General features: G+C 41.1%; 3 protein-coding genes across 3 annotated transcripts; all 3 read right to left on the reverse strand.

The window, feature by feature from the left end:
- Positions 1-10,182: 10,182 nt before the first annotated feature.
- On the reverse strand, positions 10,183-12,054 carry LOC115460837 (E3 SUMO-protein ligase KIAA1586-like). The gene has a single exon (XM_030190509.1). The coding sequence runs from the start codon at positions 12,052-12,054 to the stop codon at positions 10,183-10,185; it is 1,872 nt and encodes a 623-aa protein (XP_030046369.1).
- Positions 12,055-18,820: 6,766 nt separating this feature from the next.
- On the reverse strand, positions 18,821-21,725 carry LOC115460853 (olfactory receptor 1019-like). Its single transcript, XM_030190510.1, has 2 exons — positions 20,823-21,725; positions 18,821-18,973 (listed from the first exon to the last, which is right to left on the reverse strand). Exons 1-2 carry the CDS (start codon positions 21,723-21,725, stop codon positions 18,821-18,823), a joined length of 1,056 nt encoding a protein of 351 aa, XP_030046370.1.
- Positions 21,726-52,593: 30,868 nt separating this feature from the next.
- LOC115460869 (olfactory receptor 1019-like) lies at positions 52,594-53,556 on the reverse strand. The gene has a single exon (XM_030190511.1). It carries the CDS (start codon positions 53,554-53,556, stop codon positions 52,594-52,596), a length of 963 nt encoding a protein of 320 aa, XP_030046371.1.
- Positions 53,557-68,094: the final 14,538 nt, after the last annotated feature.

Consider the following 68,094-nt stretch of genomic DNA (forward strand, 5'->3'; position numbering starts at 1 on the left):
TGGGTTAGCACAGGAGCCTCTACCATCATCGTAATAGGTGGCGGTAAGAGTTCCCCCTAGAAATGGCTGCGTGCCAATCCCTGTGATTAGTGCATGGACATTTCTTTTTTTGGGGGGGGGGGAGGCTGAAAACAACCTTTTACCTGCAGAGGTAAAAGGGGGCATCGGCACACGGCAAATCCACACACCGACACTACCACAGGCCCCCTTTTACCGCAGCTTGGTAAAAGGGGCCCTTAGGCTTACAAAGTTACGTGTGTTAAATGTTGTGTTTAAAACGACTGCATTTACTAGAAGGATCAGTTAATTATTTTGCTTTTGAGGTGGTGGTAAACACCATGAAGTACGCACATGTGTCCCCTTGATGGCTACCATAAGCCTAAACAAGCAAGTAGATAACTCCTATGCCTTCCTCGGAAGGTGTAAATGTTGATGGGAAAATGTTTTAAAATATGGGTGTATTGTCATTGCACACTAAAAAATGCACATTTTGGACCATCCACACCAGGCTGATAATGTGACCCCCCTTAAAATCAGTGTCCCACTACTTCTAAATATAGAAATACTGCCATTTTAAAATCAGTATTTACACATCTATGCCATTTACACAGGACAATGTTACTATTTACCCATGTGGCCCACATCCATTCTATATATTTAAATTTGGATATCAACTCTACAAAGAGTAAAAATCAGAGATTACAAACAAAACCAATTTGAAGGAGCTTTCTACTGCCAGTAATACTTATATGGAAGATATATTCTTAGCTACCGACGTGTGCATGATTTGACCCTTATTATTCTTTGTTGCAGAGATAAAAATAACTTTTATTTGCATCCTCAAGGATGTCTGTCCTTCACAACTATAAAATCAACCCCAGATGTGAAGATTTGTAAATTGCTAAAGATCAATATCCTGGTTATACTTGAATCCCTAGATGTGATGAAAAATGTTGTTTAAAAGAAGTGAAGTAGCATGACATTGTCTTCTGGTTTTGTAACATTATTGTTTTACTCATTCCTATAATAAATTAAAATCTCTAATCCTTTATCTGCCATGTTTATCCTGAATAGATTGTGAGCTCTGTCAAGCAGTGACTGTCTCTTAACATGTTTTGTGTGTAGTGTTGTATATGTCTAGTAGAGCTATAGAAATAAGTAGTAGTGTTAGTAGTAGTGAATTAAACCACAAATTTTAGTCTAGACATATACATGGAAATAAGGTGGACAATATATTATAAACACCTCACCTACTTGTGTGCTTTACTTCTGATCCTGATGAATTCACTTAAAGAGAGGTAACAGTATTTAAACTGTATCTGATGATGACTGGGACATAGTCCCTGATGTACTTCAGAGCTCAGAAGGGGAAATTGATAATTAGCTGTAGGGCTGGAGATTAAAAACTGTAGATTGAAACTGGTCCCTAGTCTCAGTGGACACAGCTGGATGGAAAGGTATTGCCAAGATTATTTCAAATAGTAAATTAGAGAAAAAATAAGGAACAAAGGCTAGGAAACGATTTGTTATTGTATTTAAAGCAACTACACTCTCGTGCCTACATAAAATAAAAGTAGGAGTGGAAGAGTGGCCTAATGGTTCGTATAGTGGTTTGTGGTCCTGGAGAACCAGGCTCAGTTCCTGCTGCTGCCTGATGGTCAGCAGTGGGTTGAGACCCTGGGAGACCAGGTTCAATTTTCTCTGCAGCTCTGTGTGACCCTGGGCAAATCACTTAGCCCTCCGTTGCCCCAGGTACAATATATAACTTAGATTGTGAGCTCATTAGGGACAGTGCAAAGTACCTGTAATAGAAATTGTAAACCACGTGGAGGGGCATTTTCGAAAGGGACGTCCAAGTTTTGATTTGGATGTCCTCGCAAAACGTCCCGATCCAGGGGCGGGAAAAACTGTATTTTCGAAACAAGATGGACGTCCATCTTTCATTTCGATAATACGGTCAGGGACATCCAAATCCTTAAATTTGGTCGTCCCTAGATTTGTTCATCCCTAGACATAGACGTTTCTGATTTTCGGCGATTTTCGAAACCTAGGATGTCCATCTTAGAAACGACCAAATGCAAGCCATTTGTTCGTGGGAAGAGCCAGCATTTCTAGTGCACTGATCCCCCTGACATGCCAGGACACCAACCGGGCACCCTGGGGGCACTGCAGTGGGCTTCATAAATTGCTCCCAGGTACATAGCTCCCTTACCTTGTGTGCTGAGCCCCCCAAAATCCACTCCCTACAACTATGCACCATAGCCCTTACGGGTGAAGGGGGGCACCTAGATGTCGGTACAGTGGGTTTTTAGTGGGTTTTGGAGGGCTCGCTGTTTCCTCTACAAATATAACAGGTAGGGGGGTATGGGCCTGGGTCCGCCTGCCTGAAGTGCACTGCAGTTCCCACTAAAATGCACCAGGGACCTGCATACTGCTGTGAATCACCTGAGTATGACATCTGAGGCTGGCATAGAGGCTGGCATGACATATTTTGAAAGATGTTTTTTGAGGGTGGGAGGGGGTTAGTGACCACTGGGGGAGTAACGGGAGGTCATCCATGATTCTCTCTGGTGGTCATCTGGTCATTTCGGGCACCTTTTTGTGCCTTGGTCATAAGAAAAAGACGGCCAGGTAAAGTCGTCCAAGTGTTCGTCAGGGACGTCCTTGTTTCTTTCAATTATGGGTCAAGGACGTTCAAGTGTTGGCCCAAGTCCTGCCTTCACTATGCCTCAGACATGCCCCCTTGTACTTTGGCTGTCCCTGCGATGGAAAGCAGTTGGGGACGTCCAAAATCGGCTTTCGATTATACCAATTTAGATGTTTCTGTGAGGACGTCCATCTTCCGATTTGTGTTGAAAGATGAATGTCCTTCTCTTTCGAAAATGAGCCCGATAGTCACCTCAGGGATTACTTGCAGGATAATGAAGCTTTCCAGATCTGCCATGTTCCCAATTTACAGAATACATTAGCCGTCCTATTCCCCTATGCATAAAACATCATTATCCCTTTTCTGAAATGCAAGAAGTCACTTATATGTGGTCAAACTCTACAAAACCACACAGTACTTGTGGCTTAACATTTTGAAAACTACATTGTAACAACCTACTGGCATTTTGAGGTATTTCAAGCCTTGGCAAATAAATAAATAAATGTGAACTAAGTGCAAAAAGACAAAACAATACCCATACTTCCTTAACCATGGTCATTAATTTGCATATGTTCAGAAACACTTATCCACCTTGGTTCTATACAGGGTTACCATATGGCTCCACAAAAAGGCAAGATTGAGCCAGTCCGGTGACAAAATGTGATATTAGTGGAAGGCAGGTAAAGTGAATACAGTATCCCTTTTGAATGATTGACAGAACCCATGTGTCCGAAGTGATGAGGGACCATGCTTGAGAAAAAAATTGAATCCGACCTACCACTGGTATTTGCACAGTAATGATGGGGTCAAAAAGTAGATGTTGGTTTTGGTAGAAGAGCGGCCACTGTTTTGGTAATCTTCTTTCTATAAGATCTTCTCTGAGTCTGAAACCTATTTTGTTTATTAGGTTTATAGTTAGAGGCATATCTGTTATATGGATATTGTCTCCGAGGATTGTATCTCTTTTTCGATGCATAATAAGATGACTTTTGGAAAGGTGTTCTGTTGTGCTCCAAGTTGTCATCGTATTATGCATCAAAGAAGAGATTATTATGCAAATTATTTGATGTTATCAATTATTTCTTTAACTCAAACAGATTGTCTCCTGTGGATGATGCATCTGCAACACAATTATGCACATCTTCTCATAGTGCTGAAGCCTTCAGCCAGACCATACGTCTTGTTGAGATACCTACTGCATCACCTCTAATAGGGGTCTCATAAGAATTGTGAGCCTCTCAAATCAAATTTGTTGCGCACTCTTCAAGGTCTTGCATGAATGAATGAAACGGAGGTTGCAATGCTGTCAGTAGTGCATCTACTGCTTTAAGTACATTATCCAAAAGGGTAAATTGGTAATCTGTGTAATGAAAAATATGTAGCCCAAGGCATGCATTTAACAAAGCACTCTGATACATTCTTTTTCAAAGCAAGTCCATTAATTTCATATCTTTAGTTGGAGGAAAATTAGAGTGGTCTCTTGAACTTTTATGTTTTCTCATGACAAAGTGGACCAGAATCGAATGATGAGATAGCTGCAGCTTGTCAAACCCCAAAGTGTCTTGGACCTTGTATTTTGTATCCAGACTTTTCATTGTGGGTCTCAATGTAAATGGAGTGTTCCAGATGAGTTTATGTTGAGCATGCTGATCAGTAGTGTGTGCAAGAGAAATTGAAGCACGGTGCTGTTGCACCAGAAGCCTTCTCTCTCGGGACCGAGGTGAGGATGAAGTTTGTCAGTGCCACTGTGGGGAGGAGAGGCTGCCACAATGCCAATGTGCAGGAGAAGTGTTTCTGCAGTACTGCTGAGAAAGGGAGAAGCTTCAGAAGTGCTGATGTATGTCAGTGCCGATGAACATCCACAGAATTATGTTGGTGCCAATGAGAAGTATGAGGTGACACCAAATAACCACTTGCTTCAGATGCGATTGCATTGGCTCTGAGGGAGTGTTTTGGAGAGAAACATGATGATATTGTGCTTCAGCACCAACTGTCGAAACAGGAGACTGATGGAGCAGAGAGATCTGAAGCCAGTGAATTTTGGAGAGCCTGATGCGCATGCTGAATAGCAAATCTGGTGGCATGGATCTCATTTTCAAGTCCTGTGCCTTTTGAGTTCTGGGCAGCATAGAGACACACTCAGCACATGAAGACTCTAATTATTCTTTACCAAGGTATCGAATGCATTCCTCATGAGGGTCCAAATTGGACATTTTGTTTTTACATGTAATACTGCGTTTGAATCCTTGTTTATAGAGGACATATTTAAAAATAAAAGAGAAGCTAGATTGAACGCCTTAAAATTAAATAAATGAGAAATAAAGACGGATTAAATTCTGACTGGAGATACTAAGTCACAAAGGTCTGACCGTTACCGTGGAAAGAAACTGACAGTGGGCGGAGACTACACAGGTAATAGTAAGTGTGCTAAGGTGGGGAATGGCACGCATGCTATTCTTGACCCATTACAATCTGGTTTTCGCCCTCTCCACTCAACCGAAACTGCGCTTACTAAAGTCTCCAATGACCTATTACTGGCTAAATCCAGAGGTCAATATTCCATCCTCATTCTTCTTGATCTTTCCGCTGCTTTTGACACTGTTGATCACAGCATACTTCTCGATACCCTGTCCTCACTTGGATTCCAGGGCTCTGTCCTTTCCTGGTTCTCTTCCTACCTCTCCCTCCGCACCTTTAGTGTTCACTTTGGTGGATCCTCTTCTACTTCTATCCCTCTGCCTGTCGGCGTACCTCAGGGTTCTGTTCTTGGTCCCCTCCTCTTTTCTATCTACACTTCTTCCCTTGGTTCATTAATCTCATCCCATGGCTTTTCCTACCATCTCTATGCTGATGACTCCCAAATCTACCTTTCTACCCCTGATATCTCACCTTGCATCCAAACCAAAGTTTCAGCGTGCTTGTCTGACATTGCTGCCTGGATGTCTCAACGCCACCTGAAATTAAATATGACCAAAACCGAGCTTCTCATTTCCCCCCCCAAACCCACCTCCCCACTCCCCCCGTTTTCTATTTCTGTTGATGGCTCTCTCATTCTCCCTGTCTCCTCAGCTCGAAACCTTGGGGTCATCTTTGACTCTTCTCTCTCCTTCTCTGCTCATATCCAGCAGACCGCCAAGACCTGTCATTTCTTTCTTTACAACATCCGTAAAATCCGCCCCTTTCTTTCCGAGCACTCTACCAAAACCCTCATCCACACCCTTGTCACCTCTCGTTTAGACTACTGCAATCTGCTTCTTGCTGGCCTCCCACTTAGTCACCTCTCCCCTCTCCAGTCGGTTCAAAACTCTGCTGCCCGTCTCATCTTCCTCCAGGGTCGCTTTACTCATACTACCCCTCTCCTCAAGACCCTTCACTGGCTCCCTATCCATTTTCACATCCTGTTCAAACTTCTTCTACTAACCTATAAATGTATTCACTCTGCTGCTCCCCAGTATCTCTCCACACTCGTCCTTCCCTACACCCCTTCCCGTGCACTCCGCTCCATGGATAAATCTTTCTTATCTGTTCCCTTCTCCACTACTGCCAACTCCAGACTTCGCGCCTTCTGTCTCGCTGCACCCTACGCCTGGAATAAACTTCCTGAGCCCCTACGTCTTGCCCCATCCTTGGCCACCTTTAAATCTAGACTGAAAGCCCACCTCTTTAACATTGCTTTTGACTCGTAACCACTCGCCTCCACCTACCCTCCTCTCTTCCTTCCCATTCACATTAATTGATTTGATTTGCTTACTTTATTTATTTTTTGTCTATTAGATTGTAAGCTCTTTGAGCAGGGACTGTCTTTCTTCTATGTTTGTGCAGCGCTGCGTATGCCTTGTAGCGCTATAGAAATGCTAAATAGTGGTAGTAGTAGTTAAAAGATTTATCTAGAAGCTTTAAAAGCTTTGATAGTGATCCAGGTCGGTGATGTCACCAGGGAGTTACTTTCACTTGTGTGGCTACAAGATAATTCTGTACAGGGAGATCTTTCAATATGGAGCTTGCTGCCCCAAATTTACAGACTTACATGGAAACATATTGGGAGTGCTCAGACACCCACAACACCCAAAGAGTTGGCATCTATGTAAGGTGAGATGAATAAAGGCAAAATTGGGGATGCAGGCTAAATAATGTGGAGGGGCATAATCGAACAGCGGTCCCGAACCGTATTATCGAAAAAGATGGCCGGCCATCTTTCGTTTCAATAATATGGCTGGGGCCGGCCAAATGTCAAAGATGGCCGGGTTTGAGATGGTCAGCATCGGTTTTTTCCCCATAATGGAAACTAATGCCGGCAATCTCAAACCCGGCCAAATCCAAGGCATTTGGTCATGGAGGAGCTAGCATTTGTAGTGCACTGGTCCCCCTCAAATGCCAGGACACCAACCAGGCACCCTAGGGGGCACTTCTAAAAAAAAAAAAAAAAAAAAAATTTAAAATAGCTCCCAGGTGTATAGCTCCCTTATCTTGGGTGCTGAGCCCTCCAAATACCCCAAAACCCACTCCCCACAACTCTACACCATTACCATAGCCCTTGTGGGTGAAGGGGGGCACCTACATGTGGGTACAGTGGGTTTTGGGGTGGGTTGGAAGGCTCCCATTTACCACCACAAGTGTAACAGGTAGGGGGGATGGGCCTGGGTCCACCTGCCTGAAGTGCACTGCACCCACTAAAAACTGCTCCAGGGACTTGCATACTGCTGTCAGGGAGCTGGGTATGACATTTCAGGCTGGCATAGAGGCTGGCAAAAATATGTTTTTAAATTTTTTTTGGGTGGGAGGAGGTTGGTGACCACTGGGGGAGTAAGGGGAGGTGATCCACGATTCCCTCCGGTGGTCATCTGGTCAATTGGGGCACTTTTTTGAGACTTGGTCCTAAAAATAAATGGACCAAGTGAAGCTGGCGAAATGCTCCTCAGAGCCGGCCTTCTTTTTTCCATTATCAGGTGAAGCCGGCCATCTCGAAACCACGCCCCATCCAGCCCCCACCCCACCCCATCCCGCCTTCGCTACCCTGCCAAAACGCCCCCTTGAAGTTTGGCCGGCTCCGCGACGGAACGCAGTTGAAGCCAGACAAAATCGGCTTTCGATTATACCGATTTGGCCGGGTTCAGGAGATGGCCAGCCATCTCCCGATTTGTGTTGGAAGATGGCCGGCGATCTCTTTCGAAAATAAACTGGATGGTTACCTAATTGCCAAAGTCTACATGCATTCTTCATCCCAGAGAAATCAGTTTGTTCTCCTTTGACATAATTATCTTGCAACCATAATTCTCTGCCTCAAATGAATAACAGGAGGAGATCATTCAAAAATTATTTACCAAAGCCAAAGCGTATGCAGATTCCGGCCGATATTCAGCCGGGGCCCGTATAAGACAGTTACTATTTGGGTTTCTGCCAGGTACTTGTGACTTAGATTGGCTATTCCAATGTTTTTTATCCCCAACTGGATTTTTATTTATTTATTTATTGCATTTGTACCCCGCGCTTTCCCACACAATGCAGGCTCAATGCGGCTTACATAGTAATTCGAAATACAAAGTCTTATAACAGAAATTTCAAAACGGTAGTGAAACATTATGAAGATGAGCTTGAGTAATGTATAATAAGTTGAGTTTGATAATGTATGATTAAGATAAAATAGGGTAGGCAGGATAGGATAGTATAAGTTGGGGGAAAAGGGGTAAGGAAGGATATAATAAAGGGAAGATGGAGAAGAAAAGTTATCTTTAGAGATTGAGTTACGAAGATTAACAACTTTTTCTCTGAAGTATTTTGCTAATTGATCTGCAGAAGGACGATTTAAAAGATGATGATGTCACTGGATCTGTGTTTAAGAGGTTTTTTTATAAGTTGAAATTGTTTCTTCATGTCTGTGCCAAACATTGAGATTTTTTTGTGTGTAATAGGCTTTTTTAGCATGTTTGATGGAATATTTGTAGTTTCTTTGAGATTGTTTCCACATAATAAAGGCAAGGTTATCTCTAGATTTGCTCCATGATTTTTCCAGTTTCCTGGATTGTGATTTTAAATTTCTCAACAAGTCATTAAACCACAGTGATGGGTTTCGTTTACGTGTAGTCATGGGTCGTAATGGTACAATTTCATTCAATATCATTGTGCACCTATTATTCCAGAGTGTAAGGAAGAGATCAGAGTTAGGTTGGATTGACCAATTGTTCACATATTTAGCCAGAATTTGACATTATCGATCCGTCCTCTGGTAAGGATGGTGGTAGGGACATGAGATTTGGGCTGACCTTGTATTCACCATTGCAAGGTGAAGGATGCTTTGAAGTGACCCGACCATGGAGTGGGATACCAATCAATGTCGGATATGATGAAGTTTTGGTCGGAGGAAAATTTGTGAGAAATGATATCAAGTGAATGGCCTCTGATGTGAGTGGGTTTTGGCGGAGGCAGTGCTTTTTTTGTAAAAAAAAAGGTGCCGGTACTCATACAGGGCAACCTTGGGGGTGGGGCTACTATAAGTGATCCGCCCCTGCATATAGCTCCACCCCTACAATAGCCACACCCCTATAGTAGCCACTCCCCCTTTACCAGCCATAGAGCATATAAAAAAGCATCTTTGAGAATATTATACGGTCCAGTCCCTAGAATACCAATACATCTCTTACTGATAAAACATAACAAACAGGATTTTCCACACAGAAACTATATATCAGAAGAACACTGTACATATATACACAGAACACGGATTAGTGACCACAAATTATTTTATGCTGCTGTTATCATTATGGATACATAGGTCAATACATCCCATCATATAGGGCAGGCATAAAAGGGGAAACATGGAACTGAAATGACTACATATAAATCCAGAGTAATTTTGAATGCACATACCTTTGGTCATGTTTCACAAGAAGCTCTAAATCTGAGCAACACCATGAGTTGATTCAGGTGGTTCAATGTCTGAATTTTGCTAGTCTGGTTTGTGTCATAGTGTGTCTACTGCAGCTTGTTGGCTTTTGGTGTCTACTGCAAACTCGCCCAAAGATTTTTCGATGAACATCATTACTGCAGGTGACCAGGTTTTGCATGTCTAGCCACAGATAGGCATAATCCTTCACGATAAGTTGCTACTTGAGGTTCATGTCTTCAACTTAAGAAGCATCCAGTTATCTTATACACATGTGTTTAATAGCAAAGGCTAGGGGTCTTAGAATCACAATAAAGTTCATCTGTGCATCTACCACCAGGGTCCATTTAGGTAGATGACAGATCTTTTTTTTCCTTTTTTTAATCAACAAGCAGCCTCTTTTATATAGCCATTTTTAGATGCCTTGAATATGATGTCAGACGTAAATCCAAATCTAGGGTATAAATCGTGCCTAACTTGTTTAAAGTCCATGTTGGCGTTCTGATACTCTCTTGAGGTTGTGAGAAATTCTTCTTGTATAAAAAAGTGGAGTTAGAGAGTGTGTCAGTTTGTCTACTACTCATATTATTGAATATGTCAACCATGTATTTTTAAAATTGTAAATTCTAAAACTAAAATATTAATAATTGCTTTTTCACATGCAGCTCCAAATCTGCGTCATACCAGGAATAGGTTCAGTGTCTCGATTTCGTTGCTTGCTTCGCGTGTCTATTGCAGAACGATGTCCACGAAGCATCCAAGACTGAACGTATTTTGTTGGATCAAACTGAGTTAGAGGAGGCCCAACTATTTTGATGAACATCAGTGCTGATATTGTTGTTACCAACAAAGAAGATCTTGATGGAGTCACAATAAGGTTCATCTGTGAAAAACCTCGCTCACACTCACTTGAGGAAATTGGAATGGTGTCAAGAGTAAGCTTTAAAGGCAATAATTTGTCTGGAATTGTTTTTTCACTCAGATATTCTCGGAATCCATGAATCATCGCCCTTTCATTCAGATGGAATCTTTTGGATAAATTTCTTATTTCTGTTTCACCAAATGTTAAATGCTTCTGGATGTCCTCTGGCCACTGTTTGGGATCAAGCACTTTGGCCCATTTAGGTAGATCGGCTTCTTCATCATCAAGCAGTCTCTTTGCTATAAAGATTTTCAGGTTTTCATAAAATGCATCTGGACAGATTGGAGGGTCATCTTTCCTATCTTTTCGGTGGAGGGCAGTTCCTTTGAATATGAGTCTACTGGCAGCAGTAATTGATGTTTTGTAGTAAGGTCCAGGATTTTGTTTTCTCTCTTCAAAAATTTGAATGAGACTTTTAATTTTGTTGTTTGCTCTGTACAGATCCATATTACGTTCTTGTAGATCTAGGCTTAGTTCAGATAGTTCTTGAAGTGCATCACACATTAATCCTAAATCTAACACAAATTCTACAGACGTAATTTTCCTTTGTAGACCATCATACATGCTTCTGTCTTTACTGTCTCTGGTACAATCCTTCTTAGCTTCTTCAAAATGAAGTACCAATGCTTCATAGTCCTGCCATACTGCAGAAACAGATCGAAAACTAGACGCTACCCAGCGAGTGCTTAAAATCCGACCAATTTTCAAAAGCTGAATATCTAGTGTATTTGCACACAATTGTAATTCTCTACCATTTTTTGGCGAAGCATGGTACAGCACATATAGCTTATCAATGAATGATTTGAATCTATTTATTCCTGAAACAGCTTTTACAGCATCATGGACTGACAATTCTAATCTGTGATTAGCACAATGCCATACAAGAACTGAAGGAAATTTGTCTTTTAGCAATTTCTTAACTCCACCACGAGCCCCCAACATTACATTTGCTCCATCACAAGCAACAGAAACCAAATAATCCTGCAGGTATTCCTCTGTCATACCAATAGAATTGAGATTATGAAGCAAAGAGCTGAAAATTCCTTTCGCTGTTACATCTGGTAATTCAATCAAATCAAGAAATAAATTTACTGGTTCAGGCATTCCACAATCTGTGATAAATACCCGGACGTATACAATCAATGTGGATTTTTGACTGAGGGTTGTTCCTTCATCAATTATTAATGATATTTTACATTTAGAATTTACAATTTTTTGAAACAAGTTTTTTCTCATTCCACTACTAATATGATGAACAATGTTGATGCAAGCATTTGTGGAGTGAAGTATGTGGCCCATGTCAAGACCATTAAGTTCCTGTACATCTATTTCAGCTTCAAAATTATTAAAGCACTGGTTCTTCTTTACCACTTTGTAAGCTGTGCGAAAGATTTTGGCAGTTATCTCTTTCTCACGACCAATAGATTTTATACATACATTCTCTAACACCTCTTTGTTGGCTTCTGCCACCAATTTCAAAGCAGCTTTATGAGATGAACTTTCCTTGTGGTCAAATAATTTCTTACGTAGGGATGTTAGCTGCTGCTGTCGTGTTTCACCAAAATAAGTGATTTCATTATTGGCCCACTCTTTTGATATTTTCATTCCTATCTTTTTCTCAACACCAAGAATTCCAACTTTTTGACATTGCTTACAACCAAGTTTTTTATTTTGTATAGAGAGCCAATCATATTTTTGGCAAAATTCATTCTTTTGTTCTAAAGTCCAACAAGTAGGCCAATGATTGTCATTATTTTGTTGTTCAATACAAGACGATGATGAAGCAAGTACGTCAGGCTCACTGATTTTGTCTTCATTATAGACTAATTTCCTTTTAGTAGGTATAGGAGACGAAAAGTAACTTGTGATTTTTTTCATTATAAACAATTCTGTAAGCTGTTACAGCTCCAGTACACCCAACTGACACAAACCAGACTAGAACTCAGACCAGGAAATAGCAGAACTGTCCTGTCAAATCTGAAACACATATGTAATCAAAATCTCAGAACCTAACAAACCTCACATCATAAAGGCACTAAACTCTGATTCTGGACAAAAGGTTCTATTTTTGTTGGACAGTCCATAAAGACACTAATTTCCACTACTTAACAATATACTCCCTACAACCATTCCCATATGTCAGCATCAACCCTTCCCTTCAAAAAAATATAAACAGGAAACAGGATTGAGTCGGACCAAAGGGCAGCTACTAAAATGGTCAGTGCTCTTCGTCATAAAGGGGGTCTTTACTAAAGCTTAACTTGAATTATCTGCATCAGGGCTCATTTTATTCTTATGGGTTCTGCTGCAGATAACTTGACCTAAGCTTTAGTAAAAGACCCCCAAAGTGTATGGGGACAGAGAAAGATCTAATATGTATACTTTGGATGAAAGGCAGGAGAGGGGAGATATGATGATAGAGACGTTTAAATACTTACATGTTCAGGAGGCAAGTCTCTTTTAATTGAAAAGAAGCTCTGGAAAAAGGGGGCATAGGACAAAGATGAAAGAGGATAGACTCAGAAGAAGTAACCTTTGGACAGTGGTGTGCTGGAGCCGGCTCGCACTGGCTCACAAGAGTCAGCTGTTAAACTTTTGAACATTTTGTGAGCTGGTTGTTCAGGCAGAGCGAGCTGCTCACTCTTGCTCCCACTCCCTGTTAAGCTCTCCCTCCCCCGAACCACAGGATCCCTGCACATACCTGAAGGCAGCCACCCTGTTGGTCTAGTGGATTCTTCTGGGCAGGACAGATCCCCAGTTTTTCCTGCTCGCTGCCAGCGCTGACCCTCCTGCAGCCACATAGCGAGGCCACCGTTGTAAGTCTAGACAGCCATTTTAAAGAAGATGCAGCTGAAGGAGGGTCAGCGCCGGCAGTGGGCAGGAAAGACTGGGGATCTTTCCTGCCCAGAAGAATCCACTAGACCGGCAGGGTAGCTTCAATTCAGGTATGTGTCAGGACCCTGAGGCTCAGGACTGGGGGAGCAGGGAGGAGGTCTGGAATAGTTAGGTAGGTGGGGTGAGAATACAATTTAAAAAGTGTGCATTTTTATTTTATCTCAGTTCATTTACATTTTCAAACATGCCGGCTTGTGCATACGGATGTACACAGAGGAAGTATAATAATAACAGAATAACTTTTCATAAATAGAGTAGTAATTTGTTATACATCGTAATAGGTGTGTCATTTGGAAGGGCTTGTTTATAGGGACACCCTAGCACGTGTTATATTTGTGCAGAGATTTTTTTTTCTCCTGGTAAAGAGCCACTAAAACAGTCATCATGTTATAATAATGAGGTGCTCAACATTCAGAGTTTCTATCTTATGATTCTTATCCCACATTAAACATGAATTAGATTGGAACCTAGGAGATTTTAATTTTTTTTCCTGGAGAGAGTAATGCATTGCCCCCCCCCCCCCCAGGTATAGCCAGCCTTGCAATTTGGGGGGGCACAGAGATGGACTTTGGCCAGTCCACCTCTGCGCCCCCCCCCCCCCCCCCCCACACACACACACACAAATTGCAGGGCTGGCTATACCCAGGGAGAGAGCCTGTAGTTAAAAATTTACCAGCACACCACTGCCTGTGGAATTACTTCATTATGGAAAGGGTAGTAAATTTGTGGAAGTGCCTCTCCCGGTGGAGGTAGTGGAGATTAAAACTCTATCTGAATTCCGGAAAGCTTGGAACAAGTACACAGGATCTATAAGGGATGGAAGGGGAGAGTAGATGGCTTGGATGAGCAGACTGGGTGACTGAGAAAGGACTGAATCTAAGAAAACACAGGATCCTCAGCCCTGGTCTGTTCCAGCCCTTTCTTCCTTCCACATGCCATCCATATTTTTTTTCAGCCACCTGCTCAGGTACATGCTCAGATTTTTACCCCTGCCAAAATTCTGAGCATGTACCTGAGCAGGTGGCTGAAAAAAAAACCATTCGAATTTCATAGACTTCCTACAATATTGTAGGAAGTCTATGAAATTCGAATGGCAGCAGCAGGCAGCAGCAATAACACAAAATACAACATCACCTATCTCTATAGTCCAGAATCAACCAACCCTAACCTTCCAAGTCCCCCATCCATCTCTGTAGCCCAGCATCAGCCCTGCCCCCACTCCTCCCTGTAGCCCAGACCAGCTCTACCCTACCTCCAAGCCCTATCCATGCTCCATAGTGTGGCATCTGCATCCCCCCCCCCTACACTGATCCCCCTGTCTACACATCCAACATAATTCCAACTTTGTCCCCTTCCCCCACCCCCCATTCAGCCCCTCAACAATTCCCATTCCTTCAGTTTTTTTCAGGCCCATTTTTCTTACCTTGCTTCCAGAGCCTAGAGGGGGGGGGTCCGTGTCCACAGCAGAGCAGACACTTGTCCAGTTGTCCTTCCTCTCAAGGAGCCTGGGGGAGGGGGGGGCGCAGCTGAACCAGCCTTTCTGATGTGTCGCGGGGGGGGGGGGGGCAGGGACGAGGCAGGCAGCACAAACAGCCTTAGGTGCAGGCTGAACCTTGCCTTTTTTACAATTTCGGAACCGACTCGGAGGGAGCTGGTATGCACTTGAAGTTGTTTCACTACTACTTCGCTAGTTCGCTTCTCTCCCGCGCGATCCAACAGACAGCAGTGAGTGCACGAGGCAGGCAAGAGCGGGACCTGCTTGACAACACGCATGCGCCATCATGGTGACGTCTCTTTCTTTCTATCGGGTGCGTGCTGTTGCTGGGCCATTTCAGCCGCCCCAGCGGAGCCGCGCAGCAAGACTCCGACGTTGAGAAAGTGATCCCTGAGGCAGGCAAGATCGGGACCACGTGCCATCGATCAGGTGACGTCTTTCTTTCTATCGGGTGCGTGCTGTTGCTGGGCCAGTTCAGCCGCCCCGTCCCGAGAGAGTGCTGTCACGTCACGTGACAAGTTTTAAAAGGTGCCGGTACGCCGTACCGTTGCGTACCGGCACAAAAAAAGCACTGGGCGGAGGTATGGTGAGGTCACATAGATAAAGAAGATCCATGCATTCTTGGGTATGGGCAGACTTGGGATATCAGCTAGGACCCACATAAACAGAAAACAGTGCAGAGCCACCACCAATCCCACCCCCTTCACTCAGGTCCTGATCCCCCCTGCCCCATTTCTGGTGATACAAAGCCCCCCATCCATGTCTCACCCCTATTCTGTGCAGGATAGGCCCCTTGGGCCTATTTTCATTCCTGATGGTCCAGTGTGAGTGATAAAATACAAGAAAAGTACAGAAGTGGGAATGACCAGTGCAATAAGCCAAGTTAAGTAACAATAGGTCTTTATTATTATATATAGCAACAATTTTTTGCTTGAAGACAGCACATCAAAAGAGAACAACTTGCTCCACTGGAGCATGGACTCAACACGGCCCCTGTTTGAGCCTAAGCCTTCATCAGGAGTCCAAAACTAGAGCCAAAAGATTGTCTTTTGGGGTTTACACTTATTTCATTTACTTCTGCCACGGTACTTCAGTACAGCACATGCTGTATCACACTGGCTTTTGTGCATTTGCTTGCTGACATCAACACTCTATTAGCTCTAGATTTAGATTCCTGTTGAGTCTATGTTGGGCCACATTGAGCCATGTTCGGACATATTGAGTCCATGCTCCAATGAAGCAAGTTGTTCTCTTTTGATGTGCTGTCTTAAATAAATTTACCGCCATCAACACACCTAAACTAAATCTGCCAATCTCAGAAACTTTAAAAATCCTTGGAGTCACCATCGACCGCCACCTAACTCTCGAGACTCATGCGAACAACACAACAAAAAAATGTTCTACTCCATGTGGAAACTGAAAAGAATTAGACCATTCTTTCCAAGATCTGTCTTCCGCAGTCTAGTGCAATCACTCGTACTCAGCCACCTGGACTATTGCAATTCATTATACGCAGGATGCAAGGAACACATACTGAAGAAACTTCAAACAGCCCAGAATACAGCAGCCAGACTCATCTTCGGAAAACCAAAATACGAAAGTGCTAAACCCTTACGGGAGAAACTACACTGGCTACCACTCAAGGAACGCATCACTTTCAAAGTATGCACCTTAGTCCACAAAATCATTCACGGTGAAGCCCCTGCATACATGTCTGACCTAACTGACCTGACACCCAGAAACGCTAAAAGATCGTCTCGAACCTTCCTCAATCTCCATTTCCCTAAGTGCAAAGGCATAAAATACAAAGTACTGCACGGATCGACTTTCACATACATGAGCACATAATTCTGGAATACACTACCACGCAGCCTGAAAACGACCTACGAACTGACCGACTTCCGCAAACTACTAAAGACTTATCTCTTCAAGAAAATCTACGGCAAGGATCAAAACACATGAAGCCCATACAATCTCATAGACACGCGCCAATACACTCTCTGAAATCTCTTCTCCCGCACTCTCACCACTCCTAAACCCTACCCACAGATAACATTGTCAGACCTCCCTGTTCCCTCGATACTGCTCTGTCCCCCTCTCAACTCACCACTGTTATATTCCACTGTTCCATCCCCTAATAATATCCTGCATTTACTCTGTCTTATATAACTCTTCACATTGTAACCCATTATTGCACTGCAACCGATTGTACTTCCATTATTTACAATGTATAGTAAGCCACACTGAGCCCGCAAATAGGTGGGAAAAATGTGGGATACAAATGCAAATAAATAAATAAATAAATAAAACAAAAAAAACTGTTGATATATATATATATATATATATATAATAATAAAAAGCTATTGCTACATTGCTTGGATCATTGCACTGGTCATTCCCACTCATGTACTTTTCTTGCGTTGTTTCCCTGTGGACTTGTTTGGTTTTCCAGTGCGAGTGATTGCTGCTGTTTCTCGTAGCACTAGCAGCATCATGATACTACTAAAGAGGGGTGGGACAGGGAGGAGGTGTTTTGCTTGGTTAGGGGGATGGGAGTGAATGGGTTGGGTTCTTGGTTTAATCAATTTGCATCTGTTCTAATGCATGTTAAAAAGATGCCCTACATTCAGGATAAATTCCTAAAAATCTAAAAGCAAAAAAAAATCATAAGTACATAAGTAATGCCACATTGGGAGAAGTCCAAGGGTCAATCGAGCCCAGCATCCTGTCCACGACAGCGGCCAATCCGGGCCAAGGGCACCTGGCAAGCTTCCCAAACGTACAAACATTCTATACATGTTATTCCTGGAATTGTGGATTTTTCCCAAGTCCATTTAGTAGTGGTTTATGGACTTGTCCTTTAGGAAACCGTCTAACCCCTTTTTAAACTCTGCCAAGCTAGCCGCCTTCACCACGTTCTCCGGCAACAAATTCCACAGTTTTATTATGCATTGGGTGAAGAAATATTTTCTCCGGTTTGTTTTAAATTTACTACACTGTAGTTTTATCGCATGCCCCTAGTCCTAGTATTTTTGGAAAGCGTGAGCAGACGCCTCACATCCACCTGTTCCACTCCACTCATTATTTTATATACCTCTATCATGCCTCCCCTCAGCCGTCTCTTCTCCAAACTGAAAAGCCCTAGCCTCCTTAGTCTTTCTTCATAGGGAAGTCGTCCCATCCCCGCTATCATTTTAGTCGCCCTTCGCTGCACCTTTTCCAATTCTACTATATCTTTCTTGAGATGCGGTGATCAGAATTAAACACAATACTCAAGGTGCGGTCGCACCATGAAGTAATACAATGGCATTATAACATCCTCACACCTGTTTTCCATACCTTTCCTAATAATATCCAACATTCTATTCGCTTTCCTAGCCGCAGCAGCACACTGAGCAGAAGGTTTCAGTGTATTATCGATGACGACACCCAGATCCCTTTCTTGGTCCGTAACTCCTAACGTGGAACCTTGCATGACGTAGCTATAATTTGGGTTCTTTTTTCCCACATGCATCACCTTGCACTTGCTCACATTAAACGTCATCTGCCATTTAGCCGCCCAGTCTCCCAGTCTCGTAAGGTCCTTCTGTAATTTTTGACAATCCTGTCGCGAGTTAACGACTTTGAATAACTTAGTGTCATCAGCAAATTTAATTACCTCGCTAGTTACTCCCATCTCAGTTGCCCCCCTAAGTTTTTTCTTTACCATTCTTCTCATTTTATCATACATCTCCCATTTCTGCGTCTACCTGCTCATCCTGGTGAGGCGGACGGTAGTACACTCCTATCACCGTCCTTTTCCCTTTTATACATGGATTTTCAACCCACGTTGATTCAAAGGTGTGATTTGTGGCCTGCTGAATTTGTAATCTATCTGAGTCAAGGCTCTCGTTAATATACAATGCTACCCCTCCACCAGACCGGTCCACCCTATCACTACGATATACTTTTTTCCTTTTTTGCTGGTACATATTTGCAGTTTTAATTATTAACTACAATGTGATTACAATGTGTTATTTTGCCAAATAAAATACAATTTTTTGTAAAATTTAAAGCATTTTGACTGGACTCTTCATTTTTTGGAAGAAAATTCCCCAGGAGTAATTGACTGAAAAAAATTTTCTCTTCAATCAACTATTGGTTAGTTGCATGCACTGACACTTACGTCAAGTACTGTTCTCTAAGAAAGCAAGAAAACAAAACACAACAAACAAACCCTGATAGTTTATGTATGTGCTGCAGTCTCCAATCCTGGTTCTCCACCTCTGCATAAGGAATATATTACCTCAGAACCTTGAACAGAACTCCTCCCAATCTGAACCACAAAAGCAAGGATGCTGGAACATCACTGCTATTGACCTCAGAGCAAAATCTGCTAGCAGAATAAAACCTACAAACAACTGGGCTGGAAAGGGAGAGGTGAGGGGTTAAAAGGAAGGAAAAATCCCTGGGTAGCTACACATGAAAGCCTCTAGTCCCAGAGCCCCAGTCAGAGAAAACATATATTGGGCTTGAAGAAAGCTGTTGGGGGGAAAGTTTCCAGCTAATGCAGACACTGGATTTTCTGGTGAATTCATAGTGAACTTGTTTAGGGGATGGCAGGAGCAAGTGATCAAGTAATATAAGAGAATCAGAAGGAGTGTAGTGGACTGTCAAAGTAGAAAGATTTCATGGAACATCCAGATAATATGCTTTATAGGCTAAACACAGAATTTTGAGTCAAATACGATATCGAACAGAAAAACAGCTCAAGCACCACAAAAGCAGAGTCACAGATTCATGCCTACAGGTGCCACAGAGGAAGGTATGTGTGGGAATTTGACAATTAAAATGCAGATTTTGCATAGGATACTGGGGTGAGAAAAGGGCATGCAAATCAGGATGTTGACAATTAATTAATAATTGTAATAGTTAATATGAGTGAACATTGTCAAATAAACTGCCACAGAACTGTACATAATAAAAATACCCTTTATAATTTTATTTAAAAGAGATACATGAAATTATTTTAGAATGTCTACCTTAGTATAGTATATACACATTTATATTGCTGTAATGTAACATAGTAGCATAGTAATTGACTGCACAAACAAACCTAAATGGTCCATCCAGTCTGCCCGATAGTCACACTCATTGTCAATTCATGATTAAATCACCAATACATATACTTGATTATGGTCTTTCTTTCGCATTTCTGGGACAGAGACAATCCTCCTGGCCCTGTCCTTATGGGGGTCTTTTACTAAGGTGCGCTAGCGTTTTTAGCAAGCGCATGCTAAATGCTAGAGATGCCCATAGGAATATATTGGCATCTTTAGCGTTTAGCATGCACCTATTTTTAGCATGCACCAAAAACGCTAGCATGCTTTAGTAAAAGACCCCCTATGTTCCAACTGCTGGAGTTGCCATCGAAGCATACTCCAACCTATTTGCCTTGTCATTTGCAGGACATAGACCATGAAAGTCAGTCCAGCACTGTCATCAAGATGCAGCCACTGAAGTTACTGTCTAAGTAGGTCTTTTACTAAGTTGCAGTAGCGTTTCTAACTCGTGGTAGAAATCAGCCTGCAGTAAACACCGAGATGCCCATTATATTCCTGTGGGCGTCTCAGCATTTACCACAAGCTAAAAATGCTACCAAGGCTTATTAGAAGACCCCCCCCCCCCCTAAACTCTTTACAGTCCATCTTATACCAGATTGCCATGAAAGATCATCATTTTACTAACAGATAATCATTTCAATTCTGTATATACTGTACCTTATCAACCCTGTCACATAATTCGTTACAGCACTGATGGGTAATTAGATAGTGCCACAACCATCTCCCCAGATTTTCAGCAGACCTATTCTAGTTAAATACCATTGAAATTCCGAGAGCACCAGGATAACACGGTTTCACTGGTCAGGAGCCTGTTCAGAAGGTCGAGTTTTACTCCAGGATTCTGCATTCCTGTCTTAGCAAACCTTCTTTTTCCCTATTACTTTCAAAAGTGTTTTCATCACTTCCTTGTTCCTAAAGCTGTAAATCAGGGGATTTAACATGGGGATCACCACACTGTAAAATACTGAAGCCACTCTATCTTGATCCAGGCCAAAACTTGGTCTGAAGTACATGAAACCGGTCGCCCCATAGAATATGGTGACACAGGTAAGATGGGAGGCACAAGTGTTTAAAGCTTTGTGTCTTCCCCCTGCTGAGCGGATCTTCAGGATGGCAGAAAGGATATAAATATATGAGGTGATAATAGTGATGAAGCAGCTCAGGCCAGAGAGCCCGCCCAAGGTAAATATCACAATTACATTGATCTTGATATCAGTGCATGAGAGGCGTAAAAGAGGAGGGATATCACAGAAGAAATGATTGATCACATTGGATTTACAGAAGAACAAATGGAATGTACATCCTGTCTGTACACATGAATTAATCAACCCAGCAATATAAGCCCCAGCTGCCAACTGAATACAAACCTTCTTGTTCATAATCACTGGATAAAGCAGTGGGTTGCATATGGCTACATAACGATCATAGGCCATTACTCCAAGAAGGAAACTTTCAGCTGTGATAAATATCACAAAGAAATACATTTGTGTGGCACATCCAGTAAAGGAGATGACTTTTCTCTCTACTAGAAAAGTATGTAACATGTTGGGAGTGACAACTGAGGAATAAGACAAGTCAGAGAAAGACAAATTACTTAGGAAGAAGTACATGGGAGTCTGAAGTTGAGAGTTCATGCAAGTTAGCACAATGATTCCAATATTGCCAATCAAGGTGGTAATATAGACCAATAGTAATAGTACAAAGAGTAGAATCTGTAGGTTTGGATCATCAGTGAGTCCCAGGAGAATGAATTCAGTCACACTAGTCTGATTCCCACCTTCCATTTATTTATAATATCTTATCCTCGGTGCCGGGATAAACTAGGAATATTCAGTCTCATGCTCAAGGTAGAAATGTTTAATAGTAGTAGTAGTAGTTCTGAAGTACCTGAAAAGAAAAAAATAATACACACTGTAAAGTCTTTCCCTAAATAGAATCTGGTTTCAACAAATACAAGTTCATAATTATGAAATCTGAGAAGTTATAAAGTTATATTTCAGTGTCTCGTGGAATATTGTGTCACGGGCTTCCTAACTTCTAATGGTCAGTTGCATTACGGTTTTATGTTAGGAGCACAGCGGATAGCTGCCGTTGGCTGCACTTAAAACAATGGTACTGCACATGGGTTGCCATAACACTCTTGTAAGACTGGAGGGCTCCAGACATCTACAAGATTCTTAAATAGCACATTGTATGAAAATTATGAAAAGTACTCCAGTAATAATTACCTAGAAAATCAATGCTTCTGGACTTTCACATTCAATTAACTTCAAGGTTCAAGGGCCAGAGGAGATACTTTTTTTGTGATGAATTCTTATGCATTGATCACCCATCTATTCAGGTTAAATAATGTGGAGGTGATCATAGCTGGGAATATGTCAGGAAGACATTCCCCATCTTCTCATATTGCAGAAGGAGGAAGCCTTTCAACAGAACCTGCCTCAGGGGCGTAGCCAGACAATAGATTTTGGGTGGGCCTAGGCAAGACGTGGGTGGGCACCAAATGTTCTCCCCCCCCCCCCCCACCACCACCACCAAAAGACATCTCAGCTGGCAGGAAAATGCTTCTTTCCACCATGACAGTCTACAGCAGGCATGCGCTGAAAACTGAACATGCACAGGTGCCAGTATCGTGGAGAGTAGCGTTTTCATTACCATCAGGGGCAAGTCTTCAGCTGGTAGAGCTTGGGATCTCCACCAGCTACCCATAAATGTGTGCTGCTGTTGGGTGGGACTGAGCCCTAAGTGGATGGGCTGTGGCCCACCCAGGCCCACCTGTGGCTAAGCCACTGCTGCCAGTGACTCTGTTGCATCCAGATTCCTTTTGATTTAATCTGCAGCAGACACTACCACCCAGATTCTATATAGGCCACTCAAAATTGGGCATGGATCCCTTCACTTGACCCTACCTGCCCCTCCAACTACCGCCCCATCTCTCTTTTACCCTTCCTCTCCAAAATACTTGAGCGCGCCGTTCACAGCCGCTGCCTTGATTTTCTCTCCTCTCATGCCATCCTCGACTCACTTCAATCTGGTTTTCGCCCTCTGCACTCGACAGAAATGGCACTCTCTAAAGTTTGCAATGACCTGCTCCTGGCCAAATCCAGAGGTCACTACTCCATCCTCATCCTCCTCGATCTTTCCGCCGCGTTTGACACTGTCAATCATGATTTACTTCTTGCCACGCTGTCCTCTTTTGGGTTCCAAGGCCCTGTCCTCTCCTGGTTCTCCTCTTATCTCTCCCACCGCACCTTCAGGGTACACTCCCATGGATCTTCCTCCACTCCCATCCTACTATCTGTTGGCATTCCCCAGGGATCTGTCCTTGGACCCCTTCTTTTCTCAATCTACACCTCTTCCCTGGGCTCGCTGATCTCGTCTCATGGTTTTCAGTATCATCTTTATGCTGATGACACCCAGCTATACCTCTCCACACCTAACATCACCGCGGAGACCCAGGCCAAGGTATCGGCCTGTTTATCCGACATTGCGGCATGGATGTCCAACCACCACCTGAAGCTGAACATGTCCAAGACCGAGCTCCTCGTCTTTCCTCCTAAACCCACTTCTCCTCTTCCTCCACTCTCTATCTCAGTTGATAACACCCTCATCCTCCCCGTCCCATCTGCCCGCAACCTCGGAGTCATCTTCGACTCCTCCCTCTCCTTCTCTGCGCATATCCAACAGACTGCCAAGACCTGTCGCTTCTTCCTCTTCAACATCAGCAAAATTCGCCCTTTCCTCTCTGAGCACACCACCAGAACTCTCGTCCATGCTCTCATTACCTCTCGCCTTGATTACTGCAACTTACTCCTCACCGGCCTCCCACTCAGCCATCTATCCCCCCTTCAATCCGTTCAGAACACTGCCGCACGTTTTATATTCCGCCAGAACCGATATACTCATATCACCCCTCTCCTCAAATCACTTCATTGGCTTCCGATCAGATATCACATACAATTCAAGCTCCTCCTCCTTACCTACAAATGCACTCAGTCTGCGGCTCCTCACTACCTCTCCACCCTCATCTCCCCCATGTTCCCGCCCGTAACCTCCGCTCATAGGACAAAGCCCTTCTCTCAGTACCCTTCTCCACCACTGCCAACTCCAGGCTCCGCTCATTCTGCCTTGCCTCACCCTATGCCTGGAACAATCTTCCTTTACCCATACGCCATGCCCCCTCCCTACCCATCTTCAAATCTCTGCTTAAAACTCACCTCTTCAATGCTGCCTTCGGCGCCTAACCGCTTGAGAAATACAGAATGCCCCAATCTATCCACCCTATCAGATTAACTGTTCACTCATCCTCTAGATTGTACACTTGTCTTTAGATTGTTCTCTTGTCTTTTAGATTGTAAGCTCTTTGAGTAGGGACTGTCCTTCTATGTTTAAATTGTACAGCACTGCGTAACCCTAGTAGCGCTTTAGAAATGTTAGTTAGTAGTAGTTAGTAGTAGATCTGCATACAAACTAATTAATTAATTAATGCCTTGTGCCCTGTTCCATAACGTGCATACCTAAATTTTATAGTACACAACTCAACAGGGGCATGGCCATGGGAGGGGCATTGTGGATTGATGGGGGGTGGAGGGGGTGTCCCAGAAATTAGGTGCAATATCAATTGTGTGCCAAATGCCAAAAATTGGGTGCCAGAATGTATACCAGGTTTTGGCAGGCATAAATGCTGGTACCCAAAACTATTATACAGCCATTTTTCTATATGCAGGAGCAAGTAGTGAGATGCGAACCTCTTCCCTGAACAAGGATTTCGAAACCTGGCCATGTCGGCAGAGGTTTGATTCGGGTGAAACATCGCTGCTTAAAGCTAAGTGTTACTATATACGCATCTCAAATGTTAAAGTCTGAAGCTATTTGAAAGATGTTTATTAAGGATTGGATATAAAAAAAAAGATAAAAAGTTATAAAAAAAATAGATAACATATGGGTAGATCAATGACGATGAGTGCAGCGCCATGACTATATTGTAGCGGTGTTCCCAGATGGTGTATGCTGTCAAAGATTCTGGTGATCCCTGTTGGAAAACTAATTAACGTTTTTGCAAAAATTCAGTGATGTACTTTGACTGTGGAAAATATATTTGTCTACAAAGTTAAGATATTTGGAAGTGTTTGGGGCATTATAATAAATATATACAGAGGTAGTCCCCACACTAGATCTGTAAGGTCTCTTTAACTAGATTGGTACCCAAAACTAGGCACAAGATCCGAAATCTGTGCTAAGCTAATATTTTGCAAACAGCACACACCCTTTGCAGAATAATAGCTTAGCATGAACCTTCTCAGTGCCATATTTTGGGCAACATTTATAGAATTCCCATCCACCCACCCATATGGATGGCCCTCACCGCTCTTGATTCATCTGTATGCTGTACATTTCATTACTTGGCAGGACATTTCTGTCAACTTTCTAAAGAGATCCAGGATGTAGAGTATGCAGATGAGATATACTAGGAAACTGGTTAACTTCTTCCAGAAACTGGTAATCTTGCAATTATTCAGTACCATGTTGAATAACAATGGCTTGATTAAGCTCTGGAACTCTTTGCCAGAGGATATGTTATCAGAGGTTAGCGTATCTGGGTTTAAAAAAGGTTTGGACAAGTTCTAGGAGGAAAAGTCCGTAGTCTGCTATTCAGACAGACATGGGGAATCTACTGCTTGCCCTGAGATTGGAATGTTGCCATTAATTGGGTTTGTAGACAAAACAAAAGGAGTAGCAAATGTGGTGAGAAACATGAGGCTATATACACGAAAAAGCCCAACAAACCTTAATAAAAGGAAAAATCAGATAGGAGGCATTTTAAAGCAAAACAGATCGGCTATTTGATCTCCTATAGCACAAAGCTATTTCAGATCTGTGGCACTTCATACATGTTAATCACTTGCCTCCTATACTGGATAAAACCTTTTGATTCTAATTTTGTTTAATTTCTAGTTTTGAAGTATTTCTATATGAATGTTGTATTAAATAAAAAAAACAGCAACCTCAGTACTTAACTGACAACACAATGGACCAGTGCTGAGGAAAAGATAAAGCTTCCCAATGCCCACTATGAAGAGACCATGAAGTTTCCGTTCAATAGAACCTGCTTCCAGGGTAATTTTGAACAGGTCACTGAACAAGGTTCAAGCCGCAACTCTTAAGAGGCAACTGGCGTCAGTGTCTTTTTGTCAGTTACCGATTAAGTGTTGCTCACTTTTGCAACTCCTTTTGTTTTGTCTAATTTCTTATTGTGGAGTGATAGTTTTTCCTTTACTACTTTTGTGGACGATTTGGGTTTCTGCCAGGTACTTGTGACCTGAATTGGCCACTGTTGGAAACAGGATACTGGACTAGATGGAATTGGTCTGACACAGTATGGCTATTCTTATCGCTCTTTTTTGATCCTTTTCTAATTCCACTATATCTCTTTTGAGACATGGCGACCAAAACTGAATGCAATACTCAAGGTGAAGTCACACCCTGGAGAGATACAGAGGCATTATAGTATTCTTGGTCTTATTTACCATCCCTTTCCTAATAATTCCTAGTATCCTGTTGCTTTTTTGCCAGCCGTCTACGACATCTAGATCTTTTCTTGGATGCTGACCCCCAAGATGGACCCTAGCATCAGATAACTATAATTTGGAGTATTCTTTCCAATGTGCATCACGTTGTATTTGTCCACGTTCAATTTCATCTGCCATTTGGATGCCCAGTCTTCCAGTTTTCTAAATCTTCTTGCAATTTTTCACAGTCCACATGTGTTTTAAGAACCCAAATAATTTTGTGACATCTTCCAATTTAATCACCTCACTTGTTCTGATTTCCAGATAAATTTTTAAATATGTTAAATACTAGTACCGGTCCCAGTACAGATTCCTGCGGCACTCCACTATCCACCCTCCTACATTGAGAGAAATGACCATTTAACCCTACCCTCTGCTTTCTGTCAAATAGCCAATTTCTAATCCACAACAGAACATTGCCACCTATCCCTTGACTTTCTCAGGAGTCTCTCATGAGAAACATTGTCAAAATCTTTCTGAAAATCTAGATACACTACATCAACTGGCTCACCTTTATCCACATGTTTATTCAAGCCTTCAAAAAAATGAAGCAAATTGGTGAGGTAAGACTTCCCATGGCTGAACGCATGCTGACTCTGTCCCTTTAAGCCATGTTTATTTATGTGTTTCCTAATTTTATTCTTTATAATAGTTTCCATTATTTTACCAGGCACTAATGTCAGGTTTTACCATTCTGTAATTTCCCAGATCACACCAGGAACCCTTTAAAAAAATTGGCATTACAATGGCCACCCTGCAATCTTCAGAATTGTCCTGCTCTGGAAGTCTACACATCACCTCTTATGAACAGAGAAGAATGGAAAGTATGACTTCTTATGTGCCTGTGTTGTTTTGATGACTCACACTGCAAATAGTGTGATAATAGGGATCTTTTCAACTTCCTTCTTTAATTAGTTATTCTGACTTGATTCACAGATAACTGAAAACTATCACAGTGTTTCTTAAGACCCTTTGCAAAAGAGTCTCTTTAAAGGTAACTTTCATTTAACAAATAATTTTTAAATAGTGGCACACAAGTATAACTCTACCTTACTTTCTGATAGGTATTTTTTTTAATGGCTAACCTGTGCTACAAACTGAAGTTAAATCTCTAAACTGGGGTTTCCTGTGACTTTAAGCTCTGTATTCCTGTATTTGAACTGGCTAAGTCGTACTAAAGTTGAAACTTTGTAATATCCACATAATGCTTCTAAAATGACCTTCTAAATCTCTAAGTGTAAATTCTTTTTCTGTTCTGTCCTCATCCCAATATTTCCTCTAGTTCCTGTAGATAAATCTTGCTGCTTTCTGAAAACTAATTGATGATGGAAGGACAATGTTTAGCCGGTAGGAGGGATGCAGATAAGTTATGGGCTAGTAGGTAAAACTCTTTGAAAACTGTTATAAGAACATAAGCAGTGCCAAATTGGGACAGACCAAAGATCCATCAAGCCCACTATCATGTTTCCAAAAGTGACCAATTCAGGTCACAAGTACCTAGCAAGATCCCACAGAGTAAAACAGATTTGATGCTGCATATCCTAGAAATGAGCAGTGGATTTTCCCAAGTCCATCATAATAATGACTTATGGACTTTTCTTCTGGAAGTTATGCAGACCACTTTAAACCCTGCTAAACTAACTGCTTTTACCACATTCTCTGGAAATGGATTCCTAATAATTTTAGAAATAGTAAACAAGTGATTCAACTCTACTAATTTCACTCCATTCAGTATTTTATAAACCTCTATCATATCTCCCCTCAGCCGTCACTTCTCTAAGCTGAAGAGCCCTAACTGCTTTAGCCTTTCCTCATAGGAAAGTCATCCCATCATCCCATTTATCATTTTTGTTACCCTTCTCTGTAACTTTTCTAATTCTGATATATTTTTGAGATGTGGTAACCATAATTGCACACGGTATTCAAGGTGTGGTCACACCATAGAGTGATACAAAAGCATTGTAACATTCTTATTTTTGTTTTCCTTTCCTAATAATCACCAACATTCTGTTTGCTTTCTTAGCCACTGCTGCAGACTATGCAGAGGGTTAAAAATGTGTTGAAAACGAATCATCAACAGTGACACCTAAATTCTTTTCCTAGGCGGTGACTATCCTGCTTATTTTCGAAGGAGATGGCTGGCCATCTTCCGACACAAATCGGGAGAAGGCCGGCCATCTCCTAAACCCGGCCAAACCGGTATAATCGAAAGCCAATTTTGGCTGGCTCCAACTGCTTTCCGTCGTAGGGCCAGCCAAAGTTAAAGGGGGAGTTTCAGCAGGGTACGGAAGGCGGGACGGGGGCGTGGTTACAAGATGGCCTGCTTCGGCTGATAATGGAAAAAAGAAGGTCTGCTCTGACGAGCACTTGGCCGGCTTCACTTGGTCCATTTATTTTTAGGACCAAGCCTCCATAAAGTGCCCCAACTGACCAGATGACCACCAGAGGGAATCATGGATCACCTCCCCTTACTCCCCCAGTGGTCACCCAACCCCCTCCCACCCAAAAAAAAATTAAAAATCATTTCTTGGCCAGCCTCTATGCCAGCCTCAAATGTCATACCCAGCTCCATAACAGCAGTATGCAGGTTCCTGGAGCAGTTTTTAGTGGGTGCAGTGCACTTCAGGCAGGTGGACCCAGGCCCATCCCCCCCTACCTTTTTCACTTGTGGTGGTAAATAGGAGCCCTCCAACCCCCCCCCCCCCCAAAACCCACTATACCCATATGTAGGTGCCCCCTTTCATCCCTAAGGGCTATGGTAGTGGTGTACAGCTGTGGGAGCAATTTGTGAAGTCCACTGCAGTGCCCCCCTAGGGTGCCCGGTTTGTATCCTGGCATGTGAGGGGGACCAGTGCACTACAAATGCTGGCTCCTCCCATGACCAAATGCCTTGGATTTGGCTGGGTTTGAGATTGCTGCCATTAGTTTCCATTATCGTTGAAAACCAATGCCGGCCATCTCTAAAGCCAGCCCAAATGTTGATATTTGGCCGGCTCTGACCGTATTATCAAAACAAAAGTTGGCCGGCCATCTTGTTTCGATAATACGGTTGGGTCACCGCTTTATGGGGCCAGCCATCTAGATGGCCCGCCCCGTTCAATTATGCCCCGTCACGGAACCTTGCATCACATAGCTATTATTTGGGCTACTGTTTACCACATGCATTACTTTGCACTTGTTTATATTAAACATCATCTGCCATTGGGACACCTGAATGTCCCAGTCTTGTAAGGTCCTCTTGCAATTTTTCACAATCCTCTTGCGATTTAATAACTTTGTGTCATCAGCAGTGGCGTTCCTAGGGGGGTTGACACCCGGGGCGGATCGCCGATGCGCCCCGCCCCCTGGCTGCAGCACCCCCCCCCCCCCCCCCGGATGCAGCGCGACCCACCCCCCGGTGAAAGGACTCCCCCGCAAAAGAACCTGTTCCAGGGCAGAGGGAGCATGGAACGAACGAAGGACAGGCGCGTGCAGCACCCCCCTAGCGGTGTGCACTCAGGGCGGACTGCCCCCACCGCCCACCCCCCCTTGGTACGCCACTGGTCATCAGCAAATTTAATTATGTTGCTTGTTATTCCCATCTCTAGATCATTTATAAATATGTTAAAAAGCAATGGTCCCAACACAGACCCCTGGGGAACATCAATATCTACCTTTTTCCATTGAGAATACTGAACAATTTACCCTACTCCCTGTTTTTTAAAAAAATCTTTTAACCAGTTCCTAATCCACAATAGGTCATTACCTCCTATCCGATGACTTTCTAATTTCTTTAGGAGTCATTTATGAGATACTTTGTCAAATATCAGCCAGCTCACCTTTATCCCCTTCAAAGACATGTAGTAGATTTCTAAATCACTTCTGGAACCTTTTAAAAAATTGGTGTTAAATTGGCCACTCTCCAATCTTTCAGTGCCATGCTTGATTTTGAAGATACATTACATATTACTAGCAATAGTTCTACATTTTTATTTTTCAGTTCTATCAGTACGCTGGGATGTTTACCATCCAGTCCAGGTAATTTGCTACTCTTCAATTTGTTAAAATGCCCCATTTCATCTTCCATGTTTATAGAGATTTGTCTCAGTTTCCCTGACTCATCAGCATTGAATACCATTTCTGGTACTAGTATCTCCCCATGAGATTGAATAAGAGCAGCAAGAGGGCTAAGGAAAATGTTAGAGGTGAAAGGACAGAAACCTGTGGAATCCCACAGGTCAGGGGCCAGAGGGTAGCTTTAGAAGAGAGGGTAACCAACTTACAGGTACGATCTGAAAGAAAAGAAGTAAACCAAGAATAAATCAATCCTGTAATTCCTAGTGCAGCAAGTTGTGAAAGTAAAAGTGAATGATTAACCCCTCCACCAATTAGATCCACCCTATCACTGTTGATATAATTTGTAGCCTGCTATGACAGTGTCCCATTGGTTATCTTCCTTCTACCAGGTCTCAGAGATGCCTATTATATCTATCATTTCATTTAGGGCAACATATTCTAACTCTCCCATCTTATTTCTTAAGCTTCTGGCATTTGCATACAGACATTTCAAAAAATGTTTGCTGTTCCTATTTACAACTTGCTCAGCAGTTGACAGTGAAAATTTGTAATCTTTAAAATCTGTCTGCTCTGTATTTAAAGACACCTGGTCTTCTATGATCTTTATTGCAACTTCTATCGAGATGTCCTCTCTTTCCTGTTCTGGTGATACCTTTTAGAGATACCTTGATCTGAATCATAGGCTTTTGAGCAACTGTCAGCCTTTCCCCAGTTTCTAGTTTTAAAGTTGTTGTATCTCCTTTTGTAAATGTTGATATGAGCATCCTAGTTCGTTATGAAGGAACCCATCTTTCCGGAATAGGGCCCCCCCCCCCTTCCCGAGAATGTTGCCCAGTTCCTAACAAATCTAAAACCCTCCTCCCTGCATCATCATCTCATCCATGAATTGAAACTCTGGAGCTCTGCCTGGGCCCTGCGCATGGAATGGGGAACATTTCTGAAAAAGCTACCCTGGAAGTTCTGGATTTGAGCTTTCTACCTAAGAGCCTAAATTTGGCTTCTAGAACCTCACTCCCACAGTTTCCTAAGTCATTGGCACTCACAGGAATCAAGACAGCATGCTCCTCCCCAGCACTGTCTAAAATCTTATCTAGGTGCCACGTGAGGTCCCCCACCTTCGTATTAGGCTGGCAAGTGACCAAGAGACCCTCACATCCACCAGCCACCCAGCTATCTACATTCATAATGATTGAATCTCCAACTACAATGGCAGTTCTAGCCTTTCCCTCCTGGGCAAAAGCCAGGGCTGCCGAGAGACAACGCTGGGCCCGGGGCAAACTATCTTAAGCCCCCCCCCCCCCCCCCCCCCCCGTGCACCACACATAAGGCAAAAGTCAACATTTTGATAATATTTATATAACTTAATATATTGTAAGCTCTGTCGCGCAGGGACTGTCTCTTCATGTTCAAGTGTACAGCACTGCGTATGTCTAGTAGCGCTTTAGAAATAAGTAGTAGTAGTAGTAGTAGTAGTACATACATATTTTGTCCCTTCATTAAAGCAAACATTTTTTCCTCTTAATTATTAAATGAATACCTATTTATAGAGTTGAGATTTATAATGGCTCTTTTGGCACTTCTTTGCAATATAAAAGAACATTGTTTTCCATCTTTACAAAAGATATGATGACAACATCTCTTTTGCTGTATGATGGCACAGAAGTGCTGAAACTCAAAATAGGAGAAAAGGAGTGTGGCAAAGGGAATGAAGCACAAAGAAAATGGTCCCCGACCTATTAATCGATATTTTTTCTCCCACACTTTACAACTTTTCAAAGTTGCCACAATATCATTATATGTCTATTATTGGTTTCTCAAATTTAGCCTCAGTGGTGCTTAATTGTCCAATACTTAATTTTTGGCAATTGATCTACGCACCAAATTCCTCATCGGCTTCTACATAATTATAATAACTTAGCTGAGCTGGCTCTAGAACGGCATAAGGGGGGAGTCCTTGATACAGCCTAGCAGGCGAAACATGCATGTCGGACAGTTTTGAGCCCCCTGTCCAAATATACTTAAGTGCTTTAAAATATTCTTCAAATAATTATGTAGAAGCCAATGAGGAATTTGGTGTGTAGATCAATTGCCAAAAACTAAGTATTGGACAATTAAGCACCACTGAGGCTTTAAATAAGACAGGAATGAGCGTACCAAAATATTAGAAACTTCTAGAACGAGCAGGATAGGCAGGGCAGGCTTGCATTTATAAAGAATTATAAACAATAATTTTATTACCTGGTCCTGGCACGTGATGTGTGACAACACAGCTCGGCTGGCTGGTGGTGCTGCTCTTTCCTCAGTCCAGTCCAGTCCAGTGCACAAGTCTGACTGTGCACACTCAAATCGCCCGACCAGCGGCCTCCAAAATTGCTTGCTTAGGGGTAAGGGGTCCAGTGCTGCAGCTCTCCCACTAATTATTATTGCTCCAGCTCCGCCTCCAGTCACACAACTGCAGCATTCCCGTGACTCCCGTCCCATCCATGATCCACCAGAACGGAAGTTGAACGACCAGGGCAGGCCACTCCAAATTTAGCCCGCCAGACGCCACCTGTCCTTCTGATGATGATGACCCGCAGTCCCGCACGACGCGACCCGGTCGGAAGACAGGAGCAGCAGGCACTAGCCCCACCCGCCCCGTAGCCGTAGCACAGCAGCATAGGCTGGCGCCGCTGGCCATACGCAGGAGCAGAGCGAATCGCGAGGCTGTCTGCAACTGTGGAGGACTGTATGCGTGAGGCAAGCACGGAGGGAGCTGGAGGAAAAAAAACATTACAGCGATCGCCGCCGGACCCCCCTTTCAGGCCGGGCCTGAGGAATTTTGTCCCCCCTGTCCTCTCCTCCCGGTGGTCCTGGCAAAAGCCCCTGGAGACACATCCTCAGTGCAAGATGATGTTTCACCCCCTGGAAGGCAGGTCATTGCTACAGGATCACTTCCTGCTTCTCCACGGTGATACTCTTCCTTCAGGTGACCTTTCATCTCCATGGCAGCACAGAGGTTGCCAGATTACAGGTGTTCTACTCTACTATGTCCCTGTAGGCCTCCTGTATAAAACTCTCTATCTGCTTCAGCTCCTCCAAGTCTGCTAATCTAGCCTCTAGAGATTGGACCCGTTCCCTGAGTGCTAGGAGCTCTTTGCACTGAGTACTCGCAAATGCCTTTCCACCAACTGGGAAATAATCAAACACATGGATAGCCCCCTTCTCGTTGCTGGACTGCTACCTGCATCTTATTATTGATTATTTTTAATTGCTATTAGAGTAGGAACATGTAAACTAGAGTCCTTTAAGATTGCTAGTTATATGCTAGGCGAGGCATCAACAAATATTCTTAGAACCTAGGAGCCAGTCTAAAAATCTGGGGGCCAGATTTGGTCCTAATGTAATTTAGTTATTTATGCATGGACCCACCAAGAGTTTGGGGGCAGGAGGAAGAGAGAAAGGGGAAAAGACAGAGATATGCTGGACCCATACAGAATGAGTGGGAGGGAGATGGAGAGCCAGAGCAGAGAAGGGGATCTGAGTTTAATTCCTGGTGCAGCTCCTTGTGACTCTGGGAAAGTCACTTTGACCTGCCATTGCCCCAGGTACAAAAACAAAACAAAACCTACCTGTATGTAAACTGCTTTGATTGTACCACAGAAAGGTGATCTATCAAACCCCTTCCCCTTTCTCCTAAAGTTGTTATGGCTTCTAAAAGTGGGTAAACCTACCTACTCACTCCAACCTGCCCCCGCAAGGAGCTTCAGCCTCTCCCCATCACTGATTCATTCACCCACCTACTCCCTTAGGAATACCTTTAGCATTTCCATTACCCATCTACTCCAACAACAGCTGTGGCATCACACCCCTTGCTGCAGTAGTCTCTCCCTCCCCCCTTGGGCAGCAGCTTTCTCAACCACTCGTCAAACATTACCCCCATCCTGAGCGGTAGCTTCTTTTAAACCCCCACTCCAAGTATTAGCCTCACTGAACCCCTAACTTCTCCCACCTTCCCCAGAGGAATAGCCATTTTGAATCCCTCATTTCCTCTCCCCAACTCACATAGTAGTTTCTCTCATGGTCTACCCCCATCCCACACAATGGTCCCTCTCATGATCCCCCACCCCACTCCCATATCAAATTCCACATAGCAAACTCTCCTGATCCCCCCATTTCCCACATCTACACCTACCCCATCACATCCCACACAGTTGTCTCTCCTGATCCCCCCCCCCCCCCCCTGTCTCTGTCATGGCTCAGTTCCTTATCCCACACAGTGGTCTCTCTCATGATCCCCCACCTCATCCCACATCACATCACATCCCACACAGTAGTCTCTCATGCCCCCCCCCCCCAAAAAAAAAAAAAACATGGCTCTTTTAATATTTAAGCAGCCTTACCAGAGGTTGTAGACTTTTCTTCTGCAGGCTGTTCTGCTCCAGCTGTTCCTGCTGCTCTTCTGCTCCTCTCTCCAGCCCCTGATGCTCCTCTTTCACCACCGCTGCTCTCTTCAGCACCCCAATGCTCCTCTTCAGTGCTCCTGTTTCACTACCACCTCTGCTCTCTTTAGTGCCTGGATGCTTCTATGCAGTATCCCGATGCTCTGCCATTGCTGTCACTCAAACACCATGTGAAGAAAGTGAAAATTTGTTTAAAAACCCTCCACTGCTGCACAGCCTCCACTGCTAGATCGCTACTCCACGTAGGCTTGTAGACCTCTTTATGAAGGCTCCATTGGCTAAAGAGAGGGTGCGTGATTTCCCGGTCAATAACAGCTGCTTGCCTTGCCAGCCAGTGAGATGCTGCTTTCATTCCTGGGCAAGGAAAGCAGCATTTCATTGGTCAGAAAGCAGCATCTCATTTCCTGCCAGGAAGAAGAGGTATATTATTAATATTTTTTTCCGGCTGCAAACCTTAGGTGCCATGTCTGATTTTTTAGTTACTGTGGAGGGGTATCATCGAAAGGGGCTCCCAGGTTCTCCTGAGGACGTCCTCACAGGACATCCCAGCAAAGGGGTGGGGAAACCCGTATTATTGAAACAAGATGGGCGCCTATCTTTTGTTTCGATAATACGGTCGGGGACACCCAAATCTTGACATTTAGGTTGTCCTTAGAGATGGCCGTCGTTAGACTTGGTCGTTTCTGATTTTCGGCGATAATAGAAACTAAAGACGCCCATCTCAGAAATGATCAAATGCAAGCCCTTTGGTCATGGAAGGAGCCAGCATTTGTAGTGCACTGGTCCCCCTGACATGCCAGGACACCAACCGGGCACCCTAGGGGGCAATGCAGTGGACTTCAGAAAAAGTTCCAAGGTACATAGCTTCCTTACCTTGGGTGCTGAGCTCCCCAAAACCCACTACCCACAACTGTACACCACTACCATAGCCCTTATGGGTGAAGGGGGCAACTAAATGTGGGTACAGTGGGTTTCTGGTGGGTTTTGGAGGGCTCACATTTACCACCACAAGTGCAGCAGGTGGGGGGGGGGTATGGGCCTGGGTCTGCCTGCCTAAAGTGCACTGCACCCACTAAAACTGCTGCAGGGACCTGAAAACTGCTGTCACGGAGCTGAGTATGATATTTGAGGCTGGCATAGAGGCTGGAAAATATATTTAAAAAAATTTTTTGAGGGTGGGAGGGGTTAGTGACCACTGGGGGAGTAAGGGGAGGTCATCCCCGATTCCCTCTGGTGATCATCTGGTTAGTTCAAGCACCTTTTTGTGGCTTAGTCGTAAGAAATAAAGGACCAAGTAAAGTCGTTCAAGTGCTCATCAGGGACGCCCTTTTTTCCATTATGGGTTGAGGACACCCATGTGTTAGGCACGCCCAATATCCGCCTTCACTACACTTCCGACACGCCCCCGAGAACTTTGGTCATCACCGTGACGGAAAGTAGTTGGGTACGCCCAAAATTGGCTTTCCATTATGCCAATTTGGGCGACCTTGTAACCACTCGCCTCCACCTACCCTCCTCTCCTCCTTCCTGTACACATTAATTGATTTGATTTGATTACTTTATTTTTTTGTCTATTAGATTGTAAGCTCTTTGAGCAGGGACTGTCGTTCTTCTATGTTTGTGCAGCACTGCATATGCCTTGTAGCGCTATAGAAATGCTAAATAGTAGTAGTAGTAGTAAGGATGCCCATCTCCCGATTTGTGTCGAAAGATGGGCATCCTTCTCTTTTGAAAATAAGCCTGATAGTGACCTGGTGCCTGGGGTATGTCGAGCTAATATTTATATTTTATTATTATTTTTTATGCTATTAGTAGGCTATGGATCTAAGTAGATTGTATTTCTAAGAGCTGATCACTGGCTGATAGAGATGCCCTTATTAAATCTATAGCTTTCTAATTGGTTCAAGGGCTATAAATCAGAGATCTGGCCAGGGGTGGGTGGCAGGGAATTAAAGTCTAAACTGAGGTTTCCTGTAACTATTAGCTGTCTTTTATATTGATAACTTAAAAATAGCCCCTTAAATGCTAGCCTATGGAACTGTAACAGAGACTTTATATTCTAAAAAAACAAAAAACAAAAATATATTCCTTAAACCTCTTTGCTAAGTGAGCAAAGTAACTTAAAATAAAGTCTACCTTTCCTCAACTTTTACAGCAATTCCTCAGCAAATTCTTACCAATGAAGTTCTTTCCGTCTCTGAAAGTCCTCTCACAGCAACTCTTCTGGACACTGTGTTGCATAACAAGTTTTGCTTTGAGCACTAGGGATGGTTAATGTCTTGAATGGCTCCTACCTAGATAAGTTCAGCTGATGGGGTCCATATCCAGAAATTCAGTAGCATTTTCCAGATAACCCTTCTGAATATATGGTCAGTATGCCTCATTACTATCTGGATAGTGCAAGGGCGGTTCAGGAACGGAGCTGCGAGTTACCCGGTGAATGACGATATTCAGTCTGCTAATGATGTAACTTCCAGAATAAAGATAGGACAGAAAATGGCTTCCCTAACTTAATCTAGTTATCTATCTGGGTACCAGTCTGAATACTGCCTGCACCCAGATATTCAGAGCTGTCCAGTATCCGGATACTACAGTGAATATCCGGATATAAAAAAACAGTGGCAAGGGGATAAAATATATATATCTGTTCCGAGCTTGGGTGTTTATTTATTTATTCAGTTATTTTAATCAACCCTTCGTCCTAACAACCCAATTTTCAGTTGGCTTTAACTTAACCAGTCATGGAGATTAATGTAAAATGCAAAAAAATGATCACACTTTTTGCCCTCCTTCCATCATTTCCCTTCATGTACAGATAATATTGGGCCACGCACTATTCAACTTGATATTATCCATGTAAGTTTTGATAATACCTGAACAGTGAAGTTTTAGGGGGACATTAGCTGTTGGTGAATGTATAACTTCTTTTTGAATCCTGGCCCCAGACAGATGAGCAAATTATGACATGGAAAACTGTAGTTAAAGCACACAAATGACATAAACAATAAAATGTTTGTAGTTCTAAATCTGTATGAGTCAATGGAGTGTATAGAAATATATTGTGGCATCGCTACGTTGCTGAACAATTCTAGGATAAGTATTTTTGCTGTGCCTTGATTTTGCTTATATTTTGATTTGTGTAAATCACTTTATTGCATACAAAAAATGTTAAAATCAGGACTGTTATGTGGGACTGATAACTGAAATAAAGAGCTCTCACTGAACAGTAACTATGTACAGTGATTAAGCTCCAGTTTCTGAGGGTCCGTATTCTCCATTTGTAGATCACAGGGTCTTTTTGGATTCATAGCTTTTATAAAGAAAACATAGGCACCTATGTCTCTTTATAGAAAAGAGTACTCAGAAGCCATTGAAACCACTTCTCGATAAAGTTTTAATACCTAATTCTAATTATAGAGCCACCTCGTGGCTGAAGCATTAGGTCACATATTGGATGCCACCTAAACAAAAAAGATTAGAAAGGGAAAGCAGGAATCAGTTTTGCCATTAATATCCTAAATTAAATAAATAACTTTTTCCAACTGAGTATGTGGACGGTATGGATGGGCAGAATGAATGGACCTGATATTCAGTGACCAGCGTTTTGCTGACCACTGCCAACATTTAACCAAGACATTCAATGCTGGACCATGACTGGCATTCAACACTTAGGGTTTTTTTTAGTAAGCCTAAGTAACATAATTAGCATGCATTAATGATTGGCATGTGCTAAACACCAGAACCGTCCATATATTCCTATATGTACCTCTAGTATTTAGCGCACACCACTACTACTACTACTACTACTTAACATTTCTAGAGCGCTACTAGGGTTACGCAGCGCTGTACAATTTAACAAAGAGAGACAGTCCCTGCTCAAAGAGCTTACAATCTAATAGACAAGTGAACGGTCGGTCTGATAGGGGCAGTCAAATTGGGGCAGTCTGGATTCACTGAACAGTAAGGGTTAGGTGCCGAACGCAGCATTGAAGAGGTGGGCTTTAAGCAAAGACTTGAAGACGGGCAGGGAGGGGGCTTGGCGTAAGGGTTCAGGAAGGTTGTTCCAAGCATAGGGTGAGGCGAGGCAGAATGAGCGGAGCTTGGAGTTGGCGGTGGTGGAGAAGGGTACTGAGAGGAGGGATTTATCCTCTGAACGGAGGTTACGGGCGGGAACGTAAGGGGAGATGAGGGTAGAAAGATAGTGAGGGGCAGCAGACTGAGTGCATTTGTAGGTAAGAAGGAGAAGCTTGAATTGAATGCGGTATCTGATCGGAAGCCAGTGAAGTGACCTGAGGAGAGGGGTGATATGAGTATATCGGTTCTGGCGGAATATGAGACGTGCAGCAGAGTTCTGAACAGATTGAAGGGGGGATAGATGGCTAAGTGGGAGGCCGGTGAGGAGTAAGTTGCAGTAGTCCAGGCGAGAGGTAATGAGAGCGTGGACGAGAGTTCGGGTGGTGTGTTCAGAGAGGAAAGGGCAAATTTTGCTGATGTTAAAGAGGAAGAAGCGACAAGTCTTGGCTATCTGCTGGATATGCACAGAGAAGGAGAGAGAGGAGTCAAAGATGACTCCGAGGTTGCGGGCAGATGAGACGGGGAGGATGAGGGTGTTATCAACTGAGATAGAAAGTGGAGGAAGAGGAGAAGTGGGTTTTGGTGGAAAGACGATAAGCTCGGTCTTGGACATGTTCAGTTTCAGGTGGTGGATGGACATCCAGGCAGCAATGTCGGATAAGCAGGCCGATACCTTTGCCTGGGTCTCCGCGGTGATGTCTGGTGTGGAGAGATACAGTTGGGTGTCATCAGCATAGAGATGATACTGGAAACCATGAGATGAGATCAGGGAGCCCAGGGAAGAGTTGTAGATTGAGAAGAGAAGGGGTCCAAGGACCGATCCCTGGGGAACACCAACAGATAAGGGGATGGGGTGGAGGAAGATCCATGAGAGTGAACTTTGAAGGTGTGGTGGGAGAGATAGGAGGAGAACCAGGAGAGGACAGAGCCCTGGAACCCAAATGAGGACAGTGTGGCAAGAAGTAAGTCATGATTGACAGTGTCAATCACCAATCAGCATACGCTACAAACATAATCGTGACTTTGTAAAACACCCCCTAAACCATCTATAGGTTGCCAAATAAAGATACGACTGGTTTTTATGTGGTCCTATTTATGTGGTTAATCTGTCTGATTAAGTGCTGAATATCAGGACTGAAACAGCCAAGTGCCCCTCCCCAGAACACCTTACAATAGACGTTTTCAGTTCAGAAGTAACCAGTTAAATGCCACTGAAAATTAACAGTTAGTCTTAAACAGATGATTTAACCATCCAGGAGCTGTTTCTGGCCAGTTAAATCACTTTGAAAATGACTTCTATGTTTTTATTTAAATGCAGAATACATCAGGCAAAGATGATCTCCTATTTATATTATTTACTGCAGTCCATAGTCTAAACCAGAATTGTGCATTTCAATCTATATGAATTAAACTGTATGATTTACTCTATTCTTATATGAAAATCAGGTAGAAATTAAACACCTTACCTGTCTGCGTGCATTACACTTGATCAAGATGAGCTCACAAGTAGATGGGTAACAGTGCATAAATTTTGTCTGGTGACATCTGGAACAACTATAACAATTCCAGAAGGAGAAAAACAGAAGTGTTGAGATCATAGACCCTTTCCTGAAATCCTTCAGCCTTCTGGTTGGGTTAAGTATATAATTTTCTGTTATATCCTAGATCTTTGATTTAGTATCTTGGATGTGTTATCCACTAAGAACTGCTTGTCAGAATTAGTGGGCTATAAATGAAAAAACTGTAACTGTATATATAAAATCAGATCTCAGTCTCAGTGGCTGCTGTTTGCTCTATAGATACCACTGGGAGTAAATCACAACATGTAGCCAAAGATTATAATAAATTAGAGACACTAAGGAATAAAACTAGTAAACCTAGATACTGAGAAAGGGTAAGGAATCTCCTTCCTACATGCAAGGAAACAATTATTTTTGCTTTGTAACCTACCGAGAGCTGTGATGGATTGCCGGCCTAAAAATGTTTTGAAAATAAATAAAAGATCTTTTTAAACAGTGAGCAATTGATATATAAATGATTACCAGATCAATTTTAAACCGGCATAGGCATTTAACCCCTGGATTCTATAAAGGCCACCAAAAGCTATTTTGATAAAAGGATCTCCTTCATTTAGTCACAATAGGTGAATAACCTCACAGTCCAAAGTGAATTTGAAGTGAATCTTCGAAAAGTTTTGCACAAATTTATACTCCACACAGTTCAATTTTTAAATGTATTTTTCTAAATATAAAAAAGTGCAAAAATGGGAGGAAAAGACCTCATCAAACTGAAGCTGCAGACTTAGACAAGACCGTATTCTTTACAGCCATCAGTTAAAAAAAATAATCATTGTTCAGCACCACACGAAAAGAAATATTTCAGACCAGTGATTACTTTCTTAACTACATCTACTTTGTTCTTTGAATGATCTACGCTGTGTTTGTGCTGCTCATAGCTTTGTAGATCCCTGCTTTTCATTGTTCCCTATTTGCTGAATCCGACCCTATGTGTATAAATGGCAGTGATGAATATCTAGGTAATGCAGTTACCGGTACTCTGAGGTTAGTTCTATAACAGGTGCAATTTTAAGCCTGTTCTATAAAGAAAAATAAGTGCTCACTTTATTTATAGAATATTAGCAAAACTGGATGAAAATACACTATGTTAAAGTATGACCACTTGCACAAGCGATGTCTTCACTCCTTATGTACTATCCTTACTTCCTCTGCATTATATAACCTTGTCTAAGTATTTAGCATATCACAACTAGACTATTGTTTCTCAGTTTATGCAGGGATTCCTATATACCTATTACATTGTTTGCAAACATTACAAAATACTGCTGTTCGGATACTTTGCCACGCTTGCAGAAATGATCATGTGAACCCCAATGTTGCATTTTCTACATTGGCTTCCTATCCAATATCATATACAATTTAAGAACCCATGTCTTATTTTTAAAGCATAGACACCCCTCTCTACTTGTCAACGTTTACCATTCCATAAATTCCCTCCCGGTCTCTATGTTCCCTTGATGCTTATCGTCTCGTACTTCCTTTGCCAAAGAAAGCACAATATGAGTCAACTAGGACATTGGCCTTCTTTTTATTTTGGCCCTGTGATTTTGGAATGACTTACCTCCTTATATGAGGTAGAAAAGTCATTTTCTGTATTTAAATCTCAACTTAAAATGTACTACTTTGAATTGACATATGAATTTTTGTCCCCTACTTCTAAGCAGGTTTCCAATGCACCTGGGAGACATGGCAATCTCCTTGTGTCTCTTACTGTTACCTCCCTGATTCTTCTTTTCCCCTCTTCTATAGTGAATGAATAGTTAGAGTCCATTCTATCAATTGTATCAATAGAAATCAAACAAAATAAAAAATGGAAAAGAAAATAAGATTATACCTTTTTTATTGGACATAACTTAATACATATCTTGATTAGCTTTCGTAGGTTGCCCTTCTTTGTCAGATCGGAAATAAGCAAATGTGTTAGCAGATAGTATATATAAGAGAAACATCAAAGCATTACTTTGACAGTCTGACAGAGTAGGAGGGTGGGGGTATGCATGGGGACATCAAAGCATTTCATTGATATTCTAACAGGATGGGTGTTGGTAGGTGAGAGGAGGGTAATAAACAGAGAAATACAGCTTTATGGTTTATAATGGGTTAGAAAACCCAGATCCTTATTAAGTCCTGTTTGTTGGATGTCAAAATATTCAATCATTCTTATTTCAAAGGTCTTACGTTCCTGTATTGTTTTAAATTTACCTTTCAGTATTCTTACTGCGAAGGGAGGAGTGGCCTAGTGGTTAGGGTGGTGGACTTTGGTACTGAGGAACTGAGTTCAATTCCCACTTCAGGCACAGGCAGCTCATTGTGAATCTGGGCAAGTCACTTAACCCTCCATTGCCCCATGTAAGCCGCATTGAGCCTGCCATGAGTGGGAAAGCACAGATTACAAATGTAACAAAAAAAAATCACTGGTGTAGTGTTCTGGTCTTGTGAAGTGTTGACCCACAGGGGTGGGGGCTTGACTGACACTGGCTATTTTCATGTGATGTCTGTGCAGATTGAATATTGTCTTAAGCATCTGGCCTGTTTCTCCAATATAGCATCCTTCATTACATTTTTTACACTGAATGATATATACCACATTGGAAGATGAGCATGTAAAATAGTCCTTTATGTTGAATATTTTTCCTTTGTGAATGACTGTGGGGTCTTGTGAAATGTTTTGGCATAGTTTGCAGCTGGCTGTGTTACAGGGAAATGTGCCCTTTTCTTTTTCCGTCTGTGTTGGAAGTTTACTTCTGATCAGCTTGTGTTTTAAATTTTGTGGCTGTCGGAAGGCCAGCACTGGTGGGGATGGGAATATCTCTTTCAGTAATTCATCTTCCTGGAGTAGTGGCTGTAGGTCTCTTATGATTTTCCTCAGTTTCTCCAGCTCAGGGTTGTATGTCACTACAAGGGGAATTCTGTCTGTGGCTTTTTTTTCTTTGTACTGTAGCAGATTTTCCCTGGGTGTTTTGAGGAAGGAGGCAATATTCTTGGAGATTATTTTGGGGTTGTAGCCTTTCTGTTTGAAGGATGCAGTTTATTTCTCTGTTTATTACCCTCCTCTCACCTACCAACACCCATCCTGTTAGAATATCAATGAAATGCTTTGATGTCCCCATGCATACCCCCACCCTCCCACTCTGTCAGACTGTCAAAGTAATGCTTTGATGTTTCTCTTATATATACTATCTGCTAACACATTTGCTTATTTCCGATCTGACGAAGAAGGGCAACCTTCGAAAGCTAATCAAGAAATGTATTAAGTTATGTCCAATAAAAAAGGTATCATCTTATTTTCTTTTCCATGTTTTATTTTGTTTGATAACCTTTAAGAGTGGACTAACACGGCTACCACACCTATCAATTGTATGAAATTCTTACTTCTTTATATGATTTTATTAATTGTTGTTAACTGTTTTGACCTTCTTTTAGATATAGCAATACAGCAAATTCATGCAGTAAACAATAAACAATATTTGGTGTAAATTCCTACTACTAGATGCTAGCACCTACGTGCATAAATCATGGTATTTTATAATTTTTACACATACCTGTGTGTTACACCCAAACTGTGCCCATGCACATGCCCAGCAGCATAGGGTATTCCATAAAATCATGGCATTTATTTATTTATTTATTTATTTGCATTTGTATCCCACATTTTCCCACCTATTTGCGGGCTCAGTGTGGCTTACATTCCTTTGAGAATGATGGAAGTACAATTGGTTACAGTACGATTATGGATTACATTGTGATGAATTATAGAAACAGAGTAAATACAGGATATCATTTTCTGCTAGTATTCTACAACCTGAAATTAGGCAGCTCCATATGGAATTACATCTTAGTAATGCATTTTGGCAGGCCTAAACTAAATATATAAATACTCAGGACAGTGGCAGCATATTGCTGTTATGTGGATACTTGTTTCTGCACCCCTGCTCTGCCCTCTATCCCAGCCCATAAATATACAGACTGGCTGTTTAGTGGTTGACAGCTCAATATTGTCCATATAAGGTTTTGAAAATATATGGATAGTCAAGTTATACATTAACCAGCTGCTGGTCAAAGTGTAATGTGCCTTGAATATCAGACCTTACGCTATTTTTAGTACAGATATAGATACATATATAGATATTTTTATATAAATATAGATATTTATAGACACAAATACCCTACCCATCTCTTCTACCATTAGCACAGCCCACTTAACACTTTTGAAATAGAAGGTGCTAAGTGCTTCTGCACTAACTGCAATCTGAGTACCATGTGCTAATGGGATTGTCAATGCAGGACCTACAAAGGAAAATGCTGCCTAACCCCCCACCCTCCATAGTTACCACATTAGAGTTACAACTACTGTATGTTACTAATTTGTTTAAAATATAGTGGACTTCACAAAACGGCACCACAATAGATAGATAGATAGATAGATAGATAGATAGATACTACTACTACTACTACTTAGCATTTCTATAGCACTGCCAGGGTTACGCAGAGCTGTACAAGTTTAACATGGGGAAGGACAGTCCCTGCTCAAGAGAGCTTACAATAGATAGATAGATAGATAGATATCACAGGGGTGATATGATACAGACATTCAAATATTTGAAAGGTATTAATCCACAAACGAATCTTTTCTGGAGATGGGAAGGTGGTAGATCTAGAGGACATGAAATGAGATTCAAGGGGGGCAGACTCAAGAAAAATGTCAGGAAGTATTTTTTCACGGAGAGAGTGGTGGATACTTGGAATGCCCTCCCGCGGGAGCTGGTGGAGAAGAAAATGGTAACGGAATTCAAAAATGCGTGGGATAAACATAAAGGAATCCTGTTCAGAAGGAAGGGATCCTCAGAAGCTTAGCAGAGATTGGGTGGCAGAGCCGGTGGTGGGAGGCGGGGCTAGTGCTGGGCAGACTTCTACTGTCTGAGCCCTGAAAATGGCAGATGCAAATCAAGGTCAGGTATACACATAAAGTAGCACATATGACTTTATCTTGTTGAGCAGACTGGATGGACCGTACAGGTCTTTCTCTGCTGTCATCTACTATGTTACATGTATATATAAAGAGATAGAGATACTGTAGATAGATAGATAAATAGATAGATAGATAGATAGATAGATAGACCAAGAAAAAGAGATAAAGAGACAGAGAGATACTGTAGATAGATAGTGTGTGTGTGTGTGTGTGTGTGTGTGTGTGTGTGTGTGTGTGTGTGTATGTGATGGAGTGCAGTTGAAAACGTCCAAAATCGGCTTTCCATTATACCGATTTATTCGTTTTTGTGAGATAAATGTCTATCTCCCGATTTGGGTCGAAATCTAGGCGTTTTTCTCTTTCAATTATAAGGTGGATAGAGATACTGCAGATAGATAGAGAGGTAAATAAATAGAGACAGACTGTAGACAGGTAAAAAGAGAGATAGAAAAATAGATAGAGAGAGAGAGAGAAAGACATATAGAGATACCATAGACAGACAGAAAGAAAAAGAGATAGATACTATAGACAGAGAGAGAGAGATAAAAAGATAAAGAGATAGAGAGATACTGTAGAAAGATAGAGATAAAGAGATACTGTTGATAGTACAAGAGAAAGAGATAAAGAGACAGACACTGTAGACAGAGACAGAGATAAAGAGATAGCTACTGTAGATATATAGACTTAGAGAGAGAGAGACATATTATAGATATACAGAGATAAAGAGATTGAGTTATACTGTAGATAGAGAGGGATAAAAAGATAGAGAGATACTGTAGATAGAGAGAGATAAAGAGATAGATACTGTAGGCAGACTGAGAAATAGAGATAGATAGAGAGATACTGTAGATAGACCGAGAGAAGGATAAAGAGATAGATACTATAGATAGCTAGAGAGAGAGACAGAAGAAGAAATAGAGAGATACTGGAGAGAGAGAGAGAGAGAGAGAGAGAGAGAGAGAGAAAGAAAGAGATAGATAGATAGATAGATAGATAGATAGATAGATAGATAGATAGATAGATAGATAGATAAAACCTGCAATTTCATGTTTCTTCTTGAAGTTTCAATGGAAGTGCTTTATGAAGTTTCAGGATCATGAATATGTTTTTAGTTCCAGGATAATTGGAAGAATAGATATTGAATCTTGAGCAATTTAAGGATGGCTGCCAAAGTGTCATAGATAGTTTGTAAGAATGTACTTGGGATATTAAGAAACTAAGGTCATCAAGATGGGCTATTGTGACCTGATTTTGTTTGATATTTTTGTTTTTATATATCTTCTCTCCCATTTTATCAATACACAACTTGTTTTCCTCTTGTATTTCTTATTTTAGAGGATTATGTTTATTGTATGGAGAATACCACCTTTGTTACTTTATTGATTGTTTCCCCTCCTTTATAACGTTAGAGTTGTTTTGAATTCTTAATAAAGAAAAAATATTTCAAATGCCATTAGGACATCTGCACTGCAGTGGCTTGTAGAAGGGTCCTACATTCTGTACAAGCAGAAATATTTCAGTGACTGCTAACAGAACTCATATGGAATGAGGCAATACTGGACCTGATTCTTAACTTTCCCATGATGAAGAAATGCCTCAAGAAGTCATTAGCCAGATGGAAACACCTGGAGGAATCAGAAAAAACAGTGGACAAACCTGAAAGGAGACATTTTAAGGGTTTCAAAGGCCACTATGGTTTTTGAAAGAGGTAGGTGGAAAGTAAAAAAGGTAAGGAAAAAGAGTTTAGCCTTTGTAAACTACAAGAGACTGTAGACAGGAAGAGGAACAATGATATCTATAAAAGCTAGGAAAAGCTGGTAAATTAGTCAGGAAAGCAAACATGCAAATGGAATTTTAAAAAAAATCTATAAGACTTGCCTTATTGAATTAGACCAATTCAATCTAGCGCTGTATTCTTTTTCTAATAGTGACCAATGCAGATTGCATGTACCTGGCAGAACTCCAAAAGATAGCACGATTCCACTTTACTTACCCCCAAGAATAAGTAATGAATTTTTCCAGTATTACCTTAATAATATTTTATGGACTTTACACAGTAATTATGCTCTTACCTATCCACCCTTAAATATTTGTTTGTCCTTGAGATAGTCTAAATTCTTAGTTACTTACTGCACATGTATTAATTTGCTTCTTGAAGTTATTGTAATTTGGGTTGTATTCTGCACATTATTATGCTTTATTCAATTTGGGCCCTGTTTACTAAGCAGAAAAGAAAAAAAATAGGCAACAGGACCAGGCAGAAGTTGGTGGCCTACAATAACTTTATTAAGATGGGACCCAACAAGACCCATGTTTCAGCAACAGTGCCTGCACCAGCGGTCTATATTGCACATAAAACACAGATAAAACATATAAAAACATCATAAATTTGTAAGCAATAACTTCACCACATAAAAAATGTGTCCAATATTCAAAATTATTTTTAAGCAGGTAAGACAGGCTCCTGCTCACTTAAATTGGTTGGAGTTGCCTAAATGCGGATATTCAGTGGCATTCAACTGGACTTTGACACTGAAAGTGGTCAGGTGAGGGTCGGTACAGGGGGTGGAGTTGGGGATGGGACGGGGGAGGTGTTTTGCTTGGTCAGGGGAGGCGTGTGGGCTTAGTATTGCCAGGGGGGGGAAGGAGAAAGGTGATTCAGACCTGAGTAGATGGGGGATCTTGTGGCTCTGCACTTTTTTTTTTGTTTATGTGGGTCCCAGCTGAGATCTAGCTAAGGATCATATAACTGTTTTATGCGGACCCCGGCTAAATATCGGCCGGGACCTGCATAAGCTCCAGCAGTCAGAATAAGTGCTATTAGTTGGATTGTCTATATTGTTTAAATTAGGGTTGCATATTTGTTAGCATATAGTTCATTACTACAATTTTAAAAAATGTAATTCATGCCAAATTAATTTCACATATTTTAACCTGTTAGCTAACATGCATATAATCGATTTGCACATGTTAAAAGTTTCTAATGCATGATAAAAAGATTTTTAAATGCCCTAAAATCAGGATAAAGTCCTAAGAATCTGAAAAAAAAAATTTTTTTGCTGGTACACATTTCTAGTTTTAATTATTTACTACATAAACTGATTATAACATATTACTTTGCCAAATAAAATACAGATTTTTGTAGAATTTAGAGCATTGTGACCAGACTCTACAATTTTTGCAGAAATTCTCCAGGAGTAATTAACTGAAATTTTTTAATATACATTAATCTTCAATCTGCTGCTGGTTAGTTGCATGCACTGTCCCTTACTCCGAGTAATGTTGACTAAGGAAAGCAAAACTGGCCCCTGATAGTTTCTGTATGTGCTGCAGTCTCCAGTCCTCATTCTGCACCTTTGCATGAGGAATATATTACCTCAGAATCTTGAACAGAACTTTTTTTTCAGTCTGAATCTCAAAACAAGGATCCTGGAATATCTCACAATGCCACTGACCCCAGAGCAAAGTCTTCTTCCAGAATAAAATTACGTCATTCCCTACAAACAACTGGGCTGGAGAGGGAGAGGTGAGGCGTTAAAAGGAAGGAAAAATTCCTGGGTAGCTACACAAAAAAAGCCTTCGGACCCAGACCCTCAGTCAGAGAAATACTGGGCTTGAAGAAAGCTGCTGGGGGAAAGGTTTTCAACTAATGCAGCCACTGGATTTTCTGGTGAATTCATAGTGAGCTTGTTTAGGGGACAGCAGGAGCAGGTGATTTGCATCAAGTGACCTAAGAGAATGAGAAGGAGTGTAGTGGACTGGCAAAGTAGAAACATACAATTAAATTTTCAAACCAGCTACTTGATCCTGATTAAAATGACTGTTATCCCTTTACACACATCTCTCAACCTCCTTATCCACCTCCTTATCCTTCCTTACCATCCTTCCTACTCCTTACTACTTCCCTCTATCTTTCCTTACCATCCTTCATACTCCTTAACCTTCCTATCTTTTCCTTTTGTTATCCCTTCTTTGCTTGCATTTATAGCTACACACATTTTCTCAAACCTTACAACTACTTGTTGACTACAATTTGTTATACTCTTCTCCAACCTCTGTAATTGTATTTACTATGTAAGCCGCATTGAGCCTGCAACTTGTGGGAAAGCGCAGGGTACAAATGTAATAAATAAAATAAACATACCAGATAATATGCTTTATGGGCTAAGCAGAGAATTTTAAACCGCATATGATATTGAACAGGAAGCCAGTTCAGGCCTCACAAAAGCGGGGTCGCAGATTCATGCATACAGGTGCCACAGAGGGAAAGTATGTGTGGGGGTGTGGGGATTTGACAGTTAACATGCAGATTTTGCATAGAATAGCAGGGTGAGAAAAGGGTGTGCAAGTCAGGATGTTCACAATTAATTAGTTAATCTGAGTGAACATTGTCAAATAAACTACCACCTGGTAGGTTAAATGGCACTAAGCTGGCTATCCGGAAATGTTCAGCAAGAGATAGCTGGCTGTCTCCTGCTGAATATTGCTAGTTAGCGCTTAGCAAATAAATGGTTATATCATGCAAAATAACTGGCTATCCACCAATTTTCAGTGTATCACCGGCTAAGTTTGGCAGCCAAATCTGGTCACGTCAATACCAGGTCTATCTTTGGCTGGTTTCAAATTAGCCAGCCAGTGCTGAATATTTATTTATTTATTTATTTGCTGCATTTGTATCCCACATTTTCCCACCTATTTGCAGGCTCAATGTGGCTTACAATTATGCCGCAATGGCGATCACCATTAATGGAATGATAATTACAGAGAGGTGTTACAGGTAAGGTATATGGAAATATCAAGTAAATTAGATGTGAGAAATAAAATATCAAATGAATTAGGAGTAAATGAATAAATAATTCATAGCAGGTAGGTAATAACAGGACAAGGTAAAACGTTCAATAATATCAATGTGATTAAAGAAACTAGATTAAAGGAATCAATATTGGTTTGTTCTGGTGCATTTTGATGTCAAGTCTTTTATGAAGGATTCTTGCTATAAGTCTTGGCCAATTAAGTTGAGACCAGTCTGTCACCGGAAATGACCAGGAATTGAATATCCAGGCTACCTCCCGCAGTCTGAATATCGGCCCCATAAGAACATAAGAATAGCCACACTAGGTCATACCAATGGTCCATCTACCCCAGTAAACTGTTTCTAGCAATGGCCAATCCAGGTCACAAGTACCTAGCAAAAACCACAAATAGTAGCAACATTCCATGCTACCAATCCCAGGGCAAACAGAGGCTTCCCCATGTCTATCTCAATAGTAGACTATGGACTTTTCCTCCAGGAACTTGTTCAAGCTTTTTTTAAACTCAGATATGCTAACCACCATTACCACATCCTTCAGCAATGAGTTCCAGAGCTTAACTATTTATTGAGTGAAAAAATATTTCCTCCTATTTGTTTTAGAAGTACTTCCATGTAACTTCAATGAGTGTCCCCTGGTCTTTGTACTTTTTCAAAGAGTAAAATTGATTCCCTTCTACTTGTTCTACACTACTCAGGATTTTGTAGACCCCAATCATATCTCCCCTCAGCCGTTCCTTTTCCAAGCAGAAAAGCCCTAACCTCTTTAGCCTTAGCTCATTTAAGAGGAGTTCCATCCCTTTTATCATTTTGGTCACTGTTCTTTGAACCTTTTCTAATTCCGCTATACCTCTTTTAAGATACAGCAATCAAAACTGAATGCAATACTCAAGGTGAAGTTGCTTATAGTGTTCTTGGTCTTATTTATTTATTTGTTACATTTGTATCCCACATTTTCCCACCTATTTGCAGGCTCAATGTGGCTTACATAGTACCGGAAAGGCATTCGCCAACTCTGGTATGAATAAATACAAAGTGATGTTGTGGTAGAATTAGGTTCATGTGGAACAGACAAATTAGGAAATCGTAGAGCGGACGAGTTATGTTATGTCCATTACATGCTTTGGTTTCGTTGTGTTGCAGAGTTCAGGCATTTAAGTTGGATCGGTAGGGTATGCCATCCCTGTCATAATAATTACTAGCATCTTGTTGCGTTTTTGCCCACCACTGCTCACTGGGCAGAAGATTTCAGTATATTGTCTACAATGACACCTAGATCTTATTCTTGAGTGCTTACCCCCAAGGTAGACCCTAGCATCAGGTAACTATAATTTGGATTATTCTTCCCAACGTGCATCACTTTGCATTTCTCTACATTAAATTTCATCTGCCATTTGGATGAACAGTCTTTCAATTTCCTAAGGTCTTCCTGAAATGTTTCACAGTCTGCTTGTGTTTTAACAACTTTGAATAGTTTTATGTCATCTGCAAATTTAATCACGCCACTTGTTCTGATTTCAAGATCATTTATAAATATGTTAAATTTCAGAGAATCATCTCCATCTCATATTGCTCTCTCTCTCTCTCTCTCTCTCTCTCTCTCTCTCTCTCTCTCTCTCTCTCTCTCTCAGGTGTGAGCATTCATCAATATACACTTCCTGCAAATGCGTAAAATCAGTTTATGATTTCTCCCACATAAAGTTGAATTCCACAATAAAATAGTTTGCATTCATTATATTTTTAAATATAAAATAGATTAAAATGAACTGTTTGAAAATGTATTCACAAATATAAAAACAAACCAAAGTTTTTCTATCCCTATTAAATATCATCATGCCGTATTCTCATTCACTCTACTCTCTCTTGTTTCTCCATTAAGTTACTTCTCATTCTTTCTCACTCCTCTTTATTCTTAATTGCATATTATTTCTCTCACAAATTCTCTTGTTTATTTCTCTCTTTCCTCTTTCCCAGCCTGAACTTCCACCATGAAGTATTTCTCTAATGGAATTCAATGGGTTTCCATAAACTGAGTGACAGTTTATGAAGAAGTAGGCTAGACAGATGTGTTCTGCAACATCTGGATTTCCTTAAAAGATAAAGAGGAAGGATATACATGCTACTATCAGGTATATATGATATATGTTGTAGATTTCTAATTCTGCATTCCTGTCTTTAAAAGCAAAACTTCTTTTTTCCCTATTAATTTCAAAAGCGCTTTCATCACTTCTTTATTCCTAAAGCTGTAAATCAGGGGATTTAACATGGGGATCACCACACTGTAAAATACGGAAGCCACTCTATCTTGATCCATGCCAAAACTTGAAGAGTTTGGTCTAAAGTACATGAAAATGATTGCCCCATAGAATATGGTAACACAGGTAAGATGGGAGGCACAAGTTTTAAAAGCTTTGTGTCTTCCCTCTGCTGAGCGGATCTTCAGGATGGCAGAAAGGATATAAACATATGAGGTGATGATAGTGATGAAGCAGCTCAGGACCGAGAGCCCAGCCAAGGTAAATATCACAATTACATTGATCTTGATATCAGTGCATGAGAGGCGTAAAAGAGGAGGGATATCACAGAAGAAATGATTAATCACATTGGATTTACAGAAGGACAAATGAAATGTACATCCTGTCTGCACACATGAATTAATGAACCCAATAATATAAACCCCAACTGCCAACTGAATACAAATCTTCTTGTTCATAATCACTGGATAAAGTAGTGGATTGCATATGGCTACATAACGATCATAGGCCATTACTCCAAGAAGGAAACTTTCAGCTGTGATAAATAGCACGAAGAAATACATTTGTGTGGCACAACCAGTAAAGGAGATGACTTTTCTCTCTACTAGAAAGTTATGTAACATGTTGGGAGTGACAGCTGAGGAATAAGACAGGTCAGAGAAAGACAAATTACTTAGGAAGAAATACATGGGAGTCTGAAGTTGAGAGTTCATGCAAGTTAGCACAATGATTCCAATATTGCCAATCAAGGTGGTAATATAGACCAATAGTAATAGTACAAAGAGTAGAATCTGTAGGTTTGGATCATCAGTGAGTCCCAAGAAAATGAACTCATTCACACTGGTCTGATTCCCACTTTCCATTTATGTATAAGATCTTATCCTCAACGACCGGATAAATTAGCAATATTCAGTCTCAAGCTCAAGGTTTCTGAAGAGCCTAAAGAGAAAAAAATACACATTGTAATGACTTTCACTAAATAGAATCTGCTTTCAACAAACAGGATTTCATAATTTTTAACTCTGAGAGGTTATCATTTATTGCTTATTAGTTTTTCTATACTGTCTCTATTTGCATAGCAAGCAAAAATGATTTACAATGTAATATAAAACTCAAACATTAAAAGAACTATATAAGACTTATAGGATAGATACCAAACACATCATTTGCACGTGAAACAAAGTCATACAATCAGATAAAAGACAAATATCTTAGACTTGTAGTATATTTAAAACAAATTAAGATATTCCTAACACTGCAGAACCCTGCCCAGGCGGCAATAAAGTGAGGATCATGGAGTACAGAAAGCTACTTGAAAAAAGTATGTTTTTAAGGCCATACTAAAGAGAGCATAAGATCTCTCTAGTCAGATATGTTGGGGAAGTGAGTTCCATAAAGCAGGAGACAGGAAATAGAAAGCCGAATCATATATAGAATCCCACCTAGCCTTGGACGGAGGTGATGTAGCTAATCGGTTATCAGCTAGCAGCCGAAGAGTATGGGTCAGTGTGTATGGGATAGAGCAGTCAGGTATTTTACTTATTTATTTATTTCATGCATTTGTATCCCCCATTTTCTCACCTATTGGTAGGTTCAATATGGCTTACATGATTATGAAGTAAGTTGATTACACATAGAATAGAACAGGTTACAATTTAAATGGAACAAGGAAGTCTGCCATAGTTTTGTTGCAGTTTATGTGGTGCTGGGGATGTTTTTTTTTTTTTTTTACCAGAGAGATTGCATATAAGACAGATTAGTGTGTTTACATTTGTGTCAGGTAAGCATGCTAGGTGTTTGTGTTGGGTTAGGTGATCTACTTGGTTCAGTGTCCAATTCAGTAATCTAGGTGTTTAAGTTGGTTCAGTTGGAGTGAACTTTCTGAAGAAGTGAGCCTTCAGATGTTTTCAGAAGATTAAGTAATTGTCCTTGAGTTTTAGGTCTTTTGGTAGTATGTTCCAGAGCTTAGTGCAAACATAGGAGAAGCTATAAGCGTATAATGATTTGTAGTTAAGGCCTATACATCTGGGAAAGTGGAGGGTTAAGTAGGCTCTTGCTGTGTTATTTGTGTTCTGGATTGGTAGGTCTGGTGATAGACCGAAGATTATTCTGTAGACCAGGGAACAGATCTTGAAGGATACTCGTGCCTTGATCGGTATCCAGTGTAGTTTTTAGAGAAGAGGTATAGTGCTTTTGAACCGGGTTTTTCCAAAGATGAGTCTGGCTGCTGTGTTTTGTACTGTTTGTCATTTTTTTTTTAATTTGATCTTTGCATCCTGCATAGATACCATTGCAGTAGTCTATAGGGGCCAGAACTGTGGTTTGGATCATGTTGCAGAATACATCTCCTGGGAAGAATTGTTTTAATCATTTGAGTTTCTACATTGTGTGGAACATTTTCTTTGTAGTGGCCTTAGCCTGGTTTTCGAGTGATAAGTCACGGTCTATTATGACTCCTAGGATTTTCAGGTTGTCTAAAATTGGGAGAGGTGAGCCTAAGGCATTGGTAGTTATGAATTGTTCAGTGTTGTGGGGGGATGTGAGTATGAGGCAATGTGTTTTTTCCCTGTTTAGTTTCAACTTGAAGGCTGCTGCCCAGGATTCCATGGTGCTCATGCTGGTAGTGATTTTTTTTTTTTTTTTACATTTGTACCCCTTGCTTTCCCACTCATGGCAGGCTCAATGTGGCTTACATGGGGCAATGGAGGGATAAGTGACTTGCCCACAGTCACAAGGAGCTGCCTGTGCTTGAAGTGGGAATCGAACTCAGTTCCTCAGTTCCCCAGGACCAAAGTCCACCACCCTAACCACTAGGCCACTCCTCCACTCCTTTCAGAGGTGATTTCTGCTGGGTTATTTTTTGAAGGGATATAGATTGTAACGTCGTTGGCATATATGAAAGGATTGAGGCCTTGTTTGGCTAGTGACCTGGCTAGAGGGATCATCAGGTTGAATATTATAGGTGAGGGGGTGATCATTGAGGGACTCCACGTTCCATTTTCTAAGGTGGAGAGATTACGGAGTTTGATTTCACTTGGTAAGACCTGGTGGTCAAGAATCCTTTAAACTGTTTAAGTATTTTTTTTCCTCCAATTCTTAGTTTATCTAGTATTCTTAGTAGAATTTGGTGGTCTATCATGTTAAATGCACTTGACATGTCAATCAGTAGTAAGATGTTTTTGCCTATTGAGATTTCTTGCTTGAATTTGGCTAGAAGTGTGATCAGCACTGTTTTTGTGCTATGGTGGGGTCTGAACCCTGATTGTGATTCATGCAATATGAAGAATTTGTTGATGTATTCTATTAATTGCTTAGTAACTATGCCTTCCATCGTCTTGGTCGTTAGAGGTATTGATGTAATTAGCCTGTAGTTTGAGATATCGCTGGTTTTTTTCTTGGTGTCTTTTGGTATAGGTGTGAGTAAAATGTTTCCCTTGACCAATGGAAATAGTGCTTCATGGAACATGAAGTTAAGGTGGTATGTGAGATCTTCGATGAAATGTTTAGGGGGAGTTTTCATAATGTAGTTGGAACATGTATCTAATAGGCAGTGGGTGAAAGAGAACTTTTTAACCACTTGGGCCACTGTCTCATTAGAAAGTTGGATGAAATTTGTCCAAGTCCTGTCTGCTGGTGTTTCCTCTGGGGGTGGATCTAGTTCATCTATGTAAGTTTCTAGGTTGGTATTTTCCTGAGGTACATTTGTTCTTAAGTTGATGATCTTTTCTTTGAAATATTTGGTTAGTTCTTCAGCTGGTGGAAGGTCTTCATTAGTTGTCACTGTTTTGATGTCTAGTAGATTGTTTATTAATTTGTATAGTTTCCTTGTATAGTTGGGACCTATTTGTTCTTTATAGAATTATCTTTTGGCTTGTCTTATTTTATGTTTTTACTTCTTTTGTTTTTCTTTCCATGTGGTTCTTATGTCTTCATTCTTATTTTTCCTCCACACTCATTCTTGTCTTCTGCATTGTGTTTTTAGTTATTTCAGTTCTTCATTGTACCATGGGGTGGTGTTGTGTTTTTGTGAGGTTCTGGCTCGTATGGGTGCTATTACATCTAGGATGGTAGTGCATCTTTTGTCCCATTCTACGAGGAATTCTATGGAGTTGGTTGGTGATGACCATTGATTTTTGTACATGGATTACCAGAAAGTTAAGGTGTCGACTTTCCCTCTGGTTTAGTATTAGGTTCTACTTTGTGTTTGGCAGGTTACCTTATCCTTACAGTAGAGGGCCATGTTTAATCTGAAATGATCAGACCAGGGGGGTTCTGTCCAGTTTTGTTCTTTATTGAGAAGTTTTGGTCTGTTGTGAATTTGTATGCTAGTAGGTCTAGTGTGTGACCTTTTGTATGAGTTGGGTTCACTTTTTGCCATTGGAATTCCCATAGTTGAAGAAATTCATTGCACTCTTTAGTGTAGTTCGTGTTTTGATCTTCTAGATGTAGGTTGATATCTCCTATTATCAAAACGTTTGGGTTTGCTACACAGGTGTTTGATATAAAGTACATAAGGTTAGTCTGGGCTTCTTTCCAGTTTCCTGGTGGTCTAGAGAGTATGATGCAGCATAGTTGGTTAAGTAATGATTTGTCTGTTATTCAGATTGAGGCGATTTCAAGTTGCAGTGTTATGGATCGGCACTGGTTTCCGTTGTGAAGAGAAATCTGTATATTAATGCGATTCCCCCTCCCTTTTTCCCTTTTCTAGTCCAGTTAGGATCTTGATTCTATATTCTTTTGGGAACCAATGAAGGCGTTAGAGAGAAGAGTGACTATAACATACCTGGAAGCTTGACAAATGATATGGGTTGCAGTATTCTGAAGCGTTTGCTGTTATTTTAAGTTTGCTTTAGTAATCCCTGCATAAGCAATGCTACAGTAATCATATAGGGCACTAATGTATGCATAAACCAGAGAGCAGAGTGCATCCGTATTGACTATATTCCTATCAGTGTCTCATGGAATATTGTGTCCCATCTTCTTAATTTCCAGTGGTCGATGGTATTACAGCAATATTTTAGGAGTTCAATTGATAGCTATTGCTGGCTGCACTTAAAACAATGGAACTGCACATGGTTGCCATAACGCTCTTGTGGAAACTTGTAGAAATGGAGTGTTCCAGAAATTTACAAGATCCTAAAATTGCACATTGTATGAGAATTATGAGAAGTACTGCAGTAATGATTACCTAGAAAATCAATGCTTCTGGAATTTCACATTCACTGAACTTTAAGGTTCAAGGGTCACGGGAGATCCTTGTATTGTGGAGTTGCTATGCATTGATCACACAGCTATTCAGATTAAATGATGTAGTGGTGATCATAACAAGGAATGTTCCATCAAGAAATTCCCCCATCTTCTCAAGTTACAGAAGGAGGGAACCCTTCAACAAAATTTGGAGACATGCCAGTAACTCTGGTGAGTGCTTGAGGTTTTTTTGTGATATTAATTGTGTTTCCCTCATTTATGGGAGACACGATCCCTTTGGATCAATGAGCTGGTCTGTTCCATTAACTGGCTGAGCAGGACCTTTTTGGGTCCAGATTCTTTTTGATTAAACTTGGAACAGACACCATCACCCAGATTTTATATAGGTTGCCCAAAGTTGGCCGTGGATCCCAGATCAGCATATAAACTAATTAATCAGCTATTAATCAATAATTGGTATTGATAAGCACTCATTTGGATATGCATGTAGATCTGCCCTATTCTATAACTTGCACATCTAAATTTTATAGTGCACAACTCAAACGGGGAATGGCCATGGGAGGGGCATTATGGATTAAGGGGAGGTTTCTCAGAAGTTAGGCACACTACTGTAGGATGCCATCAATTACGTTTCTAACTGCCAAAACTTGGGTGCCAGAATTTACATCAGGTTGCAAACTATGCCAAAACATCTCGCAGGACCCCACGGTCAACAACAAAGGAAAAATATTCAGCATTAAGGAATCTTTCACGTGCTCATCTTCCAATGTGTTATTTATCATTCAGTATAAAAAATGCAACGAGGGCTGCTACATTGGAGAAACAAGTCAGATGCTAAAGAAGAGATTTAATTTACACAGTCACCATATGAAAAATGTCAGTACTAATAAGGATGTCACGCCTGTGGGGCAGCACTTTGCAAAACCAGAACACTGTACCAGTGACTTCATGGTAAGAATCTTAAAAGGGAAATTTAAAACAATACAGGAACGTAAGACCTTTGAAGTCAGAATGATTAAATATTTTGACACCCACCAAACAGGACTTAACAAAGATCTGGGATTTCTAGCCCATTATAAACCATAAAACTGTACTGCTTTGAAAATTGTACTGCTTTGTCACCCTCCTATCTCCATGCAGATCTCCCTGTCCCTCATCCACCTGACTCTTCCTGTCTCTCACCTATCCACTCCTATCCTGTTAGACTGTCACTGAAATGCTTTGATGTTTCACTTATATACAGTGTGTTTTTTCTAGAGAAAAAGGAGCCGGTACTCAAATGCCAGGCCACCCTTGAGGGTTGGGGGTGATCACTGAGGCACCCACCCCACAATAGCCAGCTGCCCTACAACCAGTCACAGAATCTATGACAAGGCAGAATTGGTGTGTAGGGCCTGAGCTCTGTCATTAAAACTTGGGGTCCATGGGTCAATTTACCCCTCAAAAAAAGCCCTGCTTATATATACTGTAACCTACCAACATTTGCTTATTTCCGACCTGACGATGAAGGACAACCTTCGAAAGCTAATCAAGAAATGTATTAAGTTATGTCCAATAAAAAAGGTATCATCTTATTTTCTTTTCCATGTTTTATTTTGTTTTTATTTCTATTGACTACCTTTAAAAGTGGACTAACATGGCTACCGCACCTCTCTAAACCACGTTTTGGAAAGCGTAAATGCTGGTAACAAAAATTATTCACAAGAACTGAGATCTGCGGTAAGCTTCTATTCTGCAAAGTGTTCACACCCTCTTCAGAGTACTAGCTTAGCATGAACCTTCTCAGCACCTTATTTTTGGCAACATTTATATCACCCAACGCCCCTCATATGGATGGCTCTCACCACTCTTGAATCATCAGTATGCTGTTCAGTTCATTATTTGGCAGGACAGTCCTCTCAACTTTCTAAAGAGATCCAGGATATAGAGGGACGCAGGTGAGTCATACTAGGAAACTAGTTAACTTCTACCAGAAACTGGTAATCTTGCAATTATCCAGTACCATATTGATTAACAATGACTTGATTATGTTTTGAATGATGGAAAGAAGTAAAAATGAGGCCAGGTATTCCAGTTTGATTGTTTTAACTTTCCCAAATCTCTTTCTATTTTATTTAAAGCGATGATGAAGAAACATTTCCAAGAGACTTTAAACAACCCAGAGGAGCTGTTCCTTAGAACCACTATGATTTATTATACTCCAGTAAGAAAATGTCTTAAGAGTTCAAACTGAAAAGAATGGGAGAGAGAATTGCTTTTGACAGTTTAAATCTCACTCAGATCCTCAAAAGATATTTGGAGGAAATTTCCAAGTATGACAATCTCTTGGATTATTTTATGTTTTACTTTTTATGTATTTATTATTTAGATTTTGATCATACCTTTTTCAGTAGTAGCTCAAGGTGAATTACATTCAGGTATACTGCATATTTCCCTTGACTTTTGAATCATATCAGGACTGCATACTTTGCTTGTTTTGGGGGTATAGCATGTTTTGCCTCCCTTCTCCTCAGATTTTTGCAATATTGCATTAAGAGGAAAACATTTCTGGCAATATATCAGGAAGCATTAATCCAATATGGTGAATTTTTCTAAGACTTCTGTGTAGATGACAAAATATTGAAGTAATATTCATTTATCCTCTGTTTACAAAGACCCACTAGCAGCGGTCAGTGCGGTAATGTCACTTTGAATGGGCTGTGTCAGCATTGCTGGCTGCTAGCACAGCTTTATAAACAGGTGTTAGTGTTTTCTGAAGCAGAAGGGTAAGAGAAACTATATTGTAGGATTGAGTAGAACTCAGATATTCATATATATATATTTTTTTTAATTTATTTTTTAAATTTATGGTATATCCTACACACTTTCTAAATACCAAAGTATCTAAAACGAGATACATATTAGACTAAGGGCACTGCTAAATGCTAAGAAGCCTGATTTCTAGAACAACACAATAAAACAAAACCTTCAACATAACATGAACCCCACCCTTCCCTATAAGCCTCAAACAAATCTTGAGTGAAAAGGAAGGATTGCAGGTAAATAAAAGCAACAAAATAGAATATATAATTTCAAAACGATAAATAACAGATCTGAAATAAAAGCTAAACCATCTTGATCCATGATAGGACCAAAACATAAAATGATGTCAGGATCAATCATAAATAGAATCTTACATGAAAGTCCTCTCATGGCAGCTCTTCTGGACGCTGCGCTGAGTAACATGTTTTGTTTTGAGCACTGGGGATGGTTAAAGTCTTCAATGGCTCCAACCCAGATAAGTTCAGCTGATGGGGTCCATATCCAGAATTTCAGTAGCATTTTCTAGATAACCCTTCTGAATATATGGTCAGTATGCCTCATTACTATCTGGATAGTGCAAGGGCGGTTCAGGAACGGAGCTGCGAGTTACCCGGTGAATGACGATATTCAGTCTGCTAATGATGTAACTTCCAGGATAAAGATAGGACACAGAATGGCTGCCCTAACATAATCTAGTTATCTATCTGGGTACCAATCTGAATACTGCCTGCACCCAGATATTCAGAGCTGTCCAGTATCCGGATACTACAGTGAATATCCGGATATAAAAAATCAGTGGCAGTCAATGCTTAAAAATGCTGACTGTTGTGAATTGAATATCAGGGGGGATAAAATATATATATCTGTTCCAAGCTTGGGTGTTTATTTATTTATTCAGTTATTTTAATCAACCCTTCGTCCTAACAACTCAGAGCACCCAATTTTCAGTTGGTTTTAACTTAACCAGTCATGGAGATTAATGCAAAATGCCAAAAAATTATCACACTTTTTGCCCTCCTTCCATCATTTCCCTTCATGTACAGATAATATTGGGCCACGCACTATTCAACTTGATATTATCCATGTAAGTTTTGATAATACCTGAATAGTGAAGTTTTAGGGGGACATTAGCTGTTGGTGAATGTATAACTTCTTTTTGAATCCTGGCCCCAGACAGATGAGCAAATTATGACATGGAAAACTGTAGTTAAAGCATACAAATGACATAAACAATAAAATGTTTGTAGTTCTAAATCTGTATGAGTCAATGGAGTGTATAGAAATATATTGTGGCATCGCTATGTTGCTGAACAATGCTAGGTTAAGTATTTTTGCTGTGCCTTGATTTTGCTTATATTTTGATTTGTGTAAATCACTTTATTGCATACAAAAAATGTTAAAATCAGGACTGTTATGTGGGACTGATAACTGAAATAAAGAGCTCTCACTGAACAGTATCTATGTACAGTGATTAAGCTCCAGTTTCTGAGGGTCCCTGTTCTCCATTTGTAGATCACAGGGTCTTTTTGGATTCATAGCTTTTATAAAGAAAACATAGGCACCTATCCTGCTTATTTTCGAAGGAGAAGGGCGCCCATCTTCCGACACAAATCGGGAGATGGGCGTTCTTCTCCTAAGGGCGGCCAGATCGGCATAATCAAAAGCCAATTTTGGCCGTCCTCAACTGCTTTCCGTCGCAGGGATGACCAAAGTTCAAGGGGGCGTGTCGGCAGTGTACCAAAGGCGGGACAGGGGCGTGGTTGAGATGGGTGTCCTCGGCCGATAATGGAAAAAAGAAGGGCGCCCCTGAAGAGCATTTGGCCGACATTACTTGGTCCCTTTTTGTTCACAACCAAGCCTCGAAAAGGTGCCTGAACTGACCAGATGACCACAGGAGGGAATCGGGGATGAACTCCCCTTACTCCCCCAGTGGTCACCAACCCTCTCCCACCCAAAAAAAACCATTAAAAAAACATTTTTTCCAGCCTTTATGCCAGCCTCAAATGTCATGCCCAGCTCCATCACAGTGGTATGCAGGTCCCTGGAGCAGTTTTTACTGGGTACTGCAGTGCACTTCAGGCAGGCGGACCCAGGCCCATCCCCCCTACCTGTTACACTTGTGGTGGTAAATGGGAGCCCTCCAAAACCCACCCGAAGCCCACTGTACCCACATCTAGATGCCCCCCATTACCCTTTAAGGGCTATGGTAGTGTTGTACAGTTGTGGGTAGTGGGGTTTGGGGGGCTCAGCACCCAAGGTAAAAGAGCTATGCACCTGGGATCAATTTGTGAAGTCCACTGCAGGGCCCCCTAGGGTGCCCGGTTGGTGTCCTGGCATGTGAGAGGGGACCAGTGCACTACGAATGCTAGCTCCTCCCATGATCAAATGGCTTGGATTTGTTCATTTTTGAGATGGCCGTCCTCGGTTTCCATTATTGGCGAAAACCGAGGTCGGCCATCTCCAAGGTCAACCTAAACGTTGAGATTTGGGCGGCCCCGACCGCATTATCGAAACAAAAGATGGACGCCCATCTTGTTTTGATAATACGGGATGCCCCGCCCCTTCGCCGGGACGCCCTTAAAGATGGGCGCCCAGTTCGATTATGCCCCTCTATGTCTCTTTATATAAAAAAGTACTCAGAAGCCAGTGATAACAACAATCTCTTTTCCCATTGAAACCACTTCTCGATAAAGTTTTAATACCTAATTCTAATTATAGAGCCACCTCGTTGTTGAAGCATTAGGTCACATATTTGATGCCACCTAAACAAAAAAGATTAGAAAGGGAAAGCAGGAATCAGTTTTGCCATTAATATCCTAAATTAAATAAAGACATTTTTCCAACTGAGTATGTGGACGGTATGGATGGGCAGACTGAATGGACATGATATTCAGCCGGCAGCAGTCAGCATTTTGTTGACCGCTGCTGGCGATTAACCCAGAAATTCAAAGCTGGGCCATGTCCAATATTCAACATTTAGGGGGTCTTTTACTAAGCTGCAGTAGCATTTTTAACATGGGCTAAACGCTAGAGATACCTATATATTAGCATACGCCAATCAGCGCACATTAAAAACGCTACCGCGGCTTAGTGAAAGACCCCCTTAACCAACTGTGGGTTGCCAAATAATGGTACGACTGGCTTTTTTGTGGTGCTATTTATGTGGTTAATCTGTCTGATTAAGTGTTACATATCAGCACAGAAACAGCCAAGTGCCCCATTCCAAAACGCCCCACAATAGCTGTTTTCAGTTCAGCACTAACCAGTTAAATGCCACTGAAAATTAGCAGTTATTCTTGAACAGATGATTTAACCATCCAGGATCTGCTTCTGGCCAGTTAAATCACGTTGAATATTGACCTCTATGTTTCTGTTTAAATGTAGAATGTATCAGACAAGATGATTGTCTATTTATATAATTTACTGCAGTCTGGTTTCTATGAATAGTCCATAGTCTAAACCAGAATTGTGCATTTCAATCTATATGAATTAAACTGTATGATTTACTCTATTCTTATATGGAAATCAGGTAGAAATTAAACACCTTACCTGTCCGTGTGCATTACACTTGATCAAGATGAGCTCACAAGTAGATGGGTAACAGTGCATAAATTTTGTCTGGTGACATCTGACACAACTATCCCAGAAGGACTGCTACTACTATTTAACATTTCTAGAGCGCTACTAGGGTTACGCAGCGCTGTACAGTTTAACAACGAAGGATCATAGACCTTTCCTGAAATCCTTCAGCTATCTTGTTGGGTTAAGTACCTAATTTTTTGTTATATCTTAGATCTTTCATCTAGTATCTTGGATTTGATATCCACTAAGAAATGTTTGTCAGCTTTAGTGGGCTATAAATTAAATAATTGTAACTATATATATCAAATCAGATCTCAGTCTCAGTGGATGCTGTTTGCTCTGTGGATACCACTGGGAGTAAATCACAAAATGCAGCCAAAGATTATTAAAGAAAAATAAAGTAGAGACACTAAGGAATAAAACTAGTAAACCTAGATACTGAGAAAGGCTACAGAATCTCCTTCCAACATGCAAGGAAACAATTATTTTTCCTTTGTAACTTACCGGGCTATAAATGTTTTGAAAATAAATAAAAGATCTTTTTAAACAGTGAGCAATTGACATATAAATGATTACCAGATCAATTTTAAACCAGCATACGCATTTAACCCCTGGATTCTATAAAGGCCACCAAAAGCTATTTTGATAAAAGGAACTCCTTCACTTAGGGCCCCTTTTATTAAGCCGCCTAGATGCCTACACGGGCCCAATGCACACCAAATTGGAGTTACCACACGGTTACCATGTGGCCCTTGCAGTAATTTCAATTTAGGCGTAATGGACTCGCGTAGGTCATTACCATCCAAATTCTTTACCACTAGGTCTATGGCTGGCGGTAAGGTCTCAGACCCAAAATGGATATGCGGTAATTTTGATTTTTCTGCACGTCCATTTTCGGCCAAAAAAGGCCTTTTTTTTACAGTTGCATGAAAAAAGATTCTGCGTGCGCCCAAAACCCATGCCTACACTACCGCAGGCCATTTTTCAGCATGCCTTTGTAAAAGGACCCCAGAGTTACAATAGGTGAATAACCTCACAGTCCAAAGTGAATTTGAAGTGAATCTTCGAAAAGTTTTGCAAAAATTTATATTCCACACAGTTCAATTTTTAAATGTATTTTTCTAAATATCAAAATAGTGCAAAAATGGGAGGAAAAGACCTCATCAAACTGAAGCTGCAGACTTAGACAAGACCATATTCTTTACAGCCATCAGTTAAAAAGTAATCACTGTTCAGCGCCATACAAAAAGAAATTTTTCAGACCAGTGATTACTTTTTAGCTGATGGTTGTAAAGAATACAGTCTTTTCTAAGTCTACAGCTTCAGTTTGATGAGGTCTTTTCCTCCCATTTTTGCACTTTTTTGATATTTAGATAAATACATTTAAAAATTGAACTGTGTAGAATCTATACATGTGCAAAACTTCTATAAAGGTCAACCAAATTTGAACACCCAAAGTTGGGTATGCAGCCCAGATGTGCACACAAAGTAATTGGTTAATGAGTCATTTTGGGTGTCATGTACTGAATCAGAACAAAGTAAACATGGTAAAAATAGTTTCCAGGATTTTAATGCACTTATATAGCCAGAGCCCAACATGGCAATGTTTCACCGATAAGGCTGTGTCAGGTTCAGCTAGAGGGGAATAAATTCACACTTGCTTCCCTCTAAAAAAAGACAGGTAGCCAGCAGATTGCACATCAAGTCTCAGAGGGAAGCAAATGTGGCTTTATTCCTCTCTAGCTGCACCTGGCGCAGCCTTATTGGCGAAATGTGGCCAAATCAAGCTCTGGCTAGATTAGTGCACTGAAGTCTTGGAAATTCTTTTTACTACATCTACTTTGTTCTTTGAATGATCTACTCTGTGTTTGTGCTGCTCATAGCTTTGTAGATCCCTGCTTTTCATTGTTCCCTATTTGCTGAATCCGACCCTATGTGTATAAATGGCAGTGATGAATATCTAGGTAATGCAGTTACCGGTACTCTGAGGTTAGTTCTATAACAGGTGCAATTTTAAGCCTGTTCTATAAAGAAAAATAAGTGCTCACTTTATTTATAGAATATTAGCAAAACTGGATGAAAATACACTATGTTAAAGTATGACCACTTGCACAAGCGATGTCTTCACTCCTTATGTACTTTCCTTACTTCCTCGGCATTATATAACCTTGTCTAAGTATTTAGCATATCACAACTAGACTATTGTTACTCAGTTTATGCAGGGATTTCTATATACCTATTACATTGTTTGCAAACATTACAAAATACTGCTGTTTGGATACTTTGCCACACTTGCAGAAATGATCATGTGAACCCCAATGTTGCATTTTCTACATTGGCTTCCTATCCAATATCATATACAATTTAAGAACCCATGTCTTATTTTTAAAGCATACTATTTAGACACCCCTCTCTACTTGTCAACATTTACCATTCCATATATTCCCACCCGGACTCTATGTTCCCTTGATGCTTATCGTCTCATACTTCCATTGCCAAAGAAAGCACAATATGAGTCAACTAGGACATTGGCCTTCTTTTTATTTTGGCCCTGTGACTTTGGAATGACTTACCTCCTTATATGAGGTAGAAAAGTCATTTTCTGTATTTAAATCTCAACTTAAAATGTACTACTTTGAATTGACATATGAATTTCTGTCCCCTACTTCTAAGCAGGTTTCCAATGCGCCTAGGAGACAAGGCAATCTCTTTGTGTGTCTTACTGTTACCGTCCTGATTCCTCTATTCCCCTCTTCTATAGCGAATGAATAGTTAGAGTCCATTCTATCAATTATATGGAATTCTTATTTCTTTTTATGATTTTATTAATTGTTGTTAACTGCTTTGACCTTCTTTTAGATACAGCAATACAGCAAATTCATGCAATAAACAATAGTTGGTGTAAATTCCTACTCCTAGATGCTAGCAGATATGTGGATAAGTCATGGTATTGTATAATTTTTACATATGCCTGTGTGTTTCACCCAAATTGTGCCCAAGCACATGCCCACCAGCACAGGGTGTGCCAAAAAAATCATGGCATGTACTTTTCTGCTAGTAGATATTCTATAAGAGATCATTTAGGCACCTGAAATTAGGAAGCTCCATATGGACTTATGTCTTAATAATGCATTTTGGCAGGCCTAAACTAAATATATAAATAATCAGGACAGTGGTAGCATATTGCTGTTATGTGGATAATTGTTTCTGCACCCCTGCTCTGCCCTCTATCCCAGCCCATAAACATACAGACTGACTGTTTAGTGGTTGACAGCTCAATATTGTCCATAAAAGTTTTTGAAAATATATAGATAGTCAAGTTATACATTAACCAGCTGCAGGTCAAAGTGTAATGTGCCTTGAATATTAGAACTTACGTTATTTATTAGTGCAGATAGATATAGATAGATATATAGACATTTATATGTAAATATAGATATGTATAGACACCTATAGTACGGAGTAGTAACAGGTTTTGTTTTACTTTCACAGTTAGTGTGCACTAAACTTCATGTGAAAGGCCTTTGGTGTTAACAGGTGGTTCAAAACTCGGTGGAATGGGGCACAGAATAAGCATGGAAAGCATTTTGTAGGTAATGGGTAACACCTACCACACCCTACCCATCTCTTCTACAGTTAGCACAGCCTACTTAACACTTTCGAAATAGAAGGTGCAAGGGGCTTCTGCACTAACTGCAACTTGAGTACTGTGTGCTAATGGGATTGTCAATGCAGGACCTACAAAGGAAAATGCTGACTAACCCCCACCCCCCAGTAGCTATTACATTAGAATTATAACTACTGTGTGT

This window comes from Microcaecilia unicolor, chromosome 1 (genome assembly GCF_901765095.1).
Source record: "Microcaecilia unicolor chromosome 1, aMicUni1.1, whole genome shotgun sequence".
Classification (NCBI taxonomy): Eukaryota; Metazoa; Chordata; class Amphibia; order Gymnophiona; family Siphonopidae; genus Microcaecilia; species Microcaecilia unicolor.

What these genes read in the sequence shown, in the direction of transcription:
- LOC115460837 (XM_030190509.1), bottom strand. Translation starts at nt 12,054, where the DNA reads ATGAAAATATCAAAAGAGTGGGCCAATAATGAAATCACTTATTTTGGT.
- LOC115460853 (XM_030190510.1), bottom strand. Translation starts at nt 21,725, where the DNA reads ATGGAAGGTGGGAATCAGACTAGTGTGACTGAATTCATTCTCCTGGGA. An exon ending in TGATGAAAACACTTTTGAAA is followed by an intron (nt 18,974 to 20,822) that starts GTAATAGGGAAA and finishes ACTAACCAATAG; the next exon opens with TTGATTGAAGAGAAAATTTT.
- LOC115460869 (XM_030190511.1), bottom strand. Translation starts at nt 53,556, where the DNA reads ATGGAAAGTGGGAATCAGACCAGTGTGAATGAGTTCATTTTCTTGGGA.